The following is a 71,839-nucleotide window of genomic DNA, read 5'->3' as shown; positions in this document are numbered from 1 at the left end:
CCACTTTGGGACGCCGGAGGTGGCGCCAGCGTAGTGGGTGGACAATAGCAATATAACGGTCCAAGTTGATGCACATCAGGAAAAGGCAACTACCGTACATATTTATTTGGAAGAGAGAACCCGAGACTTGACAAAGGAAACTTCCAAAGGGCCATTTTCCCATGTAATAGTAATATATACGGAAGGGCAAAGAAATGGTGAAAAGGAGATCACTAATAACCAAGTTACACATGTAGATGGTCACTACTGACTTGACCTTCAGGTAGTACAAGAAGATCAAGAGGGACGCAACGTTGAGACATAAGCCTGCTATGAAGATCAAGCTGTATCCAATCAACTGCACTTGGTGAATCTCACTATAATTACCGCATTTGGTGTAATTGGTAGCTGACATGCCTGGAAATCACCCAAAGATAAGAGTTTGATACGTCTGTTTAAGATTCTGGGAGAAGCAGAGATTACAAGAGACCAAAAAATGGCCTAGAATTCAAGTTGGTGCTCATCATTCTGTTCTTTAATTCAGATGATGGTCCTAACTCTTTGACTTGAACTTCCAGGTTTCACAATCCATTAGATTCCAGGAGGTTTACAGCCATTCGCAGTCATAGAACGATGAGTCTAGAGAAAAATGAGAAGAAATGCTTTATTATAGCCTTCTGAAAAAGAAAAGGCATTCAAACTCTCCAAAAATGAAATGTCCCCTAAATTAGAGTCAGTTTGGTGTAGTAACTAAGGCACCAATCTAGAAACTGGGAGACTAAAACTTCTACCCTTTCCTAGGCACAAAGCCAGTTGGGTGACGTTGCATCAGCTATTCTTTTTCAACCCTAGGAAACAGGAAGTGGCAAACCACTTTGGAAAGCTTACCAAGAAAACTTCAGGGACTTGTGCAGGCAGTCACAGGGAGTTAACAATGACTTGAAGGCATCAAAAAAACAAACCATCTTAAATTTTAATAATGAATTGTGGGCAAAAAATAAAAATAATGGAAAGAGAAATCAAAAGTTCTTGTATGTATGTATGTATGTATGTATGTATGTATGTATGTATGTATGTATGTATGTTTTTTTCCCTTTTGAATCACCCTGATATACCCAAATATGGTTAAAGATTAAATCTATTGCCTTACAGGCAGACTCCCCCAGGTTCAAATCCCGGTAAGAGTATGGCTAGTTGATGAGAGCAAAATAACTTGAAATAGATCTATACTAGTCTCCCTTCCTTTTCATTATCAGCAAAAATATGTTACACACACACACACACACACACACACACGTATATATTTTCCTGCTAATAAAACATAGCTAACTTTAAAAGCCAATACAAAACCTTATTGCCACCAAATAAAAACAGAGTGCACCAATTGCCACTGCAAACAGGAGGAAGAACCACTTGAGGCATCTATAATTTTGTAAATGGCAAATTTTAAGTCAAAAACCATGCCACCATTAAAAGGGCCAAACAATGAAGACTGTAATGAAGTTGGTAAGGCCACATTTTTCAGTTCAGATTTTGTGCCAACAGTGGCTTCTGCCCCACATTTCCTAGTCATACCACAACTAATTGCAACAATCTGCTACATATTGATTTTACAGAAGATAAGGTTGAAAGGGCACTACGGAACCTAAAGCCATCTCTATCTATTGGCCCTGATGGATTATGTGCGTACTTCCTGAAAAAGCTTTCCACTGCCATAGCTGAAATTTTAAGCACCATCTATGAGGTATCTTTCAGAACCAGCTTCTTGTCCGACCTACTACTTGTCTCTACTAGACTCCAGCCTAGTAGAAAATTACAGACCAACCTCACAATGTTGCATTACCTGTAAAGTCATGGAATCTATTATAAACCAATCCATCACCCTCCATTTAGAGATAAACATCCTGCTTTCTAACAAGCACTTTGGTTTCAGGAAAAATTGTCTTTTAATCTGCAACTTCTACACTGCAGAAACATTTGGGCCATACAACTTGACCAGGATAAAGGAATAGACACAATTTATATAGACTTCTGCAAAACCTTTGATTCAATGGTACACTACAAACTACTGTTAAAACTAAGCACTTACAGCATTTCTGGATCCCTGCACAAGTAGATAGCCACATTACTGTCAAATAGGCAAACAAGTAGTCAAAATAGGGAATGCTATATCAAACTCTGCAGCAGTTAACAGTGGTGTCCCCCAAGGCAGAACTTTTGACCCATACTCTTTCTACTTTACATAAATGTCCTTTGTGATCATATTATCAGTAGTTGTATCCTCTTTGCTGGTATAAACTTATTTAACACCATTGACAATACTGCTGCCCTACTTAGCAACTTTGACTATGTGTCATAATGGTCAAACAATTGGCAACTCCAAATCTCAATTAATAAATGCTCTGTCTTACACATTGGCAACAAAAATCAGAGTACCAAATACAAGCTGGGAGGATACAACCTCGTAGATGACTCTCATTCCATCAGGGACCTAGGAGTACTCATCTCAAATGATAGCCCCAGAGCGCACTGTAACAGTATTGCCAAAGAAGCATTAAGAGTTATTAACCTAATTTTGTGAAGCTTCTTCTCTAGTAATACTGTACTGCAAACCAGTAGTGGGTTTCACTTACCTTTGCTACCAGTTCGGGAATGGGAGTGCACAGGTGTGTGTGCATACTTTGCACACAGGCAATGCTTCTGCGCATATTCTTTTATTTCATTGAGATATTTTATTCCTATATCTTCTCTTCTTTCTTAGATATATTTTACTATGAGTATATCCTCTATAACCTTCATTATGTATTTTACTATGTGTATACCCACTAAAACCCTCATTGTGTAATGGACAAAATCAATCAATCAATAAAAACAAATGAATAAATATGCAGAAGATTCTGTGCATGGGCAGAGCATTTTTGATTATGTCAAAAGGTGGGTGGGCAGAGACTCCTGTCGCTGCTGCAAACTAGGGCATACAAAATCTTTGCCAGACCAATCCTTGAATACAGTTTGCCTGGAATCCGTGTATCGGACATTAATTCAACTGAGCAGGTCCAGAGATATTTCATGAGAAGAGCACTCCACTCCTCTGCTCACAATAGAATACCTTATGCCACCAGGCTTGAAATGTTGGGCTTGGACAACCTTGAACTACACCATCTACAGTTTGATCTAAGCATAGTGTCAGGGTTCCATGTTTGCTTAAACTGCAACATAATACACATAGTTGTCTGCTAAAACGTCCTAGATGTCACTGACTACTTCATCTTCAACTGTAATAACACATGGGCAAGCAATAGATACAAACTCAAGGTAAACTGCTCCAAACACGACTGCAGAAAATACAACCTCAGCAACAGAGTGGTCAATGCTTGGAGTGCTCTACCTGACTCTGCTGTTACATTTTCAATGCCCCATAGCTTCAAACTTAAACTGTCTACTGTGGACCTCACACCATTCCTAAGAGGTCTGCAAGGGGTGCGCATAAACACACCAGTGTGCCTACCAGCCCTGTCCTACTGTAACCATTTATTTGTACTCATTTCCTGTGCTCATGTCCATGTTTATACCTATACCTGTTATCGTGTACATTTTTGAAAAACTAAATAAATAAAAATAAATTAATTAAATAAATTTTGGATCTTTTTTAGGATTGACACAATAACAGAGTTATTACATAAGGTGGGTTCCAGCTGACAGCAGCAGGGGAGGAATAACAAATCTCCACAAAAGGATGCTGTACCAATTTGGAACTAGCTTTGAACTTTTATAGAAATGGCTGATTTTGATAATTAAATGTGGTTTTGTTTGTTCCTTTCTGGCCCCATTGTTATTGGAAAGCAGAGCAAAGCTTATGTTTGCTTTGCAATATTATAGATTTGTTGAACTTATTGGCAGTTTATTTCCCTATTTGCAAAAACCTTTGTTTCATGCACAGATATGCAGACAGAGAGGGAGGGAGAGAGAGAGAGAGAGAGAGTTAGAGAATTAGTTTCTGGACTTCTACTGCCCTAGCAAGTCTTTCAAAGAGAAAAGTGGCTTAGTGTTGAACTGCTTTGGTCTAGTGATTCAGGCACCAGACTAGAAACCAGGAGACCGACCATGAGTTCAAGTCCCATGTTTGCCATAAAAACCAGCTGGGTGATTCTGGCCCAGTCACTCTTAGTCCAATGCACCTCACAAGTTGCTTATTGTGGGGGAAAATAGGAGGAGAAATGTGTATGGTCACTGCAGAGTACAGTGGTACCTCTACTTAAGAGCTTAATTCGTTCCGTGACCAGGTTCTTAAGTAGAAAAGTTTGGAAGTACAGTAGAAGCAATTTTGCCCATAGGAATCAATGTAAAAGCAAATCATGCGTGCAAACCCATTAGGAAAGAAATAAAAGCTCGGAATTTGGGTGGGAGGAGGAGGAGGAAGAAGAGGAGGAGGACAGTCACTGCTGAAAGAAGAAAGTGAGGTGAGGGGAATCAAAAAAATTCAAAACTTTAAGGCTTAAAACAAAATAGGGACTCTGAGGCAGTGAGGAGGAGCATGCGCCTTCCATATAACTGGCGCAAGGCAGCCTCCCATACACTACACCAGAGAGAGAAACCCAGGCGGGCAAGAGGGGGGAACCTCCCGTTCCTTTGACCGAAAGGCGGCTGCTGCTGCTACCTGCTTCCTCTTCCTTCCCATGCTGAAGGGCTCCCCTCCCCTCTCACTTGCTCACTTTGTAGCCGGCGCATTTCCTTCACTGTGGTGACTCCTTGGTTTGACTGAAGCCGAGTTGATTCAGCTGGGGCAAAGTGCCCCGTTTTGCCTTTCCATGCCCAGTCGCTCCAGGAGGCAACCTCACACCGGGTATATGGAAGGCAGCGCGAGGCAGTCACCACAGTGAAGTGGTTTAATTCCCTCTCCAAGTGCCCAGAGAAAGGAAAACACTCTGTTCACTCTGGGCTGCCCAGAGCAAAGGGAGTGTTTATTTTCTCTTGGCGCTGGCAGACGTTTATTCCCTCTCCAAGCGCCCAGAGAAAGGAAAATGCTCCGTTCGCTCTAGGCTGCCAAACCCTCCTTAAGCATCACCGAAAGGCTCCCCTGGCAGCCCAGAAAAGCCAGAGATGGCCAGGATTAATGGGGGAATGGCAGGAAACTGGCCGGGCCTTTATGCTGCTCTCAAATTTCCTGGGAAATTTTTCCGGGCTTGGGTTCTTAAGTAGAAAATGATTCTTAAGAAGAGGCAAAAAAATCTTGAACACCCAGTTCTTATCTAGAAAAGTTTTTAAGTAGAGGCATTCTTAGGTAGAGGTACCACTGTATTTGTAAAGCCGGGGTGGCACAGGGGTTAGAGTGCAGCCCGGCAGGCTACTTCCGCTAACTGCTAGCAGTTCAGAGTTCAATCCTAACCCCCCTCCCCCCGTTCAAGGTTCACTCAGCCTTCCATCCTTCTGAGGTAGATAAAATGAGGACCCAGATTGTTAGGGGCAATATCCTGACTCTGTAAACTGCTTAGAGAGGGCTGTAAAAGCACTATGAAGTGGTATACAAGTCTAAACGCTATTGCTAAAATAATAAAAGAATACAAATAAAATAAAAATCAGTTTTAACTCCTCTTGCAGATAAATAACTGCTGGTAACAAAAATTATGACTACCTGAGCAATTAAATCCTTACCTGCAATCCCTTTCCTTCGGAAACTCAAGGATTTCAGATGTGGGATAAGAGTGGGGGGGAAATGGCTACAAATGCAGCATTGTTGCTGGGGGCCTGAAGTGTGGTCACATGACCTTCCAGGAGAGAGAGACCCAAACATTGACATTTTCATTCTGGGTCTTAAATCCTCTTTTTTCAAATAGGTCATAACTTTGAATGGTTGCTAAGCAATCAGTCCTAAGTTGAGAACTACCTGTAATTGTCATCTGTTATTAAGAACTTTGATGGCCCCCATCTAATCACAGGAGGAGATGGTGGACTTCTGTTGTCTCCTTCTGTGAAAATAAAGCAGTCTGTGTTTGATGAAGCCAGGAAGCCATTATTTTCTACCTTGCCTACTTTGAGTATTTCCCTCCATGCAGAAACAGGTAGGAAGTGGTCTTTTCCCATCTCTTCCTGCAAGAAAATTTGCACCTTCCAGATGCTTCAAATGAAATGTCTGCTGGCACAGCTTTTACCAGCTTTCATCTGCCTTTTGGTTGAAGGGAAAAAGGCAGGCTTGCAGGAAATCTGGATGGAGCAGTTAGGAGCACAGTCCTTGCTGCTTAGATCATCTACTGTAAAAGTAGAAACGTGAGCGGCATTGAAGCAGGATCAAGCTTCCCAGTACTGCAGATGTTATATATTAAAGAAGGGGATGGCTTAGTGGGGTTGTATCTTCAGGAGTTGTTTGAATGAGACTGAGGAAGCTCTTATCACTGGGATTTCCATCAATTAGCAGAGGCCAAAGAGTGAAGTCCTGTTGATTTGCTGTGCTGGCAGAGAACTTCAAAATGCAGGCCAGGAACAGTTCATGGCTTAATAATCCAATTAGAAGCCTTTGGTCTCTGCCAGTTATTATCTAGTGGCATATACTCAAGAGGGCAAAGGTTAAAACTGTGCTTTTCTATTGCATAGCATAATAATGACTTGATATTGTTCATTGATTTTTAAATTTACTAGAAGAGCCCTCCACTCCTTCACTCGCAACAGAATGCCCTATGCAACTAGACGCCCCGAGTCTTCGGAGAGGGGCGGCATACAAATATGATAAATTATTATTATTATTATTATTATTATTATTATTATTATTATTATTCTAGATTTAGAAAGCTTAGAACTACATCGCCTTAAAGACAACCTAAGCATAGTCCATAAAATTATCTGCTACAACATCCTTCCTGTCAACAACTATTTCAGCTTCAACCACAACAACTCAGGAGCACACAACATATACAAACATTTGCAAACTGCTGCAAACTCGACTGGAGGAAATACTTTAGTAATCGAGTAGTTGATGCATGGAACTCACTACCTGACTCTGTAGTATCATCACCTAACTCCCAAAACTTTACCCTTAGATTATCCACTGTTGACCTCTCTCGATTCCTAAGAGGTCAGTAAGGGGTGTGCATAAGTGCACCAGAGTGCTTTCCGCCCTGTCCTAATGTTTCTCTCTTACTAGTATCATGTATATAAACATTGTTATATCTTTGTGTACTACCAATACAGGCTTGACAACACAAATAAATAAATAAATAAACAATTTGAACTATTACTTTAAAGTGGGTCCTTCTTAAAGGTGGGCTCCTCCTTGTTTGGACCGGTTTCTCAAATCAGTAGCAACCCCTTGGCGATGTTATCTTGATGTCATGGAACCAGTTTGGTTGGCGCCAGTCTGTGGATGCCACCATATTTTTTTTATTTTTTATTTTAATTTGGGGGGTGGGTATTTTTTCCCTTCAGAGCATGTGCAGAAGCCAAATTTTCAGCACTGCGCATGCGTCACCACCTTGTTTTCAGCTTTTGTTTGGGGGGGTGTTGTTCGACACGGCACATGCATGCATGCGCAAAGTGCATGTGCATCCACAAGGCACAGCCACACAGCATGGGAGGAAGCGAACCGGCAGCGAGGTAAGTCAGAACTCCACTCTGGTCCTTCTTGATTTTTTTGATCCTGTTTATGTATCTGCCATTGAGTGGAATGCCCATCTCTTATCTTGCCGAGATTTGCAATTGTTTGTTCTTGTTTCCAGGCTCAGTGATTTCCCTTAAATAAGCTCCCTCCTACTTCATGTAAGGTCCAGGGAGAGGAGCTGGTTTGAATGAATCAGATCTGCCTACTGTCTGGGTTGGAGTGATCCTTGAGGACAAGGCTATGAAGGAAGGGGGCATATATGCACAATTCTAAAGTGTCCCATTGACACAGGGCTAATCCTAGTTCTTTGGAAGTGCCTGATTACAACTCCAAAGGAATGGTCAGTGGAGCACAAAGAGTTTGTATTCAAGATAACTGCTTTAAAAGTGGAATAGCTATGGATGAGTTAAGATATGGGTTGGGCATAAGGTGGTTAGTTACATTGTGCAACAACATAGTGAGAAGAGACCTTTGTACCAAAATTGTGGGGCTAAGAGCAGGTAAAATCTTAGCCCCACAATTTTGGTACAAAGGCCTCTTTGTACAAAGGCGTCTTTGTTCCTTTGGTCCTATATTATGGAAAAATACATTCCATAATATAGGACCAAAGGAACAACCAAAGAAGACTGATCCACTTGCTTGTTAAATAGTATTTTGAGATATTTGAATTTTTTTACCAAACCCCTGATATTTATTTTGTGGGATACCTAACAATGGCATTCTCTCCTTTCATGTTATTATTTGGGCATTCACTGCAAAATTTTAATTGGACGTCAGGAGACCGAATTGCATTGTTATTATTCCATATCATTAAGTGTGAAGCATCCTGTGTAATGGATCAATAAATAAGATTAAATGAATGAGAAGCATCCATCACCGCCATTCAATATATCAATCATCTCAGGAATAATCAGCCAAAAACATGGGTTGGTTATGTAGGTACAGATGTACGGTATCTGTGATGGCGAACCTATGGTGCACGTGCCACAGATAGCATGTGGAGCATATATGCTGGCACACCAGCTGTTGCCCTAGCTCAGCTCCAGGGTGCATGTGGGTACCTGCCAGCTGATTTTTTGGCTTTACATGCAGGGAGGGCGTTTTTGGCCTCCAGAGGGCCTCCAGGTGGGCAGGAGAGGGCATTTTTGCCCTCCCCAAGCTCCAAGAAAGCCACTGGAGGTGAAAAATGGGCCTACCAGGCCCACTGGAAGTCAGGAAGTGGGGGACCAGGGCGCATGGGGGCATTGAGTCTACGGAGAGGTGCGGCATACAAATCTAATAAATAAAATAAATAAATTTTAAAAATTGAATATGGATGTGTGATAGCGCACACATGCAATATTTTGGTACCCAAGTAAAAAAATGTTTGCCATTACTATACTATATCCTTGGAAAGGTGGAACTGCATAGAAAAGTTTCAATAGTATGAAAACAATCTTGGATATCAGAAACTTACATTTCACCAAAATAGGCAAAAGATTTAATAGTAAAATAACAATATTGAGTGCAAGCAACTTAGCCTAAAAGTATCTGGAACGTGGCAGGGGTAATATTTAAAACAGGTCTTAATGAATGATCAGATTGACACTTTTAGCAAAAGCACCGCACTTCCTTTACGTGACTTTGTAACAACCATTCCCCATGTATGCTTGATAATAAAAATAATAAGGAAAAAGGGCATTGGGAGAACTTTAGTATCTGAAGGATACTGAAGAAGATGCATTGAAGCAAGTATATCAGCAAGGCTTACTGAGTATTGGAGAGACCAAGCCGACCTACAAGTAAAACCAAATGAAAAGAAGAAAAGAGACATGGAAAGACAAAGCCTTACATGGCCAGTACATTTAACAAATGTACTTGAGCATCACTTGAACACTTTCTAACCCAGCAAAGCAGCAATAAGGGAGCTGTGTCTTTGCTGGATTTTTGTTTCCCCTGCAGCAGTACAGGATAAATTCTGCCCAAATAAAAAGAGCAACTATCTCTGAGAAAAGAATTTACTAAACCTGAGCAGAATCCCTTTTCAATTTTGTGCACAAAATTATAAGTAGGAATATTTGACAGAATAATCACTACTTATTTTTAACACATGGGATGCAGAGAGCAAAGTCAGTTACAAGATACAGTCTGATACGATATTGATCACTCACAATGTACAATTTAATCTCTACTCATATAACATGTGTATCTTCCAATCTCTAATTTTGATTGCAGAAACCATATCTCAAACATAATCACACACAAATAGTGGCATATTAGTTTGGGCCAGTTGACAAATTTTGGTCTGAGATTTCTATTTTGAAGGTTTTCCTCTTTCCCAATCACCCCAATTTTTTTATTACCTTATTGATGTCAAAAAGGTTTAACTACTATTTATCATAATCAGATCTAATCGTGCACCCATTTTCTCTCCACTCCATGTACTTTACCTTTGCCTTTGGGGAGGTTGGTGGAGTTGCAGGCTTTAAATTTCCTGTTTAATGCACCGACTGAAGAGATGTTGATTCATCAGCAAAAATTCAAAGAAACATCCCAAAAAGAATGTGAGACAGGTGACAACAATTCTCACTTCCACAAACTTTCCTCCATCTGTCCAACTCTACTTCCTCTTTGATTGTTTCCACTTCTTCCTTCAGATGCATTATTTTGCTTTTTTGTCTCCGTTCCATTATTTTCAGCCTCTTTTTATAATGCAACTAACTAGGTTTTGCCAGGAATATTCATTTCAGGAGGTAACAAGACATTTTTCATTAAGGCACAAACGAGAATGAAAGAAGCAGCAACTATGGACATGTGACAAATAAGGAAGTAGGCTGGTTAAAACTTGTATTTACTGTCCCCACTTTACATTTCCTCAAATTTCTACCTTACCTTGAGTAGGAAAGAGAGCAGAGCAAAGCAAAAAAATTAATCATTAGCCAATATATGTCAGCAATTCTTCAGATCCATCTTGGGAGTGTTCCCTAAATCAGTGTTTCCCAACCTTGGCAACTTGAAGATATTTGGACTTCAACTCTCCGGAATTCTGGGAGTTGAAGTCCAAATATCTTCAAGTTGCCAAGGTTGGGAAACACTGCCCTAGATGGATATGTGACACAAATCCCAGTACAACAGCCTTTCAGCTTTTACACAGCCTTTCTATGCTCTTTCCGAAATAATGTGCAGTGTTGTTCTTAAGAGCTTTTCACATTTTGTATCGATAATACGTCAAGATTGCATTCTCCCCTTTATCCAAATAGCGAGACGGGGGAAGATGTGCTGTGGCAGATAACCCAAACAGTGATAATCAAATCCCATTTGGTTAGCGTTATAATATGGAGACCTAGATTCAAGTCCCCACCTGCACTACATATTACGAAAGTTTCAGTGACCTTGGTTGTTCATTTACATCAGAGGTTCTTCCCGGCTCAGACCAGTTCACCTGAATTGGTAGCGACCCGCTGGTGATGTCATGATGATGTCACGGAACCAGTTCGGTCAGTGGGCACTGCCCTCTTTAAAAAATAAAATAGTATTTTTTTTTCCTTCTGAACATGAGCAGAAGCCAAGTTTCTGGCACTGTGCATGCAGTCACCATCTTGTTTCGGCTTTATTTATTTTTTATTTTTATTTTTCAGCACTGTGCATGCAGGAAGCAAACTGGTAGTAAGTTAGGACCTTCCCGATTTACATGCTAAACCAAGTTAAGCCAAACACAAGATGGCCTTGAGTGCTGTGTGAATCCAGACTTTGGCTTTGTCTGCATACTGCAGTCAGCCATCATTTAATATTGACTAAATTATAGTTGGGCACACCATAAACTATGGTTTATAAACCACAAGGCTGTGTTCATATAATATGCTAAGCTAAAACAAAGAAGCCAAATTTTTACTTAGCGTGACATTTAAATCAAATTGAGATGGAAGGAAGAAAGAGTTTTTTCTTGGGATTTAGTCTTAATCTGTTTTACACATACTCCCAAAAGTGTTCACCAGTCTCCTTCTGCCTGTAAAGGAGCCCCAACCCGGAGCTGTTTCAACTGAGAGGGGTGGCATATAAATCTAATAAATAATAATAATAATAACAATAATTCCTTTTATTCCCCAGTCCTGCTGTAGAGGTGAATAGTCAATCATTGTCTGGGGTGAAATCTAGAAGGTTCTGACAGGTTCTGGAGAACAGGTAGCAGAAATGCATCTTATCTTCTAATTCTTAAATCAACAAGATACTTTAGAACTGTGTTTCCCAATCTTGGCAACTTGGAGATATCTGGACTTTAACTCCCAGAATTCCCCAGCCAGCATTCGCTGGCTGGGGAATTCTGGGAGTTGAAGTCCAAATATCTTCAAGTTGCCAAGGTTGAGAATCACTGCTTTAGAAAACACATCTGGGCAGGACTAGTTCCTTCTCTGTATGAAGTATTATTCCATGCTGAATCTTAAAGGAAGGACTTAAGAAAAAAATACCGTTAATTTGACTGTTGTAATGAGCTCCAGTCTTAAAATATTAGTGTTTCAATCATAATTTTTCTCTGCTCTGCTCTCTCTCTCTCTCTGTTACATAAACTTCCTGTTCCAAACAACCGCAGGTACTTCAGTTCTTCTCTCTAACCACAGTCCAGACAGCCACTACTGTACATGGCTACTGGTAGCTGGCTTCCCTGATATTGAAACATGCTCATCAAATGAACTTAGGGAATTGGGGTTGAGACACAAGCAGGGAAGCCAAGGCTCCATGAATCCCACGCGCAAGAAATGTTCTTAAGAAGGGCATGTTTGCAGGTGAGGGAGGCAGATGCAGAGGGGGACAAAGGCTCACAGAGAGCCTGGTGCAGGGATGGTGAATCTTTTTTGGCTTGAGTGCCAAAAGGGTGCGTGTGCGCACAACAGAATGTGCGTGTGTGTCCACACCCATAATACAAGGCTGTCCAGATCAATCTGGAGCTCTGTTATCGGTGGCAGAGGCCTTTCCTAAAGGCCTTTCTTGAAGGCCGATGGCAGAGCTCTGGATCAATCTGGAGCTCTGTTATCGGTTGCAGAGGCCTTTCCTAAAGGCCTTTCTTGAAGGCCGAAAGCAAAGCTCTGGATCAATCTGGAGCTCTGTTATCGGTTGCAGAGGCCTTTCTTGAAGGCCGATAGCAGAGCTCTGGATCAATCTGGAGCTCTGTTATCGGTTGCAGAGGCCTTTCCTAAAGGCCTTTCTTGAAGGCCGATAGCAGAGCTCTGGATCAATCTGGAGCTCTGTTATCGGTTGCAGAGGCTTTCTTGAAGGACGATGGCAGAGCTCTGGATCAATCTGGAGCTTTGTTATCGGTTGCAGAGGCCTTTCCTAAAGGCCTTTCTTGAAGGCCGATGGCAGAGCTCTGGATCAATCTGGAGCTCTGTTATCGGTTGCAGAAGCCTTTCCTAAAGGCCTTTCTTGAAGGCCGAAGGCAGAGCTCTGGATGAATCTGGAGCTCTGTTATCGGTTGCAGAGGCCTTTCCTAAAGGCCTTTCTTGAAGGCCGATGGCAGAGCTCTGGATGAATCTGGAGCTCTGTTATTGGTTGCAGAGGCCTTTTCTAAAGGCCTTTCTTGAAGGCCGATAGCAGAGCTCTGGATCAATCTGGAGCTCTGTTATTGGTTGCAGAGGCCTTTTCTAAAGGCCTTTCTTGAAGGCCGATAGCAGAGCTCTGGATCAATCTGGAGCTCTGTTATCGGTTGCAGAGGCCTTTTCTAAAGGCCTTTCTTGAAGGCCGATAGCAGAGCTCTGGATCAATCTGGAGCTCTGTTATTGGTTGCAGAGGCCTTCAGGAAACCTTTGAGGGCTGCAGAAGAAATGGGAAGAGGTGTGCCAGGCCTGGTTGCAATTATCTGAAGGTAAATAGTAGGGCAGCTCCACTTCCGTATTGTTTCTGAATTTCTGGTTGGCCCGTTGGGCCATTTTTCGGCATTCCTAGGCTTCAGGAGGTTTTCCTGAATGCCGGGAGAGCAGAAATGGTTGAAAAGAAGGCCGAAAATCATCTCGCCAATGCGCACACATGCGCTGGAGCCGACATAAAACCACACCTCATGTGCCCTCAGATATGGCTTTGTGTGCCACCTGTGGCACGCATGCCATAGGCTCACTATCACTGCCTTATTGTTTACATATTATTATTATTATTATTATTATTATTATTATTATTATTACTATTATTTATTAGATTTGTATGCCGCCCCTCTCCGTAGACTCGGAGAGTCTAGTCAAATGGTTCAAAGAGATGCTTTACTGTAAGTGATGTTCCTGTCTAGATACCACAAAACCACTAGGCCTAGCTATTTCTACTTTGAGAACGTGGGAGGGCCCGAAGCAGTTGCAGTCTATATTCAAACAACTGCTTTGCAACCTTAAACCGTTCCAGAAGAGTGATTTGCTCTGAAATGAAGGACCTTGCACAGCCTCACAGCAAATAATAGCAAAGACAACATGCAAATATAAGAGTATTATATATAAAATTTCTTGTATACTGTAAACTGATAATTTGGATAATGTTCTTGATATTAATAGTGTTATGTATTAGTATTACTGAACATCTATAGTTGTGTTAAGCCCAGCTAAAATGAAACTAACCTTTAGATGAACCTAACTGTTAACTTAGAATATTCGTATTTGGGTGGACTCGGGGTGAAATTCAGCAGGTTCTGACAGGTTCTGGAGAACTGGTAGCGGGAAATTTGAGTTCAGAGAACCTACAAATACCACCTCAGAGTGGGGTGGAAATGAAGATTTTGCTATATCCTTCCACCAGGAATGGGGAATGGGGAAGAATTGAGGATTTTGTAGTATCCTTCCCCTGCCACGCCCAGCAAGCCACACTCACCAGTAGGGAAAAATTTTGAATTTCACCTCTAGGTGGGCTCTTTTTAATTTAATTAATTAATTAATTAATTTATTTACTTACTTACTTATTTGTTTGTTTGTTTGTTTATTTATTGGATTTGTATGCCGCCCCTCTCCGTAGACTCGGGGCAGCTAACAACAATGATAAAAAAAGCATGTAACAATCCAATCCAATACTAAAATAACTAAAAAACCCTTATTATAAAACCAAACATACATACAAACATACCATGCGTAAATTGTAAAGGCCTAGGGGGAAGGAATATCTCAGTTCCTCCATGCCTGACGGCAGAGGTGAGTTTTAAGAAGCTTACGAAAGGCGAGGAGGGTAGGGGCAATTCTAATCTCTGGGGGGAGTTGGTTCCAAAGGGCCGGGGCCGCCACAGAGAAGGCTCTTCCCCTGGGTCCTGCCAAATGACATTGTTTAGTTGACGGGACCCAGAGAAGGCCCACAAACTGGTCACTGGGATTTGTGCAGCAGAAGGCGGTCCCTGAGATAATCTGGTCTGGTGCCATGATGTCTTTATAGGTCATAACCAACACTTTGAATTGTGACCGGAAACTGATCGGCAACCAATGCAGACTGCGGAGTGTTGGTGTAACATGAGCATATTTGGGGACTGCTCTCGCAGCTGCATTCTGCACGATCTGAAATTTTCGAACACTTTTCAAAGGTAGCCCCATGTAGAGAGCATTACAGTAGTCGAACCTCGAGGTGATGAGGGCCGCAACTGGTGCACCAGGCGAACCTGGGCAAACGCCCCCCTCGCCACAGCTGAAAGATGTTTCTCTAATGTGAGCTGTGAATCGAGGAGGATGCCCAAGTTGTGCACCCTCTCTGAGGGGGTCAATGACTCCCCCCCCCGGGTGATGGACAGACAGATAGAATTGTTCTTGGGAGGCAAAACCCACAGCCACTCCGTCTTATCAGGATTGAGTTTGAATCTGTTGACACCCATCCAGACCCCAACAGCCTCCAGGCACCGGCACCTCACTTCCACTGCTTTGCTGACTGGACAAGGGGTGGAGATGTAGAGCTGGGTATCATCTGCATACTGATGATACCTCACCCCATGCCCTTGGATGATCTCACCCAGCGGTTTCATGTAGATATTAAATAGCAGGGGGGAGAGGACTGACCCCTGAGGTACCCCACAAGGGAGCAACCTAGAGGTCGACCTCTGACCCCCCACTAACACTGACTGCGACCGACCGGAGAGGTAGGAGGAGAACCACTGTAGAACAGTGCCTCCCACTCCCAGCCCCTCCAGCCAGCGCAGAAGGATACCATGGTCAATGGTATCGAAAGCCGCTGAGAGGTCAAGAAGCACCAGGACAGAGGATAAACCCCTGTCCTGGGCCCGCCAGAGATCATCCATCAGCGTGACCAAAGCAGTTTCCGTGCTGTAGCCGGGCCTGAATCCTGACTGTTGAGGGCCTAGATAATTATGATTGGTTAAAGCCCTATGGGCCCAGAGCAGGGGTGGGCTGCTGCAGGGGGGGAGATGCAGTGGGGTAGCGAAAATGGAGCTCCACCCCAGAGTACTCAATTTGCACTGAAAGATGTTGAAAGAAAATGCAAGGGCATCCTGCATAAGCCACAACCACAGTGTGGTAGTAAACATTTTGGTAGCCCTTCACTGGCCCAGAGTATAAATTACAGGGATTTGCCTGTGGTTCCTCAGTTCATTTTGAATCAATAAATGTTGTTTTATCTATGCGGGTCTGTTCTTGCCTATTGCAGCCCACTACACAATAAATAAATGTATTGATAGACAGATGTTAGATAGATAGATAGATAGATAGATAGATAGATAGATAGATAGAGAGAGAGAGAGAGAAACAAGTACATAATGATAATTGATAATTGATAATTGATAATAATTTATTAGATTTGTATGCTGCCCCTCTCCGAAGACTTGGGGCGGCTCACAACAACATAAACAGTGTACAAATCCAATTTAAAAAAAATACAATGTAAGACCCTTATAATAAAATAATCACACAATCCAATCAAACCATACACCAACCTTGACAATTGGAGGGTGTGTGTGTTAATTTCCCCATGCCTGGCAGCAAAGATGAGTTTTTAATGACTTATGAAAGGCAAGGAGGGTGGGGGCAGTCCTAATCTCTTGGGGGGAGTTGGTTCCAGAGGGCCGGGGCCACCACAGAAAAGGCTCTTCCCCTGGGTCCCGCCAGACAACATTGTTTAGTTGACGGGACCCGGAGAAGGTCAACTCTGTGGGACCTAATCAGCCGTTGGGGTTCGTGTGGCAGAAGGCGGTCCCAGAGGTATTCTGGTCCGATGCCATGTAGGGTTTTATAGGTCATAACCAACACTTTGAATTGTGACTGGAAATTGATCAGCAGCCAGGGCAGGCCACGGAGTGTTTATGAGACATGGGCATATCTGGGGAGGCCCAAGATTGCTCTCGCGGCCACATTCTGCATGATCTGAAGTTTCTGAACACGCTTCAAAGGTAACCTCATGCAGAGAGCTTTGTAGTAGTCGAACCTCGAGGTGATGAGGGCATGAGTGACTATGAGCAGTGACTCCCGGTCCAAATAGGGCCGCAACTGGTGCACCAGGCAAACCTGGGCAAACGCCTTCCTCGCCACAGCTGAAAGAAGGGTGCTCTAATGTTAGCTGTGGATCGAGGAGGATGCCCAAGTTGCGGACCCTCTCTGAGGGTGTCAATAATTCCCCCCCCCAGGGTAATGGACGGACAGATAGGATTGTCCTTGGGAGGCAAAACCCATAGCCACTCCATCTTGTCAGGGTTGAGCTTGAGCCTGTTGACACCCATCCAGACCCCAACAGCCTCCAGGCACCGGCACATCACTTCCACCGCTTCACCAACTGGACATGAGGTGGAGATGTATAACTGGGTATCATCAGCGTACTGATGATACGTCACCCCATGCCCTTGGATGATCTCACCCAGCGGTTTCATGTAGATATTGAATAGCAGGGGGAAGAGAACCGACCCCTGAGGCACCTCACAAGGGAGTAACCTAGAGGTCGACCTCTGACCCCTCACTAACACTGACTGCGACTGACCGGAGAGGGAGGAGGAGAACCACTCCAGAACAATGACCCCCACTCCCAGCGCCACCACCTTCTCAACAGCCTTCCCCATGAAGGGGAGACTGGACGATAGTTGTTGGGAATGGCTGGGTCCAGGAAAGGCTTCTTGAGGAGAGGGCGCACAAGTTCCTCCTTGTAGGGACCTGGAAAGGGCCCCCTCCCCAAAGAAGCGTAGCTCCGTGTCACCTCCCTGCTTGCCGAAAACAGCCAGGAAGGACACGGATCCAGCAAACAGGTGGCAGAACTCACAGCTCCAATGGCCTTGTCCACTTCACCAGGTGTCACCAGATCAAACTCCTCCCAGACAGATGGACAGAGATGAGCCCCAGTCACCTCAACTGACTCATCGTCAGTCGACATTGCTGTCCAATTGGAGTCAAGGTCCATCCGAATCTGAGCGATTTTATCAGCAAAAAATGAGTTAAACTCCTCTGCACTACCCTGAAAGGGCTCCCCAACTCCCCCTGATTAAGAAGGGAGCGGGTCACCCTAAACAGGGCGGCCGGGCGGGATTCTGCTGATGCAATCAACGCAGCATGATACGCGCATCTTGCTGCCTTGAGTGCCACTTTGTAAGTCTTAATATGAGCTCTTACAAGTTTTCGGTCAGATTTACTTTTCCTCCACCACTTCTCTAGACGTCTCTTCTGGCATTTCAACACCTGGAGTTCCTCGGAGTTCCAAGGAGCCCTCTGGGGTCTAGTGCCAGAGAGAGGTTGCAATGGCACAATCCGGTCCAGAGCCTCCGCTGCAGCCTTATTCCAGGCCACAGCAAGAGACTGCGCCAAGCTGTGGATGAGTGAGTCCGGTAAAACCCCAACTGCCCTCTGAAAGCCCTCTGGGTCCATCAGACGCCTGAGGTGGAACCACCTAGTCGGTTCCGCCTCCCTGCGGGGAAGGATTGGAGCCTTGAAGTTAAGCCACAGCAGGAAATGAACTGACCATGACAAAGTTTGTAAGATATATAAACATATATCTTACAAACTTATAAGCTACTTATAACTTTATAATAAGTATATATGGGAGAAATCTGCAGACATTCCCGTGGCATGAAAATGGTTATCATTATTATTACTTTACTACTTCTATTTAATTGAAAGTATATATTCCCTAGGCAAATAAATATTACCCTAACAAAATCTCTTGCAACATTTCTCACCCTATCAACAAGCCAAGCCATTAAGATAATATATAAAACTTGATAACTTAGCCTCAAAATCTAGGCATCAGGCTTCCTATATCCATTTACAAAGGAAGCTCTTGAAAAGTACCAAAAATCAGAAATGAGGATGCTAGAGAAGCCCTAGAATCCAATATGTTGGAGCCGTGAGTAGAAGGCCTGCATTTCACCCCATGAAACTTTATACTGACATTTATTTCTTCACCCAAAGCCTAGCTGATCAGCTCCTCAGTTGTGTTTCATTCTAAATTCACCTTCTGAGGATGTGCAGAAGTGAAATTGCACGAGGGGACACGCATGCGAAACATCACGATGCAAACCGGTGGCAAAAATAAGTGGAACACAACCCTGGTGTGTGTGAGTGCGTGGAAGCTGTTTGCACGCCCATGCGTGTGCTCACATTTTTGGCAAGCCGGTGGTGGAATTATTTGAACCCCACCACTGTTCCCAGATCAGGCAACACTCTAACTGGAGCATCAACCAAAGTGTACAAGCTGAAGGTCAAGCATATCGCTTCCTTTCCCCTAACATCTGTACTTAAAATCACAGGGGTTTTTAATCTATTTTTCCTATTGAAAGTTAGCACGAGGATCGCTGCCATCTCTACAACTTGAAATAAAACAGAAGTATTGTAACCAATTTCATTTTAGAAGCTTCTTTCTTGAGCCAATATGATTTTAAGAGATCTTGTTTCTCAGGATTATTGTTCTTTTACCCTTTTAACATTACTTATACTGATTCATGGATGTTTTGAATGGCTCACATTCCCCAAACTTCTATCTTTCCAGGGATATTCACAAGAAGACATTTCCGGTGCTGGATTTCTGAGATGCCTTTAGGAAGCTCAGAAGAGAAGAATATAATCTCTCTCCACCCTCTATTAATTCAGAGCTAAATTATACTTAAACATGAGGGCTTCGTTTAATTTTTACTATTAATATTTTTTGGCAGACTGATCCCAACCTAATGAGTCCAAATCTTTTTTTAAAAAAATTGCTAAGCCTGTTGTTAGGCTATTTATTCAACATTAAAGTCTATAACTAAGCATTATTTTGGGGGGAAAGAACACTTCCTCCCTCTCTTGAATCTAGGTTTCTGTTAATAACTTTTATTGAAATAATTTTATCCTCATATTTCCGTTTACAACATTCCTGTTTAATTGTTTGTGGATTTAGGTATCATTTTTCAAAACAGAATATTTTTTCCCCAAAGGCATCTTACGTTTAAGGTGAATGCCTAAAAAGTTCTGTTTACAATTAGGTTGAAATGAATTCATTCTTGGTTGGAGAATGTGTCTCGCCACCACAGTGAACAAGGGATTAATCTATGGTAAGATTTGAACTTGAGACAGACAGTTTTTCGTTCCAACTTTTAGCCCCCCCAGTTATATCACTCACCAAAGACAGTTCTTGCATTCCTGCCAAAAGAAAGCATGAAAAGAACTGGCAACAACAAAACATTCTTGGCTTCTGGATAAAAAAATGATGCTGAATTAATTGGCTTTTATCAACAGTTAACATGAATCCCCCTTGACTTGCCCTAAGCCTGATCACTAATGGTAGGTGATACATTTGTTGAATTCCAAGCTCAACAAATGTATCACCAAGCTTAAGTCTATTGTGCTCTGAATTCAATGCTCAGATTTTCCTACCTCTTGGGTTCTTGGAGTTCTTTAAGCAGTAAAGTTGTGCCGTTGTAGCAAAGCACCAGGACTGGGAGTTGCACAGCCTGGTCATAACTCCTTCAGGAAAGGAACAGACATGTTTGAGCTTCCTGAAGCCCTCTTCTGATCTGACAGCAGGTAAAACCAGTCTTATGTGGGGTGTGCCAGGTGTGCTGGGAGCTGCAGATCCAAACAAGTTTCTGGGCCTACCTAGTAAGGATATTTAAAAATAATAATGATCAGCTACAATGGCATATGGAAAAATGTCCCTGGACATTTCATAGATCAGAGTAATTTCCTCATCCGGAGACGGTCTACTTTCCTCCGCATCAATTGCTGTATTTTCCTCTCGAAAAGACTGCCTGACAAACAACAATCCTAATTATTTAATTAAATGAATTAATGTCTATCATGCTGCAATCTTGTGATCCCGGTTCAATGTCACCATAGAAACAACAACCAAATTATAGCAACGTACAATCCAAATTACAAAAACAAACCAAAGCAGGACAGAAATATAATACCCAAAGTATTTTCCTGAAAATAAGACCCTGTCTTTAACTTTTTTGAACCCTGAAATAAGCTCTTGGGCCTTACTGCCATGCACTCAAAAACCCAATTGGGCTTATTATCAGGGGATGTCTTATTTTGGGGAAAACAGGATAAGAACAACCAAAGGTGCAGGTGATGCTCCTGAAAGACTCTTCAAAAAAAGCTCTGTTTTTAACAACTAAAACAGCAATCTGGAAGGGTCTCAGCAGGGAGCTCATTCTATAGGTTGATGCTGTGTGGAGAAGCAGTGTCTTCTAGCTTCAGCTCTTCTGATGGCCTCCCAGAACTGTAAAACAAGGAGACCCTCCCTATTTGCTCCAACCTGTCGGGAGGAACCTTTCCTATAGGTGCTCAGGTTGCCTGCCTATCTATCTATCTATCTATCTATCTATCTATCTATCTATCTATCTATCTATCTATCTATCTATCAAATGTGTATGCCGCCCCTCTCCGTAGACTCGGGACGGCTAACAACAGTAATAAAACAATATAAACAAATCTAATGTTTAAGTTAATTTAAAAAGAAACCCCAATTTAAGAAACCAATCATACATTCAGACATACCATGCATAATTTTTTTATAAGCCTAGGGGGAATGGAATATCTCAATTCCCCCATGCCTGACAACAGAGGTGGGTTTTAAGGAGCTTACGAAAGGCAAGGAGGGTGGGGGCAACTCTGATATCTGGGGGGAGTTGGTTCCAGAGGACCGGGGCCGCCACAGAGAAGGCTCTTCCCCTGGGTCCTGCCAAACGGCATTGTTTAGTCAATGGGACCTGGAGAAGGCCAACTCTGTGGGACCTAACTGGTCGCTGGGATTCGTGCGGCAGAAGACGGTCCCGGAGGTATTCTGGTCCAATGCCATGAAGGGCTTTACAGGTCATAACCAACACTTTGAATTGTGACTGGAAACCGATCGGCAACCAATGCAGACTGTGGAGTGTTGGTGTGACATGGGCATATTTAGGAAAGCCCATGATAGCTCTCGCAGCTGCATTATGGAGGGCTTTGTAGAGTAACACCAACACTTGGAACTGAATCTGTAACCAGTGTGGATCTGCCACACATATTTAATATGCTGCCACATTCTGGGCTAATCATTGCAATTTCTGAGTAGTCTTTAAGGCAGCCCCGTGTGAAGCACACTGCAGCTGCCTAAATGAATGGTGATGAGAGAGCATCAGTTATCATTGCTATATCCTCCTGCACCAGCTTAAGGATGTGTTTAGCTCTGCTAGCCATAGCCTCCACCTCCTATTCAAATGGGAACCACAAGTTCAGGAGGATCCCTACATCACAAAACTGTTCTTCTCTATCCATCAATAACACTAGCACCAAAGGAGAGCCCGGACATACATTTCACCCCGGTTCCACTCCTGTGAGTGGTTTCAGTCTGCTGTAAAGAGGGAACCTTGACTTCCAACCATTCATTTAGCGACCTAAGTTACAACAGCTTCAAAACGTGACTTACAATCAGTTCTCACAACTACAACCATCACCACATTCCCCACGTTCACATGAACAAAAAGAGTTGTTCAACAACTGACATGTATTTCTGGTTGTTGCAGTATGCCAGGGTTACATGATTACCATTTGCAACCTGTTCAGCCGGCTTCCAACAAGCAAAGTCAAAGAGGAAGATAGATTCCCTTAATGACCACCTTAACTGCACTGATTCTTTTAACAACCGTGGCAAAAAAAGGCATAAAATTGGGGGCCACTCACTTAGCAACCATCTTTCTTAGCTGCAGAAATTTGGTCCTAATAGTACCATGTTCCCCCCCAAATAAGTCCCTGTCTCATATTTTTTTGAACCCTGAAATAAATACTTAGCCTTATTGCATTCAAAAGCCCAATTGGGCTTATTATCAGGGGATGTCTTATTTTGGTGAAAATTGGGTAGTTGTAAATTGATGACTTCCTGAACCAAGAGCAGCTTCCTTGGGTTCAGTTTGAACCCTGTTCTCTCTCCAGGCTATCAAGGCTCCAAGCCCCAGAAAAGAATATTTATAGTACCTCCCTTTACTACCTAAGATAGCAATGTGTAGCATACTGATTATTCATAGCCCGAATTGTCATCCTATGATCTTCCCTGAACAGCTTCAAATAAAAGTTGAAAAGCAGGAGGGTGAGAACTAATCCCTGTAAAGTAAGGGTACAATAGGCTGACCTCAATTCCCTCTTTACAGCAGACTGAAACCACTCATAGGAGTGGAACCGGGGTGAAATCCAGCAGGTTCTGACAGGTTCTGGAGAATCAGTAGCAGAAATTTTGAGTAGTTTGGAGAACTGGCCAGTGTTATCTCTGGCTGGCCCCAGGGAGAGGTGGAAATGGAGATTTTGCAGTATCCTTCTCCTGTCATGCCCACCAAGCTACGTCCACAGAACCAGTGGTAAAAAAAAATGAATTTCACCACTGAGAGGAACCCCTGCAAAACAAAACAAGACAGGAAGGTCACTAAGAGGTCTAAAAGTCCCGATCCCTGACCTCCTGAGCGAGTCCAGTAAGTTGCTAGAGAGAAGAAGTCTAAAAGGACAGGAAGGTCACCAAGAGGTCTAACAGGAAAAGAAGAAGTGGACAGATCATCCAAGAAAGAGACCAAAGTTGTCTCATTCCCATACACAGGACTGAACCCAGACTGAATAGAGACAACCCACTTCTTTTAAAGTAGTACCAGATGTGGATTCCAAACCAGGTCGTCCAAACCGTTAGCAATCCGCTGGTTACATAATTTTGGTGTCATGGATCTGGTTCTGTCTGTGCCGGTCCATGCTCACCACCATCTTTTCCCCCTGAATTTTCAGCCCATTTTCCTTTGTTTGGATGGCTTCTCCTCATTCTGTCCTTTGAAAAAAGCCCTCCTGCCCGCCCGCGGGTTAATACTGACCTTTGTTTCTTCCTCTGAAGCACAGCTGATCACCTTCTCAGCAGTGTCCACCTTTTGAGCATGCGTGGAAGCGAAATCGTACGAGATGAAACATCGTGATGCGAACCGATGGCGAAGGGAAGTGGAACCCTCCCCTGAATAGTACCTATATGTATTTATAATATCTACAGTACAGTGTTCCCTCGATTTTTTGCGGGGGATACGTTCCAAGACCGCCCACGAAAATTGAATTTCCACGAAGTAGAGATGCGGAAATAAATACACCATTTTTGGCTATGGACTGTATCACAAGCCATCCCTTAACACTTTAAACCCCTAAATTACCATTTCCCATCCCCTTAACAACCATTTATTCACCATTATTACTGGTTCTCACCATTGAATAAGACACTTAGTGATCCTGATATCTATAAACATAATTATTTATTAACAATAATTATTATTTTTGTTATTTGCAAAAATTATTAGTTTGGCGATGACATATGATGTCATCGGGCGGGAAAAACCGTGGTATAGAAAAAAACCCGTGAAGTATTTTTTAATTAATATTTTTTGAAAAACCGTGGTATAGGCTATTTGCAAAGTTCGAACCTGCAAAAATCGAGGGAATACTACTATGATTCATCATTCCAACAGTTAAAAAGATGTAAAGCCTAAGATGCCTCAATATCCATGCACATTAAAAATGAAGATATTAAAAATGAAGACATTATCCTGGTCTGATATTTAACTTATTAAAAAATATGGGAAAGGAGTAGCTGAAAAAAATCTGAAAATGAATACAGTCAATGGAACTGTCCTACTGTACATAGGTTTAAACAAAGGCAGATATGATGTCAGAGGATGGAGCATCAGGTTAAAAAAGCAGCAGCTGAAAGTCTTTTAGAGATAGGTGAGTCCTGTATTGTAAGCTATATCATTTGATAGATTGAACCTTAAAATTGATTGAAGGTTGGGTCAAAAGTAATGTCACTGACAAAACAATGCCATGGGAATTCTTTTGCCATGCCAAAAGAATGACATTTTTGGATTACTATTTGATCTGTCCCAACTCCCACAATTGAATTATCTCTCTATGATATTTTATTGGTAAGGTTAGAGATGTGTTAAGCAGATAAGAAGGACAGCACCAGACAAAAGAGCAGGAAACGTTTCCCCAGCCAAGGAACTACCAAGGGGAAAAAACCACACCCCCACCAACACTGGCAGGGCAAGATACTTAAACAGGCCGCAAACACCACACTCATTACAACTAAGGCAGGCAATGAAACATCTGCTAGCAAACAACCAAGCACAGACAGCAGGAAGAACACCACACGTCAGCCCTGAGCTATAATATTTTCTCTTCAATAGAATGCTATTCAGTCTTGCCCAACCTAAAGACTTTCATATTATGCTAGACTCAGGGGTGAAATCCAGCAGGTTCTGACAGGTTCTAGAGAACCGATAGTGGAAATTTTGAGTAGTTTGGAGAACTGGCCAATACCACCTCTGGCTGAACCTAGAGTGGAGTGGGAATGGAGATTTTGCAACATCTTTCCCCTGCCACGCCCACCAAACCACACCAGGCGCACCAAGCCACGCCCACAGAACCATTAGTAAAAAAAAAGTGGATTTCACCACTGGCTATACAGTGTTCCCTCGATTTTCACTGGTTCGAACTTCGCGAATAGCCTTTACCATGTTTTTTCAAAAAATATTAATTAAAAAAATACTTCGCGGGTTTTTTTCTATACCATGGTTTTTCCCACCCGATGATGTCATACATCATCGCCAAACTAATAATTTTTGCAAATAAATAACAAAAAAAAATTATTGTTAATAAATAATTATGTTTATAAATATCAGAATTACTAAGTGTCTTATTCAATGGTGAATACCAGTAATAATGGTGAGTAAATGGTTGTTAAGGGAATGGGAAATGGTAATTTACGGGTTTAAAGTGTTAAGGGATGGCTTGTGATACTGTCCATAGCCAAAAATGTATTTACTTCCGCATCTCTATTTCGCGGAAATTCAACTTTCGCGGGCGGTCTCGGAACGCATCCCCCACGAAAATCGAGGGAACCCTGTACTGCATTTCCTATCAACGTGGCTGCTCAGGAATGTTAGAAATAATAATTCAAATGTCTGGAGACTGTAAGATGGGAAATGATGATGCAGACCAGTAAAGCAAGCCAAGGGAAGGCCAGTCATGAATCACACATGTATGGGCTTGCTTTGCTTAAGCAACACACAGTGATGTTGCTGAATTGCATGGCAACTTTTATTTGAGCAGGCAATGAAAGGCACCACAGCAGGTGGAGTAGCATACAAGTGGCAATGAGGTGTTTCCTCCATGAAGAAAATAGGGAATCCCGGCCCCAAGTCTGCAAGGAGAAGGGTGGCTTATAAATCTAATTAATAAAATATTCCAGAGCAAAAGTGCTGCCATAGAAGAAAACATTGCCTTTGGGTTTCAGCTCCCATCCCCCACAGCCCCATTCCAAAACTCCTGAGACCTTTAAGTCAGTGTTTCCCAACCTTGGCAACTTGAAGATATTTGGACTTCAACTCCCAGAATTCCCCAGCCAGCAAATGCTGGCTGGGGAATTCTGGGAGTTGAAGTCCAGATATCTTCAAGTTGCCAAGGTTGGGAAACACTGCTTTAAGTAATGTTTTTTTCTTGATTTATTTTTAAGAGCTGGTTGAAGGTGATTCCATAGGTACTGGATACTTAAAAAAGCATCTATTTCTACTACTGTATTCATGCCCTAGTTAATATGGTGGCCATATCTGCATCAAAGACTATCTTATAAGAACTTTGGGCACCTCAAGCTTTTCAAATGCAACTGGTCTTCCCTCACCATGTGGACAGGAGAGCCATAGTGGGCTTAAGTAGCTGAACATTGCATAGGTGATTAATCGAATACAGGCAATCAAATTGTCTTATTACTTTTGTTGACAGTAGCGAACGATCTGGGAAGAAAAAAAAACAGCTGGACGTGGAAACAGATGCTATATTGATGGAGTCATAGGTGGACAGGAGCTGAGTCGTAAGGGGCATGCATAAATGCACCAGCGTGCCTTCCATCCCCTGTCCTAATGTTTCTCTCTTACTACCGTAGTATCATGTATATAAACATTGTTATATCTTCGTATACTACCATTATGTACTTGACAAAATAAAATAAATAAATAAAATGAGTGATTCCCAAGGTCCTCAGTTTGGAGACTTTTCAACTGTTACCCTCAAAATGGGGTTGATAGATCAAGACACACGTTATTTCACTAGAACACTTTTAAACAGTGTTTTTAAACAGACACTGTGCCACAGAAATACACAGACTTTATATTCAGCGCTGTATTATTAAGATATAAGGTGTAGCACAAGTCTTCCAACCTGGCAACTTTAAGACTTGTGGACTTCAACTCCCAGAATTTTGTGAGATGAAGTCCACAAGTTTTAAAGTTGCCAGGTTTGGGGACCCCAGTCATATAATATTAATGCAGTGACAGGTGAAAACTGATAAACATCTAATAAGGAAGATCTGATCTGCTGGGTTTTTTTTTTTGAAATTATGGTTAACACCCAGTCTTCTGGCTGCTAGTTGCAGGTCTTCTAACTTTTTAGGCTTTTCAGCCTTGGAGCCCCTGGTTGTGAGCAAGGCAAGTCTCCACCTGTCATCTAAAGATTCTCAGCTAGGTTGTGTATCTAAACCAGACCTGGGCAAGAGGCGGCCCGCGGCCTGCATCCGGTCCGACCGCTGTCTGTGACCGGTTTGCGGAGGTCGGGGTCTGCTCCAATGCGAGGATGAAAGAGCTCACCGTGTCTTCCGGGACTCCTCCGGTTCCTGCTTTCCTGATGAATCATGAGAAAATCAGGAACCGGAGGAGTCCTGGCAAACATGGTGAGCTCTTTCATCCTCGCACTGGAGTGGACCCCGACCTCCTACCGAGAACGGTCGAGCACAGAAACCACGCAAACACTCCAGCGCAGTGACTGTGGTGCACCGTGTTGCCGTAAAGCAAACAATTAGGGGTCTGTAGGGTGGGTCTGGGTGTTTAGGTCAGGACAGGGTTTGGGTCTTTACAGTATTGGGCAGAACTGAGTTAATTATATTAGTCCAGCCCTCTAACACCATCCCAATTTCTCATGTGTCCCCATGGCAAAATTAATTGCCCACTCCTGACCTAAACTAAGGCTTGGCCCATCAGCAGTTACCACAACAAGCTGCACCCTAAGTAACAAGGTGTTCAGGGTCATATGCAGAGCCCGTCCCTCTTGTAGCTTTTCCTTTTCCTGGAAACTACCTTAGCATGATGCAGGTCAAAGTGATGCATCAGCAAAAAGGGCTGATGAGCTGTCTTTCCAAATGTACTCATTTCCGACAGGCTCAAAGTCGATTTCAGGGCTGCTTAGAACAAAGTCTCCTGTATCTCCTGTACCTTTCTTCTCTTCCTATATCTCTTCTTCTATTTTTTAATTGATATGTTCTATTCCTATAACTTCTATTCTATTCTTTCTTAGATATATTTTACTATGAATATATCCTCTATAACCTTCATCGTGTATTTTACTATGTGTATACCCACTAAAACCCTCATTGTGTATTGGACAAAATCAATAAATAAAAGTCAATATATTTTACTTTATTTATTTGTTTGTTTTGTCAAGTAGGTATTGGTGGAATACAAAGGTATAACAATATTTACATACATCATACTAGTAAAGGAGAAACTACTTCAGCTTCAACCAGAACAACACAAGAGCACTTAACAAATTCAAGCTCAATATGAACTATGAACCGCTCCAATCTTGACTGTAAAAAATACGACTTTAGTAATAGAGTTGTTGAAGCGTGGAACTCATTACCGGACTCCGTAGTATCCTAACTCCCAACATTTTACCCTTAGACTGTCCACGGTTGACCTCTCCAGATTACTAAGAGGTCAGTAAAGGGCGTGCATAAGTGCACTAGAGTGCCTTCCGACCCCTGTCCTATTGTCTCTCCTATATCCCATATATCTATCCCTATATCTTTCTTCTATTCTCTCATTGATTATTTTATCCTGTACTCTCTCTTCTTTTTCTAATTCTATTTCCTCGAAGGTGTCTTCTATTACCTTCATTGTGTATTATTGTGTATTGGACAAAATAAATAAATAAAAATAAATTAGGACAGGTGACGGAAGGCACGCTGGTGCACTTATGCACGCCACAGTTCTTTTCCAAAGCAAAAAACGTGTCACTTTTCGGCAAAACCCCCTCAAAAAACCAAAACCAACCCGCCATCGAATCTGAATTCCGTTTTATCCGCTCTGGGGCGTTGTTTTTCCTACAAGCCGCCCCGCCTCAGAAATGCACGTCCTGCACTTTGTCCTCACACCGGTGTCTGCAGATTACCGCCCGATAAGCCCTTCCTCTCTTTTCCATTTGTGTTCCCTCCCGCAGCCGAGGTGGACAGGAGCACCCCCCAAAACGCGGCTGGAAGGCGGGGAGTTGAGAGTGATACTGGAGCAGAGGGCGGAACTTGGCCGGCGCAGGCCAGGGAAACACGCGGGGCTGAGGGTGAGCGGGAAATAATAGCGATTTTGTTACCGGAAGGAGGCAGGCTTTGACGTTTTTCATTTTTAAGCGCCTCAGTTCGGGTTTGCGGTGTCTATTTCCATACCATTTCGTTTTATTCTTTGTAAACCACCTCTAATTTCTCTTTCCATTCATGCGTCGCCTTTTGCCCTTTAAACAACTCTTCAATTCTTGTTGGGGAACTCTGGCAGCTTCACCTAGTCACGACTTTCTCTATCACTTTATTTTATAACCCATTTATCTTTTCTTTTATGTACACTGAGAGCATGTGCACCAAGAAAAATTCCTTATGTGTCCAATCACACTTGGCCAATAAAATCCTATCCTTACTATCCTATCCTATCCTATTCTAATTTTTACCTATATCTACTTGCTTTTGTTTATATATACTCTTATCTTGTGATATTTTGTCACCTTTTGACTGACTAACTAACTAACTAAATAAATAAATACATAAATAAATACATAAATAAATACATAAATAAATAAAATTCTATTCTATTCTATTCTTCACAATCTAGTCCGTGTTCATTCTCTATCTGATCGAACCACCTCAATATACTACTTTTGTAGCATTCATTTTGTAGCATTCATTCATCAACATTCATTTACTATCCAATTGCTTCTTATTCAACAATGTATACATATAAATATTCAGTTAACTATTTTGAAGCTCTCCCTCTTCTATTGAAATCACATTTGGTCATAAGAAGGTAGACAATCAGGGTTCCAAGTAATAGATCCTTCCAAGCAAAAACTCCGAGGCAGGGGGATTCCTCAAAGAATAGCTTTATTGGAAATGTCATATTGGCAGAGATCTGGTGGAACCAACTCTGAGGGGGCCCTTGGTTTTCACCTAATTAAAAGTGAAAGTTTTCCCCTCAACCCCAAACAGTCACTTTGCTCAATCAAGGTACTATCTGCTGGTCTGGTAACATCACTCCTCCTTCCTGCAGCCACATTTTATACCCTCATTTTAATCTTAATTTTGCATATCTTCTTCATTTCCCCATTTTTAGTAAATGTTCTTTCAAGGTACACAAATGCATTAACTTTCCCTCATTTCTCATCACTTATGGATAATTTGTAATTGTTCTCTCCATTTTGCCTGCTTAATTAGTAAACAGTAATTAGCTTTTGGACCCCCTACTTCTCATTGTTATCACGGGATGCACAATTGAACAGGTTCAAATTATCCTATTCCAGATATATTATGCCAAGATCTGGCTCTCTGGAGAAAGCTGTAATGCTGGGAAAGATAGAAGGAAAGAAAATAGGAGGCTGACCAGCAGCAAGATAGATGGCTAAAGTGGCAATGTGTATATAGTTGGGAGACTTGAAAGAAAAGGTCAGGGATAGATTGCCATGAAGAAAGTCTATGCGGTCACTGGGAGTTGAAAATGACTTGATGGATTATAATCAGCTTCTCTTTCTATCATGCAGTCTACTGAACCTTCCCCACAAATTATTATGGTTCTTAAGAACATAGTAGTATCTGTATATAAAAACATGCTTGCTATCAAATCTACAACCAATGCATCTCTAATACCACCACAAACATTCCTTATACATAAATCATTAAATACATTAAACCATCACAGAAGATTATACAGCCTTGTCTTAGTCCCAGCTGAGAATGGTATGAGCCATGGTGGTGCAGTGGTTAGAGTGCAGTACTGCAGGCTGCTTCTGTTGACTGCTGGGTGTCTAAAGTTTGGCAGTTCAAATCTCACCAGATTCAAGGTTGACTCATCATTCCATCCTTCCAAGGTAGGTAAAATAAGGACCCAGATTGTTGGGGCAATATGCTGACTTTGTAAACCACTTAGAGAGGGCTGTAAAGTGGTATATAAGCCTAAGTACTATTGCTAGTGGTATCTACTAAGCCTTCCATATATTCTCACATATACTTTATTTCCATCTTAGACTATTCCTATCACATCCAAATTCAATTCTCCAATCTTTATTTTTAGTTTCATTCACTTGTTTAAAAGTGTTTGTTCAACTATTTTAATCCCCTTTCATAGAAAGAAAAGTCCTCCAAAATTCCAAAATGTGATTTGGAACCTGAATGTAACATGTTGGAAACATTTCAAACCAAAAGTGTATTTTTGTGGGGTTATGGGTTAAATAAGGTTCAGGAGGGAAGTGTTTTTAATAGGAAAGTGAACACAAGAACAAGGGGCCACAATCTGAGGTTAGTTGGGGAAAGGTCAGAAGCAACATGAGAAAATACTATTTTACTGAAAGAGTAGTAGATGCTTGGAACAAACTTCCAGCAGACGTGGTTGGTAAATCCACCGTAACTGAATTTAAACATGCTTGGGATAAACCTATATCCATCCTAAGATAAAATACAGGAAATAGTGTAAGAGCAGACTAGATGCACCATGAGGTCTTTTTCTGCCATCAGTCTTCTATGTTTCTATGTTTCTATTATGCAACACCTGACAAAGGGCAGTCCATGCAAACAGTAAATCAGAACAGAATAAAATAACAGAGTTGGAAGGAACCTTGGAGGTCTTCTAGTCTAATGGTGGTCCAGTTTCTTAATAAAAACTTCCTGTGAGTTTTGTTGTTTTGTTGAAGGCAAGCCATTTCACAGATTAATTGTTCTCACAATCAAGAATTTCTCCTCAGTTCTATGTTGAATTTTTCTTTGGTAAACTTCCATACATACATTACTTATTATCCGGCCCTGATTGGAGAATTGGTTGTCTCCCTCTTGTTTATTATTTATTTATTTATTGTTTATTTATTTATTTATTTATTTATTTAAACAAACAAACAAATAAATAATAAATATTGGAAGGCTATAATCAGGTTACTCTTAGTCCTTTTCATGAAATTAGATCTATCAACAGTTCTTCGTATAGTACATAGGGTTTCCTGCCTAAGCAGAAGGTTGGACTAGAAAACCTCCAAAGTCCCTTTCAACTCTGTTGATCATCATCATCATCATTTTCTTCTATCATGGCAATCAGAAATGGATGCAATATTCCAAGTGTTTCAAATCCTGAAATGTGCTATCATACAATTTAATTGCCCATTCAATAATTTTTCATCTTAATTTTTTTGGAATTATTTTCTTACATACATTTTGTCATCCATAACTTCTTTCACATTACTATTCCACCAAATGTTTTTTTAAAAATCATAGTTACAATTTTACACACTTCTGAGACACTTTGTAACATAATTATTTTTCCTCTGTTTCAATCAGCTTTCATATTTTTCCTTATGTCCTCATTTCATTTACTCTGTTAGTAGGTTATCTTCTAATACTTTTCAACGTATCTTGTACTTATTTTCATGAAAACTTTCACTTTAGTTTTAAGAAAACTTTTCTTTCATGTACATTTAGGTCACCTAACAAAATCCTGGATTTTTTTAGGACACATTCCTTCTGAATAACAGACAGTGCTACCAAATTCATCCCTAATTCTTTCATTATCACTATTTACAGGAATATAATGTCCATCGATGATCAATAAACACATTTTTGGTTTACCCATAACAATTTAAATTATATCAATTTGTACAGTCAGACATACATTTTATTCCTTTTATTTATAATTCAATCTGTATCTTCACTTCCCTCCATAAGTTCAAATCACCTTCATGCAGATCTGTTACATAGAAACATAGAAGTCTGACGGCAGAAAAAGACCTCATGGTCCATCTAGTCTGCCCTTATACTATTTTCTGTATTTTATCTTAGGATGGATATATGTTTATCCCAGGCATGTTTAAATTCAGTTACTGTGGATTTATCTACCACATCTGCTGGAAGTTTGTTCCAAGGATCTACTACTCTTTCAGTAAAATAATATTTTCTCATGTTGCTTTTGATCTTTCCCCCAACTAACTTCAGATTGTGTCCCCTTGTTCTTGTGTTCACTTTCCTATTAAAAACACTTCTCTCCTGGACCTTATTTAACCCTTTAATATATTTAAATGTTTCGATCATGTCCCCCCTTTTCCTTCTGTCCTCCAGACTATAACTATCTGTTATGTTTTCTTCCTTTCTCTTTCAGATATATATTTCTTACTTTGACTTCATTTGTCAGTTCAAGCTTTTTAATCATTTATTCTTCTTACTTCCAAGTTTCAATCTTCCATTTGTTCTAACCCTGATCCAACCAGGAAGATTTGGTAAAAATCATTATTGAGAAACATTAACAGGATAAAACGTATGAGATGGATTTAGGAGAAGCTGCCAGAGTGAAATAAAAGGGTACCACTGTAGTACTTAAATACAGAGACTATATATTTAAACATCTTTAAATTGAGAGTCTTAAAACAGTGGCTGTTTATATATGTATGATATGTTTGTGCATAGGTCACTTTTGGCCCTTTTTCTTTTTAAAAAAACTACTTCATTCTGTTCTTTCATTCACCCTTCGGTAAAATTCAAGAATTTCTGGCTCCAGAGCAGCTCTTCAACTTCTCCTTCCTCCCTGCTTAGCTCATGATACATCTGATCTTTTAGACAGCTAATCCGCAATACCTGAGGGTGGAGATAGAAAGAATTTAGGGAAAAAAAGAGTTAGCAATGAATTCATCTGTCCTGAAAAATCGCTATACAGTGTTCCCTCGATTTTCATGGGTTCAAACTTGGCGAACAGCCTATACCATGGTTTTTCAAAAAATATTAATTAAAAATACTTCACGGGTTTTTTTTCTATACCATGGTTTTTCCCACCCGATGACATCATACGTCATACGTCAAAAACTAATAATTTTTGCAAATATATAACAAAAAAAATTATTGTTAATAAATAATTATGTTTAGAAATATCAGGATCACTAAGTGTCTTATTCAATGGTGAGTACCAATAATAATAGTGAGTAAATGGTTGTTAAGGGAATGGGAAATGGTAATTTAGGGGTTTAAAGTGTTAAGGGGTGGCTTGTGAAACTGTCCATAGCCAAAAATGGTGTTTTTACTTCTGCATCTCTATTTCACGGAAATTCGACTTTCACAGGCGGTCTCGGAACGCATCCCCCGCGAAAATCCAGGGAACACTGTATCTTCAAAGTGATATTTTCCCAGGAAGTATTAAGCAATCTATAATGGTCCCATCAAGATGAACAAGATGAAGACACAAAAAAAGGGCAGTCTTAGAAACTGGAAATTCTAATTTATATGCCTGTCTATACCTATCTATACTATATCTATACCTATACCTATACCTATGCCTATATCTCTATATATGTAGATCTTGGCATATTCAGGTCTTTTCCCGTGTAAGATTGATAGAGTCTTGGTGACATTTTGACGAGGTCCCACTTGTCATCTTCAGGCTGGTGTTTTCGGCTTATTTTGCTTGATTTTTTTCTTGTTTATCTGTTGGAAGAAGTTTTTTTTCTGGTTATCTTTGACTTTTGTTGTGAGCCTTTGTTTGTTCTGGGCCTTTGCTGTCCTGATTTCACCTTTACAGATTCTAGCTTCTTGAGTTGTTTTACTCTTTAGTACTGTCGTCCAAGGGATCTTTCCCAAGTTTTCTCTGAGTTTATTGAAGTGGTTTATTGAAGTCAGCTTTATTAAAGTCTGGGATTTTGGTGTCATTATGTTTAGTTATTTGTGTTTAGAAGAAAGACAGAATAGGGCAAAATAGGCTTTAAGTGAAAATCATTTTAATTGTTAACGAATCTCAATTCCCACTTAAACTATTAACTGTACCCAAATCAGCAAAAATGGAGTATCAGTGATAGCTGAAGAAAGGACCACATAAGTTCATTGGGAAAATTACAAGTGACCAAGAGTTGGCCATTTGTCTTGAACTAACTAATGAAGTTTCATATAAAGTTATTTTGGCTGTTAAAAGGAAAGCAATAATTAAATCTATCTACCCCTGGAGGAAAAATAACTCATTACAAATCATTTATATTCTACTTTAGTTTCCAGTTAACAAACAATAAATATTTTATCCATTTAAGAGTAGAGGAAAGAACCTAGCACTGAAAGGAAGTTATAAAGATCAGGGAGTTTTGCTGAATTGTAAGCATATAATAGGATACTTTTCAAAGGCAGGGATTTTCTGCTTTTTACAACCAGTGAAACGGTGCTGCGCCTCCTCCTCTTCGCTATTAAAAAACATTCCAGAGGAGTGGTATATGACAATGCAAAAATTGTCTAAAGTCTTCATTAGAAATGAGAAAGCTGGCCTCCTTTAGAAGGCCTGTGGACTCCTCTTCTCACACAAAATACCTTACTCCGCCAGACTTGAAATTCTTGGTTTAGACAACTTACAACTCTATCGTCTCCGTTCCGACTTAATTATAGTTCATAAAATCATATACCAGAATGTCCTACCTGTTAATGACTACTTCACCTTCAACCGCAACAACACACGAGCACAAAATCGATTTAAACTAAATGTCAACCGCTCCAAACTTGACTGCAAAAAATACAACTTCAGCAACAGAGTAATCAATGCCTGGAATGCACTACCTGATTCTGTGGTTTCTACTCCTAATCCCAAAACCTTTAACCTTAGACTATCTACAATCGACCTCTCCCCCTTTCTAAGAGGTCTGTAAGGGGCGTGAATAAGCGCACCACTGTGCCTACCTTCCCTGTCCTATTGTCTTCTTTTGTTACTTTTTACCATTACTTATCTAATGTTTTATTTGTACAAATTACCACCCTATAATTGTTTGACAAAATAAATAAATAAATAAAAACAAATAAAATAAAAAGTTGGAAATCCTCACCTTCTTGTTTTCGATGGTGTATTCCATGCACTGGTTGCTCTTGAATGCACAATAAGTTGGATGTTGAACTCCTGTTGAGTCACAAATCTAAGAAGAACGAAATGAGAGAGAAGTGGAAAACATGAGAGAAACAAACAACCAAGTGCTAAAAAAAAATAATGCACATTTCGTGAATGCCCACCTTGTTTGGGAAATCTCCTCCATGAAAGAAAGAATATTCTGATTGCAGCCAAAGAGCCACACGATAATCATCACAGCCATGAGCAGCCAAGCGACCGCACCAGTACTCTGCCCTCATGCCACCGTAAGTTTCAAATCCATAAAACTCTTGCAGGTTTGGGGAACTCTAAGAATGGGAAAATAGAGGATTGGCTACATGGAAATATAAGCTATAGTAAAAAAAAAAAAAAAAAAAAAGAGGGAAGATTCTCCAATATCTTATCAATCTAACCTTTATTTACCTCGAGGCTCATAGCCCGATGCTGAGCCAGAATCCCAGGGTTAATGTAGTCTGTGAACACGCGATCGCTACAGTGGATACGTTTCAGATTGGAGGCCCCTTGACACTGCTCTGTTTTTAGAGAGCAGAATGCACATTCAGCACAGAGATCTTCATGACGCCGTCCAAGGTTATCGCACACCTAGTCACCAGGGAAGAAGATAAAAACAAAGCTCAAATTCTGGCAATAACCTTTAGGCCTTAGTTCCCTAAATATGTGGCAAATCATTGCTGGGGCGAATTAGTCTGCGAGACCGCCTTCTGCCACACGAATCCCAGCGGCCGGTTAGGTCCCACAGAGTTGGCCTTCTCCGGGTCCTGTCGACTAAACAATGTCGTCTGGCGGGACCCAGGGGAAGAGCCTTCTCTGTGACGGCCCCGACCCTCTGGAACCAGCTCCCCCCAGGGATCAGGACTGCCCCCACCCTCCTTGCCTTTCGTAAACTTCTTAAAACCCATCTCTGTCGTCAGGCATGGGGGAACTGAGACATCCCCCCCACCTTGCCTATGTAGCTGTATGTATAATATGTTTGCGTGTATGCTTTTTTATATATTGGGTTTTTTTTAGGCTTTTTAATGTAAAATTGTTATTTCAAACTTTAATATTAGATTTGTTACTGTATATTGTTTTTATCATTGCTGTGAGCCGCCCCGAGTCTGCGGAGAGGGGCGGCATACAAATCTAATAAATAATAATAATAATAATAATAATAATAATAATAATAATAATAAACTGTCCCCAAATCCCCATATATTCCAGCAACATAAGTGTTGTGGCATAAGCCTTTAGGGAAGCCTGGAAATGTCTGTCAAGTGCTGAATTCTACTGGATGTTCTGCCGGCATGTGCCAACCACCCTTAATTACAGGTTAATTAGTCCAAGCACACACACACACACAATAGAAGGCAGATAAATGTTCTTTATCAACAGAAAAGAAGAAAAAAACTTTCTTTTAAACTTCAAAGGGATTTCTTTGAAGGCACAGTTGAAATACAATACAAGAACGAAGTCCAGTAATAAATCCAATTACTAACTCAGTAACTGTGAAATTGGGTCACAGCTACTGTTGTCCAAACAGTGATAAACATTCACAATGAAGGATAAGCCAAAGTCCAGGAATCCAGGAATCCAAACACAGTCTTGAATACAACAATTCACGGTCTTGACGAACTACGATCAGATAATCTTCTACAACGGCCAAGCCAGCACGCTGCTCTTTTATCAGCAGCTCTAATTACTAGAGCCCCACCCAACCACAGGTGGCCTCTCTTATCTCCTGTTATATGTCTTAAATTGTTCTCTCCTATGCATAGCTCTACGCATGTGTGGATCTGTCATACGTTCCTCATCTGAATCCAACGAAGATAAGGAAGATTGATCTCCTCCTGGGCTGTCAGCCAAGCCCCCCTCTTCCATCACACCCACACTTCCTTCGTCATGGGATAATTCACTAGTTGACTCTATTGGGAGCAAAACAGACCTGTGACATGTGGATGTTTCCCCCACATCCACCTCCACATTCCTTGGGGCAGGAGCTGGGCCAGAGCTAACCACAACACTGGAGGGAAGATATTTTAGGTAATCAGCGGTGAATCTTACCATGTCCTCAGAGCCGAAGATTTTTCGTTCTATTTCTTTCCAGGCCTTGCTAATAGCTGAGGTTATGCAAATGTCCTGAAGAACTGCATAGCAGAGAATCACCAGAGCTTCATCTTTGTCAATAGCTAAAAGACTGGTATAGCAAGAGGGGGGTGGGGAGAAAGCAAAATAATGGAGGAATAATAAGACTGTTTTCATTTTATTGCTCTCTTCCTACCTGCCCATCCTTCCCACCGCCTTCTACCGCATGAATCCCAGCGGCCGATAAGGTCCCACAGAGTTGGCCTTCTCCAATGTCGTTTGGTGGGCCCCAGGGGAAGAGCCTTCTCTGTGGCGGCCCCGGCCCTCTGGAACCAACTCCCCCTGGAGATTAGAACGGCCCCCACCCTCCTTGTCTTTCGCAAGTTACTCAAGACCCACCTGTATCGCCAGGCATGGGGAAACTAAGACATCTCCCCCAGGCTTTTTATGTTTCGTGTTTGGTATGTATGCACTGAATGGCTTTTAATTGTTGGGGGTTTTATATATTTTTTATTACTAGATTTGTCCCATTGTTACACTGTTTCTTATTACTGTTGTCAGCCGCCCCGAGTCTTTGGAGAGGGGCGGCATACAAATCTAATAAATTATTATTATTATTATTATTATTATTATTATTATTATTATTATTATTATTATTACTACTACTACTACTAGTGCTGTGGCCATTCAAAGTTACCATGGCACTGAAGAGAGTGACTTACAACTATTCCTCACCCTTACGATCCCCTTTAGCATACCCATGTTCACATGATGAAAATTTGGGTGCTTGTTAACCGGCCACTATTTACAATGGCTGCAGCATCTCTGGCTCACGTGATTGCCATTTGTTGACCTTCCCAGCCAGTAACAGGAGTTTCCTGGGCTGTATACCCTCCTGGAGAATGCCTGCCCTCCTGGTTCTTTGTGCATCCCACATTTTAAATTCAGTGGGTTTTTTAGTGGTATCAATATGCTTTCATCCATGAACAGGTTTGCCTTAACCCAGGCTTGCATCACAAGGAGGCCACGCCCACCCCAGCTCCATGAAGGGGAAAATCATAATGAAACCTCATGTGGTGGCAATGTAACACGGTGGGTTTGACACTCAAGCCCTAATGTATTTCCCTTTCAAAGTTGCCTTGAGATGTTATCATTTGAGTCTGTGGGCAAGATGCAAGTTAAGTGCATTATCTAGGTCAGTGTTTCCCAACCTTGGCAACTTGAAGATATTTGGACTTCAACTCCCAGAATTCCCCAGCCAGCGAATGCTGGCTGGGGAATTCTGGGAGTTGAAGTCCAGATATCTTCAAGTTGCCAAGGTTGTGAAACACTGACCTAGCATTTTAATTTTGTGGGGAGGGATTAAATAAGAGTTGTAGAAGTATTGTAGAATTAAGAATGGGATGAATTGGATGAATAAAATATGTAGCAGTACTAGAGCAGGGGGTCTCCAACCTGGCTGAGGAATTCTGGGAGTTGAAGTCCACAAGTCTTAAAGTTGCCAAGATATACCCAATAAACTATGAACTGCATAGAACTCTGAAGGCTATGATAGTTGGCAACACTATATGAAATTGTTTGCTTTGCAATGTAGTCCTCACCTCAAACATGGCAATGCCCATATTTGTTTTACTTTATAATATTCTCACTGTGTCTAGAAAGTCTTTGATAGGTAGGTCAGTTCTCCTTCAGTTGTTGATTAACTCAAAGATAAAGATAATGAACTCAGGCTTTCCTATGTTTAGAAAAAGAGTTGTATTGTTACAATAACTTGAAAGAGTAATTTACAGTTGATAAGTTAACGCCCATGTGTTGTGATTTCTCTTTCAACAAGAGAGGCCCTCCGGGTTCCAAAGGTGAACCCTCATTATTATTCTGATTAATATTATTTATTATTGTGAGACCTGAGTGTTCCTGGCTTTGCTTGCTATGGGTGATCACTGTACTGTTTTGTTAATCCAATAAAGGAACAGGCTTTGACCAACTACTTTGGCTCAATTATTTCAGATGAGATTTTTCCCACTACAGTGTTCCCTCGATTTTCGCAGGGGATGCGTTCCGAGACCGCCCATGAAAGTCGAATTTCCACGAAGTACAGATGCGGAAGTAAATACACTATTTTTTGCTATGAACAGTATCACAAGCCTTCCCTTAACACTTTAAACCCCTAAATTACCATTTCCCATTCCCTTAACAACCATTTACTCACCATTATTACTGGTACTTACCATTGAATAAGACACTTAGTGGTCCTGATCTTTATAAACATAATTATTTATTAACAATAATTGTTATTTATTTGCAAAAATTATTAGTTTGGCGATGATGTATGACATCATCGGGAGGGAAAAACCGGGGTATAGAAAAAAACCCATGAAGTATTTTTTAATTAATATTTTTTGAAAAACCGTGGTATAGACTATTTGCGAAGTTCGAACTTCCGAAAATCGAGGGAACACTGTATATCTTATGAAGGGAGCTGTAAAAAGACCCACCCCTGACAATCCTGGTACCACAAACCTTTTTCCATTCCAATGTCCTCTTCATGGCCCAACTGGAATTTCATTTCCAAACTTCCAGTAGGCCTTTTTGTATCTGTTTTTCACCATCCACAGGCTTCAGGAGACTTTCCTGAAGCCTGGGGAAAGTGAAAACAACCTCCCCCCACCCACCCTCTGGAAGGCTGAAAATCAGCAGACGTAGGGCAACGCCTTGCAGGCCCTCAAATATGGCTCCGTGTGTCACCTGTGCCCTCATGGTAATAGGCCTTAAAAAGAAAAGAAGCCACTAGCTCTTCTCTCACTTTGGAGAGAAGAGCAAATATAAGGAAACTGGCAATTAAGCAACCAAAGCACAAATCCATATCCGGTTATTCTTTCTATAAAGGCACTGCAGTAAAAATAGTGAGCCATTTCATATTAACCCAAAGATATACTGTACTGTACTTCAGCATATTGATAAAGCAGGTTAGCACAAAGAATGTCATTTCTCCTTCAAATGAAATAGCAGAAATATATATATATACAGTATATATATATATGTCAAATGTTTTTTTAGCTGGAATTTTAAAATTAAGGGAGACAAGGATGGTCCCATTTCGGCCTTGTTCTGGCCTCATCAGCTAGCCACACCCTTCCTTACTGGGATTTGATCCGGTGAACTCTGCCTTGTAAGGCAGAGAATTAACAGTTGAGCTATCAGATCAGATCCCTTCCAGCTCTGTACCAGGGAGGGGCTATATGCTTTTTTTTTTTTTTTTTAAATTATGTCGGATCACCCTGGTATATTGAAGGAACGTCACAGCTCCTTTTTGCCTCTAGGCCCATATATATATATTGTTTTCAAGCTGGATTTGACCATTACCTTCCTGAGATGTCATTTTTACAATTCAGATCTAGATGTTTGTCATTGTTCTCTTTAATGCTCTTTTCCTTCAGGTTCCTTTCCAATGACAGTGCTTCACCAATCAGATGGTGGATGTCTTTAAAGAGATGCTGGTTTGTGTCCTCTTCTGTGACTTCAGCATTTTTCATAAATAAGGTGAAGATTTCAGGAGGAAAGGTCACTTCAGGAGGAAAGGTCACTTCAGGAGGAAAGGTCACTTCAGGGGGAAAGGTTATTTCAGGAGGAAGGATCACTTCAGGAGGAAAGGTCACTTCAGGAGGAAAGATGCTCATCTCATCATTGCCAGTTGACCATTCAGGTAGCTTTTGGACTTCCAGATTACTGTGTGAAACATGGAAATTTTTCTTCAGCATGGCCTCCTGACCTGAGACCGCAAAGGAGTATTTCAAAATGGAGTCAATATTGGAGCGGAGGCGGTCTTCAAGGGTTAGTTGAGAAACCTTGGTAGGGGCTATGGCATGATTTTCACTTAGGGCTGTAAGGAAAAGTTCAGCCTCTTCAGGGAGTGGCAGCTTAGGACACAGGATCCGCTATCCAGGGGAAAAAAAGGGGGGAGGGAAGAATTGGGGAAATGTAACCGTAGTCATACACATAGAACCTCCTTCCACTCCTTCCCAGGGTGCAGATGTCTCCAACTCCTAATGTATAGTAGTCTGTTTTTGATATTCTCTCCAATCAGGATGCCTAATTACATTATTTGTTGCCAGTACTGTATTTCTCTTCACACACTATCATCTAGCTAAAGGTCATTTCCCTTTGCTGTTTCCAGCACCTGTCATTTCCCTCATCTCATTGGCTGAAAGGAAAGTAGCGCACAAAGACTACTGGTCAAAAAGAGGGTGGGGAAAATATTTACTGACCCCTCGCATCCTGGACACAAACTGTTTCAATTCCCACAGAGCACTGCACACCAAGACAACTAGACACAAGAACAGTTTTTCCCCGAACACCATCACTCTACTAAACAAATAATTCCCTCAACACTGTCAAACCATTTACTAAGTCTGCACTACTATTACTACTAGTTTTTTCTCATCATTCCTATCACCCATTTCCTCCCACTTATGACTGTAACTTGTTGCTTAAGATTTTTTATTAATATTGTTTCTTCATTGCTTAGAAAATCATTAAGTGTTGTACCTCATGATTCTTGACAAACGTATCTTTTTTTTTAATGTACACTGAGAGCATATGCACCAAAGACAAATTCCTTGTGTGTGCAATCAGACTCGGCCAATAAAGAATTCTATTCTATTCTATTCTATTCTATTCTATTCTATTCTATTCTACTCTACTCTACCCTACCCTACCCTACCCTACCCTACCCTACCTACCCTACCCTACCCTACCCTACTCTATTCTACTCTACTCTACTCTACTCTACCCTACCTACCCTACCCTACCCTATTCTATTCTACTCTACTCTACTCTACTCTACCCTACCTACCCTACCCTACCCTACCCTACTCTATTCTATTCTACTCTACTCTACCCTACCTACCCTACCCTACACTACCCTACTCTACTCTACTCTACTCTACTCTACCCTACCTATCCTACCCTACCCTATTCTATTCACTTTGTACTATTCTAAAAAGATCTAAAGCATTTCCCTTGTTCTGTAAAGCAACCTGTCCCTGTCATTAGGCTTCTTGAATTCTGCATAGCCTTTAAAGAAAATGAACAGAATATCTTTCCTTCTTTCCTTAGAAGATGAACAAAGCCAGAAGGATTAGGAATGGGAAAGAACTCTGGACTGCATTAAAAAATAGGAAAGAATGAGGAAGAGCTAATCTCCATTTCCTTCAAGGAGATGGCAATAAGCCAGAAATCTCTACCTTATTTAATATAATCTCGCCATCATCTTCATTCACAATTCATCAAATGGAACGCAATTGAGAAACGTGAGTTAAACCCAAATTGAGGTTTTTAGAATTCAGGTGAATCCATATAGCTGGATTGTGCAACTTTTAAAGAATCAAAACATCTCTATTGACTATACCATGTTGATTGAAAAGGGACCTAGGCAAGAATGAGAGCTGAGTAGGTAGTCGGGCAAATACAAACTTTGACGTAAAATTTAATTTGAAAATAAAATTAATTAATATAACGGGTACAATAAGTCCATTGTATTCAATGACTTCCTCCCTCTCTTAGACAAAACAGATAATAGATATTTGCAATTTAGGGACTTTGGTCTTGGTTAATAACGTGATCCTTGACCATTTTCAAATGTCTTCTATTTCTTCCAATTAGCCCTGTATTATTGGATGTAGCTATCTGCCCTGGAAAATAAATTCAGTAAAATGTCTCCGCAACTGGCTCTAGAACTTGGCAACATCTATGTAAGCTGAGCCACATAAACTATGTCCTTTCTGCAAATCTGGCTAGTGGCAAATGTGATACCTCAGATGTAATTCCTAACACACCTAATAATTAACTTTCTGCCAGGATGACTAGAGCTGAATGGAATAACCAGGGCCTATGCTAAACCAGTCATCAGTAAATACAAAAGCTTTTAAACCTCTTTTAAAGACCTCAGGATTTATTCATTGTGAGAAAGACCACTGGTTTTTGAAAGCCCAGAACTTAGAGACTGTCACCCTAGAGTTGACATAGAAAGACAGGTGTACCATAATTAGAGGCAAGAGGCAAACAGAATTGTAAAGAAAAGTAAGAATAGTTAAATACTGGGTAAATTGTGATCAGGGAGCTCTGAATAATAGTACTAGTAATTTTATAATCCCAAGATAGCTATTTTTTACTATAGACACCATGATTACCATAAAAGCATTGAAGCTATGCTGATACTTGAATCTATACTTCATCTCAGTGTCATTTCCAAGAACACAGACACCTTTCCAATCCTCTAGATAGTTTTTGCTCTCTCAACCTTTCACCTTCCATTCCTTATCAGATTTTGACATAATAAGAATGCAGTTTGAACTCTGGATTCTGGACATTTTTAGCTAACCACAAAGAGTTACAGAATAACATTGACTCATAACTGTCAAGAAATGTGTGAGGTGTGATCATTTAATTTGCCATGCGTTAAAATCAGGGGTGGTGTTCAGCAGGTTCTGACCAGTTCTGGAGAACCGGTAGTGGAAATTTTGAGTTTGGAGAACTGGTAAATACCACCTCTGACTGGCCCCTTCCCCATCTATTCTCTGCCTTCCGAGTCCCAGCTGATCAGGAGAAATGGGGATATTGCAGTAACCTTCCCCTGGAGTGGGGAGGGAATGGAGATTTTACAGTATCTTTCCCTTGCCACGCCCACAAATCCACGCCCACAGAATTGGTAATGAAAAAAAAATTGAACCCCACTGCTGAAACTTAAGAGTTGGAAAAATGAAATAGGATGTTCAAGGGGTTTGACTCCATATAGTACAGTGATACCTCATCTTACAAACACCTCATGATACAAACTTTTCGAGATACAAACCCGGGGTTTAAGATTTTTTTGCCTCTTCTTACAAATTATTTTCACCTTACAAACCCACTGCCGCCACTGGGAGGCCCTGCCTCTGGACTTCCGTTGCCAGCGAAGCACCCATTTTTGCGATGTTGGGATTCCCCTGAAGCTCCCTCCATGGGAAACCCCACCTCTGGACTTCCGTGTTTTTGTGATGCTGCAGGGGAATCCCAGCAGGGGAAACGCAGCAGCACAAAAACAGACGCTTCACTGGCAATGGAAGTCCGGAGGTGCAGTTTCCCAGCGAGGGGAGCCTCAGCAAAATTGCAGCATCGCAAAAACACAGAGGTCCGGAGGTGGGGTTTCGAGGACTTCGGTGTTTTTGCGATGCTGTGATTTCACTGATGCTCCCTTCGCTGGGAAACCCCACCTCCGGACTTCCGTTGCCAACGAAGCACCCATTTTTGCGATGCTGGGATTCCCCTGCAGCATCACAAAAACACAGAAGTCCGGAGTTGAGGTTTCCCATGGAGGGGAGCCTCAGAGGAATCCCAGCAGTGCAAAAACGGGCATGTTGGCTGGCAAAAGGGGTGAATTTTAGGCTTGCACGCATTAATTGTTTTTCCATTGATTCCTATGGGAAACATTGTTTCATCTTACAAACTTTTCACCTTAAGAACCTCGTCCCGGAACCAATTAAGTTTGTAAGACAAGTTATCACTGTATTAGGGTGAAAGAAACTATTATAAGGAGAAACTGTTCAATGGAGAAGTGTAATATACACTAAGGGTTTTAAAAAGAGAGAAGACACTGTGAAGAGGAGGGGAGAAAATTCACTTAGTTCATTTCCTGGTGCCTCTGATTTCCCTCCTGCCAACACAATTCCTACTTCATTTAACTATCTCTGAATAGATAAAGTCATGGATGAGATGTTTATTTCCAATTGTACTGATTCAGAAAAAAACCTAAAGTTCTTTCCTTTTCCTCTTCATCTCCTATGTTCCTTTCATTCTTCTCTTATATAGCTACATATGATAACCTATTGCTGAGCTTCAAGCAGAGACAGCAGTGGGTATCTTTATGCAAATGAGTTGAATTTTAGTAGAGAAACAAATAAGGACCTCAACAACAAAAGACAAATAAGGACTCTTAACCTGGAAAATGAAACCAGATTCCCAAAGAATCTGGAAGTCTACCTGTTGTTAAAGAAGAATTCACCAAGCAGGGAGACAGAAAAGAGGCAAAATAACAAGATAAAGGAAGGAGGGAAGGAGGAGTAATATTAAGATTGTTGAATCCCCCCAAATAGGGATATATTTACATGCAAAGGGAGGCATTTAAAAATCATACGTTCATTATTATATTACATACATGCATACATCTATTACTTAGTGGCATTTAATGTTCTTTTGGCAGCATAGCATGTTGTGATTCCGTCTGAGGCCCCTCAGGGAACGGCTGATCCTCTGCCGGCTTCCTGCTCAGAGGGGGAGGATGAGGAACAGGAGGTTCAGGCAGATGGGGAGGAGGAATCTCAGGCTGAGGGAGAGGGAGGACAGCCAGAGTCCCCCGAGGGGGAGCTCTCCCCAGCAAGCAGCCTGGATTCCTTAGACGAAAATGCACAAGCAATCATCGATCTCCGGCAAAGAAGAGCAACACAACGAAGGGGACAATTAGCCAGGTACTTTCAGCACTAAAGAGGCAACAGCTGGGTTTGGGTGTGGTGCTCTCGGGAAAGGCTGAAAAGGCAGACCCACCCTTCCTGGCTTGTGGAGTATTATCTTTGGGAGTCCTGGGACCTGGCTGTGATCTTTGGCGTCTTGGAATTCTGGTTTGTGACTTTGAATACTGAAACCTTGGGGGGAAAAGGTGTGGGTCTTATTCTCTACAGTGGTGGGTGTGCCAGCAAGAAGTCTGCTGTATTGGCTGGCCGTCAGGACTCTGCTGTGAAGTCTCATAGCCTGCCTGTTGGGAAGAACAGGTTTTTCTCTGTGTTTATTTTTCAAACTATAAAGTGCCTTTGTTTGTACCAGCGTGTCTGGCTGTTTTTTCCAGTTGGTGTTGAAGTCTGGGGGCACCCAGACAGAACATAGCATGACCTTAAAATATTCCAAGTTTGCCTTATGAAACTTCAAAATGTTATGTTCCCCATGCATATATTTTAACAACTTATTTTTTTGACAGCAATACACTTACCAACTTTTTCCCCATCTGCAAACTGAGCTGCCTCTTATCAGATGGTTGCTTTGGTTGCTGGTCTTTCTCCGGTCTCCCAGGGTCCTTCCCAGATACCATCATGGGATACCATCAAATCTTATCCCTTTACTCTCTCAATTTTAGCCAAGTCACGATCTACTAAGGGATTGACCCAGAGGTGAAATACTCCTAGTTTGGGTGCGCCTGTTGGTCATCATAGAACTGGAAGCAATCGCAGTGTGAGGCTTCTTTCACCTGCCTGAATTTGTTTGTTTGTTTATTTGTTTGTTTATTTATTGATTGATTGATTGATAGAGATGGAAGGGACCATGCGGGTCATCAAGTCCAACCTCCTGCCTAAGCAGGAACCCTATAGCATCCTAGCCAAATGGCAGTCCAATTTCCTCTTAAAAATGTCCAGAGTATTGGAGTTCACAACGTCCGCTGGTAGAATGCTTCCATTTGGGTTATTTTACCCTCTGTGCATACACAATGTGTTCTGCGCATGCACAGAGGGTAAAAGAACCCAAATGGTGACATCTGGGCAGGTAGGGGAAGCCTCGCGCTGCGATCGCTTCCGGCTCTACGACGACCAACTAGCCTGCGCTAAAACAGGAGCATTTCACCCCTGGATTGACCCCTGTAAAATGTCTGAAATGTATGTTCTTGCTCTTACCTTGGTGTAGAACCTCTGGTTTAAGCATCGAAACTGTGCAAAAACACAAAAAGTCTCAAAACGTGGGGTTTCGGGGAGTTCAGCACAGATGGGACCTGGAAGCAGAAAGTGAAAAAGAACAATTTGTTTTTCCCGAGATAGCAATGAGATACGTTTGCAATGAAATAAATCATACCAAGCTAATTAAATAGCTATGTTCATTAACATCAATGGGCATGAAAGTTCCAGAATGCAAGGTATTAAGAATACCAGCATGCATTACAGTATTGTAGGCAAACAGCAAATTTAATTCCAAAGTAATAAATAAAAATTTAAAAAATCAACAGATACCTTTCAAAAATTAGTTAGGGTGCCTAAATAATGGAATAAGCAGAAGCTAATTTTATACAACTCTTCCTCAGATCATCTTCTTGGTAGCAGCTCCATAGCCCTCCTTTGTCCCATGCCAATATTTTGGCTTTGAATGTGACATCAAGAAAAGAATCACACTTTTGGAAATGTTGCTGCTATTGCTAGTACAATAAACAGAGTGTTCTGTCGGGCTCTCTGGTAGACTCCTCCCGAACATTCACAGGTACAAATTTCAGACACACACACACACACGTTTGAAAATTCAAAACAATGTTCTTTATAATGAAAATTCAGTTAAACTAAGCCCTCTTTTTGTATAGCAACAAGCACTTGTCTCCAAACAAACTGGTAATTTGTACAAGTCCCTTATCAGTCCTGTGATACTTAGCTTGCAGCTGTGAGGCAATTCACAGTCCTTCTTCTTTCACAAAGTGACACACACTTTGCTCTGGTTTAGTTTCAAAGCGGGGGAAAATCAGCACACAAAAGGTCAAACGCAGCAAAGCAGGCACGAAACACAACGATCAGATAATCCTCCTCAATGGCCAAACCCACAGGCTGCTATTTATAGCAGCCTCACTAATTACCACAGCCCCACCCAACCACAGGTGGCCTCACTTTCTCTGATAATCTCTCAGTTGTTGTTGCCTATGCATCACTCTCGCATGGGTGGCTGTATCATTAACTCTTGTTCTGAATCCAAGGAGGAGCTAGATAATTGATCTCCTTCTGAGCTGTCTGCCACACTCTCCTCCTCCCTGTCACTCATGTCTTCTTGGTCAGGGGAGCCTTCATCAGCATATTCCACCGGGGCAAAACAGGCCTGCAGCATGTGGATGTCTCCCCCACATCCACAGTCCTTGGGGCAGGAGCTGGGCCAGAGCTAACCACAACACAGAGGTACATACAAACACTGACTTCCAAGAAACACCTCCCCCCAAGCATAAAAATCTTCAGCTCACGTACAGCACCTTCACCTCTCTTCAGGGCCATTATATCTCACTTAGTGTTAGGGACTAAATTGGGTCATTGTTAGATCTAAAGAAAGAAGTATCCATAGAAGAGTATAAATAGAAGATTTAAAAGTCTTATCTATTTTACATTTGAGAAAACAGCTCTACAGCATGCAGTTGGTCACTATGGTCGTCCTGTAAAACAACTGGGAATGAGTTTAGCACAGAGACTATCTTTTCTTTGTATTGAATTCCCTGATCTGCAATTCGTAAGTGCTCTTATTGAAAATAAATGAATGTAAATCCAATTACTGTATATATAACCCACTGGCCAAATGCCCCCTCTACTGGTTGATTTGAGAAATAAAAATAATTTCATTTCTAATGAAATGAAATTTCATTTCCTCAGCCCCTCTAGGCATGAAAGAAAACTGACGCTGTTCAGCTGTCCATTTTTCATTGGAGAGCCTTCTTATTACGCATCCTGTTTCCCAGCATTATTGCTCAGCTTTAGCATTTTATTTCTATCCAAAACCAGGGCAGATACAGCACCAGCAATCCATCTTCAGTCTTTCTTCCCCCAATTCCATAGTGGATTAGAGTTCGCAAGGCTGTCCTCTTTGGCATTTATAACTGTCTTATTGTAGTTGATATTTGATGGTTACCACTCCATTTAGGAAAGCTACTGAATGAAGTTTAGTACCCACGCTGCCACGGTCACAATGATTCAGGCTTTTGAACTTAGGTTTACTGCCATCTTGTAACAAAACAATCACATCTGGAGCCTTCTAACTCTTTTAGGAACTCATCTTTCCTTGCTATTGTTGAGGTTAGCTCTGGCCCAGCTCCTGCCCCAAGGAATGTGGAGGTGGAGGTGGGGGAGGCATCCACATGCCACAGGCCTGTTTTGCTCCCAGTAGAATCTGCCAACAAAGTCTCCTCTGACCAAGGAAGCGTGAGTGACAGGGAAGAGGGGAGTTTGGCAGACAGCCCAGGAGGAGATCAGTCATCTGTATCATCCCTGGATTCTGAACAAGAATTAATGACACATCCACGCATGCATAAAGTGATGCATAGGAGACAACAACTGAAGGATTATTACAAGAGAAAATGAGGCCACCTGTGGTTGGGTGGGGCTGCTGTAATTAGTGCTACAGATAAAAGTGCAGCCTGGTGTTTTATTTATTTATTTATTATTTATTAATCAGATTTGTATGCCGCCCCTCTCCGCAGACTCGTGGCAGTTTATCTGATTCATTGTTTCATCAAGATCGTGGTTTTTGCTGTTCAGGATTGTGTGTGTGGACTCTCTGGACTTTAGAATTGGACTCAATTTCCCAGTTATTGGGTGAGCAATTGGATTGCATTTAACCTGTGCCTTGTGTGTACCAGAAAATCCTTTTGACATTTAAAAAGGGAGCTGTTTCTGTTTTTCTGCTTATAAAAACTTTTGGGTTTTCCTTTTATCATGTGGTGTGTGTCTTCCTGGACTAATTACCCTGTAATTACGGGCAGTTGAGACACACCGGCAGAACAGCTATCATCTTCTACCTTTAAAGAGGGGTTTTGTCTATAGCAGTCCTTCTCAAATGCCTGGGGGGTGGGGTCGAGTGTGACCCCGGGGAACATGTGTGGTCCCTCTTGATCGATTCCCCTGGATGGGGAGTGCTTTCCCAGGTGCATGCTGCTCCAAGCCCATGAGAGGTGGTGGTCAGGCGGGTTGGGGCGGCTTCATGGGTTCTTGTTGTTCTCCGTGGGCGCTACAACTGAAAACAGGCTCCACTGAGTTCAGTGTGACTTACTCCCAGGTGAGTAGGCAGAGCAGCCTTCTCTAGCCAATAGTTTTCTTGCAGCTTCTAATAAGTAAAATAGTAAATATTAACACTAAAATTCCATTGGGGCCCAGATCAGAGAGTTCCCCCCCCGAAATGTTTACTTCTTCCTAGGGGGAGGGGGCGTAACAGAAAATAATTGAGAAGCACTGGTCTATTGACACATGCATGCAAACAAATGCATGGTTAGGAGGGGAAATGGAGGGTGGTGGGAGATACTATTAAGTTATTTTCTTTTCATGGAAAGACTTCTTAATGCTTGTTAATTTCCAACCTGGTAGTGTCTGGGCAGGTGAGGAGTTCTAGGCCTGCGTAAAATGCAAGCCCACAGAGCACACTAAATTAGTTGACCCTTCACTATATTCTTTACCTACACAAAGATATAGACCAGTCAATTATGATAAAACTATGAATATCAGCCTAGATGTCAAAATGGGTAAATATCATCTCAAAGCTTTAGGTTTTCATTTTAAAATGAAAAAAATAATAATTGAATTTCATTTAAAAATGAAAACAATAAAAAGACAGGTGTCTGTAAAGTCACAGTAGGTTTTCAATGTGGATACGTCACAACAAAGAGGAAGGAATGTTGACCAAATCAAATTTGCGTCTCACGCTGTTCAGAGCTGGGGATAAAGATGGATCCATGTTTTCAAAAAGTGGAAGATTATTGCTATGTCATACCCATAGATATTTCAGGCGTTAAATTTAAAAAAAATTAACTACAGGTTATGAAAAACTAGTTATATATGGAAAACCAAGTGCTACCAACAACTCTCACCACAAACAGGTGCTGGAAGAAATCTGAAGTGTGCACCACGTACCTTCTGGGATCTGGCCATGATTCTCAAATTCATCCAGCTCTATTATTTTAGGATCATGGCAACCTTTGTTATGGCGGATCTGACACACCAGGCTTGCCTTCCATCTGGGGCTCAAGGAAGAGAAAAAGATCTTGTATTCATCGTCCGTGAGCGGGCTGCCTGGGTTTGAGGACAAGGAACTGTGGATTGCTGGTGTCAAAAAGATTGGGAATCCTGAAGGGAAACAACACAAGGAAGGAAATATATTAATATTGATTGGTGATGGTGGTGGGAAGAAACAGGACAGAGCAATGCCACTTCAATTTTATTAATAACTTTGAAGAGCTTTGGCATCAACTTCCAATACAGTAGTACCTCTAGATACGAGTTTAATTCGTTCCAGAATGGAGCTCGTATGTCGATCAGCTCGTAACTGGAACAAATGGCTTTAGACTTTGTTTTTCGCGCCTAACCAGAAGCAAGGATTCTTGCGCCACCTAGTGGAAGCTCGGCTCGTATCCTGAATTTGAGCTCGGGTCTGGAACAGAAATTTCGCTCCCATCGTGGCTCGTATCTTGGAATACTCGCATGTGGAGCAGCTCGTATCTAGAGGTACTACTGTATTTCAATAAAATTGATGAGCATAAAATAGCAATAGCACTTAGACTTATATACCACTTCACAGTGCTTTACAGCCCTCTCTAAGCAGTTTACAGAGTCAGCATATCGCTCCCAACAATCTGGGTCCTCATTTTAGCCACCTTGGAAGGATGGAAGGTTGAGTCCACCTTGAGCCTGGTGAGATTTGAATTGGTGAACTACAGCCAGCAGTCAGCAGAAATAGCTTCCAGTACTGTACTCTAACCACTGCGCACCAAATAAACTGGTCTACTGATATATTTCCAATAGTGTAACAAGATTAGACTTCCAGTAACAAAAATAATTCTCCTTCTCCCTCAAAACTATACTGCTGGAATGAAAGTTTGGAGATCAAAATGGATTGTTGACACAACTTTGAATTTAAATAAATTCTGAAACTCACAAATTACCAGTCTAAGAATTGTTTAATTTTGAGTTTATATACTGTATGCTTCAGGCTCTGATGAATTGATCTTGGGATTCTGGTGAGAAGCAAAACTTCCTAGGAGCTTAAAGATTCCTTTAGAAGTTTTCCTTCTAAATTCCAAAATTCTTGTGCCATTTTTCTTGAAAACAGGGTGTATGCTGAATAAATGTGCATAGGGTATTATTGTGAATTCACAAGCTACAGTACTTGAAAATCCAAAATGAACGTCTGGTATTTCATTATGCAAACTGAATAGCATCACTCTTAGATTTCCTTGAAATAAAAAGCTATCATCTTCCCTAAGATATATTATTTTCTTCTTTTGAAGGCTTTTCTAGACTTAAATATAAGGTGGTCTATTGTTCAAATTTGGGTGTAAAATGTTTGGATATTTTAAAGTCATTTAAAAAAAACACTTTAATTTGGTTAATTCTGTTTTGATTCTTTGAAAATCCCAAAATAGAACAGGCATAAATTCAATTAAATGTGAAATATTTTTTAAAATTCATTTTTTCCTTTCAGTACAATATGAAAACGTAATGTTTTCTAATATACACATACAAGCAAAAGGAAGCAAAGCCAGTTCAGATTTTATCTTTCCACCCCACACACTTCCCAGCTTTATCAGATGGCAATTTTTAATCCAGGTAAGCAAACAAAGTCATTCTATATAGTGCCCTGGCTTCTTATTACTCTTCTCAAAACATAGGGGTGGGGGCAGCATTGTCAGCAATGTTAATACATGTTAAAGTAGAATGCTGATTTTTCACCAAAATGTGAAAGTTCAGCTTCCAAGCTTTTGGAGCATAGAACAATAGGTGTTAACGGCAGTTTTGGATCAAGTCAAATTTGATAGAAAAGCAAGAGTTTGAATGGATTCTCATCATACAGGTAAGTCAGCCACTTACCTACCAGAAATGCCCATGGTGAGGTCCTGAACCTCAGGACTGGCATTTTGCTTCTTTCATGTTAGGCTTCTCCACTTCTCACCAATACACCCCATTTCAAAGGCTAACAAGACCACACTTTTAGAATGAGAACACAATGACCTCACAGTTGAAGCCATTGCAGGAGAAACAAGAATCTTCTAGGCAGGTTAAAAATGCTGGTAGGAAATGGACACTAAGGCATATAGAGAGTAAACAGCATTACCATATTGTAAAGCAACAGGTTTTTCCATGTTCCAGGCCTTTGGTTGCTGTTAAAAGTCAGACTACGGTAGGCAGACAGACTGTAGATAGAGCCTACTGAAAATTTTATTGTGAAATGAATGGAAATCCCACAAGAGGAATTTGACTCATTTGAGAAAAACCTGTCTGTTAATATGCCTGTTAATGTGAAGGATGCAATGCAATATTGATTTATCAGATATTAACTTTTCTTAAATTAGCAGAATGAGGAGGTTGAAGGCATAAAACACCAAAGGAATGTATTGTAGAAAACATTAAGACAATAGACTGAATCATTGAGTGTTTCATACTTTGCTGCAAGATAAACCAATTCTGGCAAATTGTCTTTTATTAGATCTTCTGTGTACCTTTGTGAGACATCTGGATTGAAATGGGAGACTGCAAGTTCTAGTCCTGCTATAGGGTCAAATCCCACTTAGTGACCTTATGCCTACCACTCTCTTAGAAGTAAGGACAAGCTATTTCCAAAATCTTGACAAGAATTCTGCAGAGAGCTGTCCTAGGCAGTTGCCAGAAATCAAGACTGACTTCTCCCATCCCAAAAGGTATGCATTTAAATAGGAAATTGATTAAACAACATCAGTCCAGTGCAGTGATTAGTAGGGAATTTATGTATTGATGTAATGAACTCAATACTATGACTGCAAAGCAACATTAGATCTATTAATGTGCAAGGAAAGTGTTATATAAAACTATATAATCAGGTACAATTTCAGTCAGCATTTGGATCTGGGTCCAAATTCAAGATACCTTCAACACTTATTAAGTTCCTATAATAAAACTGTTTTCCTTTCTATCAATACCACTAACTGCTGAATGTGTTTTAATAGTCCACTTATCACCCAGTTGATACATTTTAGCTATCATTGATCGTACAATTGCTCCCATTTTCAGAAGCATTGATGGCTATAGAATTATTTTTAACCAGTGATAGAGACCCCATAATTTCTTTGATTTTAGTTTCATCTAGTACCTTGCTTCTCTTTTCGATACCCAATAAAAATATTCTCCCACAATCCCTTCAGAACTTTTTGTAATATAAATCCTGCTGTTTTACTTACTGCTTATATTGTATTTTTGGTAAAAGTTATATACTCACAATATTGAGTGTCTTAAATGATAAAATGTACATATCTGACTCATTGGTATGGAAGCAAAATATATAATTTATTCAGGCAGTTCTTTCAAGTATAAAAGTCATTTAGCACAAACTTATTAAAAATCCTACTTATTCACCCAGCTTACTTTATCCCTTCCACTAATTGCCCCTTCTTTTATTCTAGCACTTTTTCCATGTTGGGAGAAACAATTTAATACCCTTGAAATGCTTGAATGGCAAACTGATGTTTTGAAGCAGAAGAATTAGCAGCTGATAATTAGATCGATCACGCCACCGCTCATTCAAAAGTGAAAATAACTCACAACATGTATTGAATTGGTTTTATTTAATGCAGATTTTACAATATGGGGTTTCCCCCTAAAACAAGCACCACCAAGAAAAGACTGGAGCCTGGTTGGCTTCCATTACAAAATCCATGAAATATTTCGGATAGGGGAGAAAAAAAAATCTCACTTTTTAATATTTTTCCCAAGAAGAAAAATGGGTCTCCAGTTGCCTCTGTACGACTCCCTCCTTTTAAAAAATGGAATGTTATAGTAGTGGAGAAGGACGGGAGTATAAGAAGCCTGTCTTCTTAAATTGCATACTGCATGAAGGGTTGACCTGATGGCTCCTCCTCTGGAACACCGATTAGGAAGTCTGGAAGAAAAACTGCAGCTTCTTCAGATATTTCCCCCACCAAGAAATCTTTGTTCCTTTAAACTGATGCAGGTTTTAAAACCTCTGCAGGGAAAAGGGCTGTAGGACAACGGCTGACTTCATCTTCCTCTCAAAGACAAGCAGTGAGTGTTTCAGTACACACAGGAACCATCAAATGGATACAAGCCATTCACAAGTAGCTCTGCTCACCCAGAGTGGGGGGCCCTATCTAACGAAGCCCCAGGAACTGGGAGAAGAGTGCTGAACCCCAACTGCAGAGCTGGGTATTTCGGAAACAGTCTTTGGACCCTGGAAGATGATAACATATTTATTTTTTCTTCCTTTCCTGGGAACAGCGAGGACAGAACCTGTATCAAGGAGAGAGACAAAGCAATAATTGGAGGAACAACGCTATCCAAGGGGAAAAAGATACACAGAATTGATTTAAGGAGCTGATAATTCTGTAAGCAACCCCCCACCAATATCTTAAAGTATTATTTTTCTACGATCATTCTCAAATATTTTTTAACCAGTGAATGTATAGTCATACCACTAACCATATAACATTCAAATTGGGTAATTCTTTGTCAAGTGGACCAGATGTGCACTTGACTAATTTTTGCAGCCTTATTTTATTATTATTATTATTATTATTATTATTATTATTATTATTATTATTATTTATTACATTTGTATGCCGCCCCTCTCCGTAGACTCGGGGCGGCTCACAGCAGTAATAAAAACAGTGTACAATAACAAATCTAATACTGTATTTAAAAGAAACCATCACAAAAACAACATATATGCAAAAACCATGCTTTCTAATGAAATAAAAATGAAGATTGAAGGTGAGAAAACAGAGAGCTGTTTTTTTCCCATCACTCTGTTTTCTCACCTTCGATCACCTTCATTTTTATTTCATTAGAAAGAGTATGTATTTTCCTATCATATATGTTGTTTTTGTGATGTTTTTTTTTTCAAATAAGGCTTCAATTTCACCTTGTCCACTTGACAAAGAATGACCCAATTTTGAATAATACAGTTAGAAGTTTTGTCAACAAAGGAATTGGGTTCCAAATGCTCAATGGAGAAGATTCATTACAAATGAAATTGGATTGGCCTTGATACAGCAAATTGAATTTCTCCAATGATTTTAAGTTTTCCAAGAGATCTTTGTCACTTGCTGGAAGGTGCCAAAACAATTTTTTCTTCCTTTGCAGGGGAAGATCCTTAGGAGTCTGAGAAATCATTAGTAGGACTAGTAGAAGAAATTTGGGGATGAAGTGTGCATTCTAAAGCACTGACAATACTAATACATGGCCAAATGGAGAGATTATAATTAATATTTTAATTAAGTTTGAAAGCCAGTAGTTTTTAATGCAATGTTACTTCTGACTTCTTGGTTTATTTCCTTGTCATGGGAATGGAATACATAAACCTGATTAAGTTGAGATTTGATTAAATGTCACAACACTATTAAGCTCCTATAAATAGCAAACAGACTTTGATATAGGAATAAACATATGAATGAACAGGGGTAATTCTCCCTATTGTTGATGCTTTGAAAATATCCTCCTCTATCAGGGATCAAAATTTCATATCCCAACATTTCAGAAGTCCTATAAAGAAAACCACAGATTAGAGAGTATAATTACTCACCATTTCCCTCTTGGCTTTGTTGTCAAGCCGACACAAGCAAAATGGAACCATTCAATGGAGCACTAGTAAAGGATACAAATCACAGAGAGATGAATCAGTATTCTTCTGGCAACTGGTCACGATCTAATTCTATTTCCAATGGAATCAGGACATGGCTCTAATGCACAACCTCTTTCCTGATCACTTATGTAGTTTTGATACACTATTATAAGAGGATGGAACAAAGTGATCTGCATCTATTTAGACAGTGATAAAAAGTTATTTATTTAACTATTTAATTTTTATGGTCTTTCGAGACTGAAGGATGCCAATGCAATTTTTATCCTTTTATTATTTTTACAAATAACATAATGCGGTGGGCATATCCAACTCATCTTCTTTCTATCTCCCTCACAACAATCACCCTGTGAAATGAATTGGGCTGAGAGTGACTGGCCCAAAGTCATCCATTTGGCTTTCATGGCTCTGGACAGAACTGAACTCACCATCTCCCACTTTGTATGCTGGTCCTTAACTACTAGAACAAACTGTCTCTGTGTGAGGGCATGGGGCAGACTGCATAAATGCTTCAGGTTACTGCACTTTGGTAGAAAAATCCAGGGAACAAATGAATGACTAAGGGCCCAGGATAGCATCTAGTCCTTGGAGCACTTCCCTAAATGCTCACTGACCATAAGTGCTAAAAACCTCTATGAAGCTTCTTCCTAGAAGAAGCTTAATACTTTTCTAAGAAACACTAAATGTCTTCTGCAGTCTGGTCAATAAACCAATAAATCAGAAGTTCATTACAATCAAAGACCAGTACAATTAAAAATACTCAAGGAGTATCTTCTGCAACCCATAAAATAATCCAACACACAAAACTGTATGCTCTCCACTCTATTTGTGTCCTTTGCAATATTACCTATGGAATAGTTCTCTCCCTTAATCATCAAAACCATGCCCAGCATCCACTCTCCCTAGTCTAAAGGAAAGGTTTCTAAACTGTGAGCACACATATGCATAATTGTTTCACTAAGTGCCGCCTCCATCTTCCTTTATGAGAGGGGTGAGGTGGCGAAGTATTGATAGAAGAGCTATTGAAATATATACAGATATTTGGCTGTAGTGAAATACTTTTAATGGCTTTAGATAGAATAAATTCAAGTGTAAGAATTTCTTAAAATAATGCATTTGCCCAATACAGAACAGCAGGAGGGGGAAAGCAACATTTTGGAGGTGCAAAAAGCTCAGGCTTGGCAAGGAAATGGGACTCTCAAAGCAATAATCCTAACCCAAGAGTTTCCTTGGGGTTAATCTTTAAAAATGAATAAATCTGGAAAACAAATGCAAGACTAATTTAGCAATTTAAGAAGGTCATACACGCAAATACCGATTTGTTAAGACCCCAGCAAAAAGTTCCAAGTTGATTTCTATAAAAGAGTAATAAGGCCATTTATGTCCTTCCTTATGTCTTATTTGCTTAGCTCCCTTCATTTCCCCACCCTCTATTTGCAAGACCTTCTCTTACGTCAGGGTTGTCACAACCAATCATCTCCCCATAGGAGACCTGGTGGCAGAGGCAGTAGGTGGGCTCATTGGGGTCCACAGGCATATCCAACACATCAGAAGGGTGGACATTTCCAAAAGTCACTGAAGGCATCCCATAATCTGTGCTGCTTTAAATGGAAAAAGTTGAGTTAGCAAGAGGTTTGCTTTTTTTAACGTCCCTAAGAGAATTCCCTCCAATCTATATCCAATAATCACTTATTATTTATAAAGGATTGGTCTCGGGGTTAGCACCTGAGAGTACTAACGACCGATGAATGCAAAGAATATAAATCCTTCCATTCCCCACCAGTCAGAACTGAAGAAGTTTCTTGAAGGAGAAGTGAAAAGTTTTCAAATAAAAAACCAAGGAAGCCCAGTGGCCTTTTTGGAAAAAGCACCTTTGGGACACGGTTTACAACTTGCCTGGTAGGAAATTCTTATATTTAAGGAAAGCATAAGCAGAACAGCTGCACTGGAAATGGAGTCGACTGATCTAGGGAAGATCAAGCAACAACTACTAGTACACAAACTAGTGGCTTCTTCCCACCCACTCACGTGCGGACTAATTTCAACTTCTTCTGGGCTGTTTTTGGTGCTTCTTCATCAGAATTTTTCCCCTTGGAACGAGCACGAGCAGCTTTCTTTTCCTTTTGGGCACGGCCTTCTGCACAGATAATATAAATAGAAAAGTACAAGTAAAATATTTCTGTATAGACTGAAATGTTTCAGCTAATCCGCCAGTTAATTGCACAATACACAACTTCCAATATTCCACCTTTGCTTATGTTATACCTATGATGCAGTTCCATGTTGATTAAGTTCATTCCAAGAATTTGGATGAGGATTATGTAAAAAAAAAATTTAAAAAATCATGTCAGCTACTATATATTTTTGATATGCTTAAAGTATGGTATTCTAAATTTCTCTTTGTAGAAGTCATGCTGATCTTTTTATTCATAAAGTATGTTCTACTGCTCATTTGTTTCAAAATCTAGCATTAGTATTTTGAAATTATTTTCTGATTTGTCCGAGACAAATCTCCCACATTCCACTCTCTTAAGCTCTGAATCTTAAAACTGTTTACCAAGCTTCTAATAAGAAATTTACACTTACCATATTTTTCGGAATATAAGACGCACCTGTTTCCTCCAAAAAAGAGAGTCAAAAACTGGGTGTCTCTTATACTCTGAATGTATACCAGCCCCCACCCTTTGGAGATTTTCAACCCCCACATATCATATTTTTGCACGTTTCCAGCTGGCAGAGATCCTCACTTCCACTCACAGCTAGGAAAAGGTGGAGACTCGGTTGGTGAAGTGGACATTGCGCAGGAGGCATAAAGCAAGATGGCTTGCCACTCAGCCTGAGAGGAAAGCATTTTCAGATGGCAGGGCCATGATCCCCTCCTTGATTCTAAAAACAGAGCATCATATTTCAGGCGGGCAATTCTGGCCACTCTTTCCTCCTCAATTCCAAAAATGGGACATGCAACCAGAGCTGCCCGCCACCCGAAATGCGATGCTCATTTTTGGTGTCTGCATGCTCTGTTTTTTAAATCAGGGAGGGGATTGTGGCACTTCTACCTGAAGCCCAGAAGTTCAGCAACATCACCACCAAAATCAATAAATACAAATCTCCAAATCAAGGTCTCAAGAAACCCAATTTGAGGGATCAGGCAGGAGAATCATGAATTTCTGTGGCTCTTGTTTTCCCCACTACAACCACTCCAGTTAAATGCCCAGAATTGTTTTTTTATTGTTTCGCTCCCCAGAAATTAAGGTGCGTCTTATACTCTGAAAATACGGTATGTTAAAAATATTTTAATATGTATATTCCATCAAGATGCTGCAATTTTAATTTGTAAACTAGCCCAGGTTTATTGTTTAAGTTTACTTTATTGTCACTGCACCTCGTAGAATGAAATTAAACGCCATCTTCAGTGTACATCACACATAAGAAAACTATATATAAAAATAAAACAAGAACACACATCCTTCATATTGTACATAATTGAATTCAAAAACCCCGATACGGCATTAATATTATTAACTACCAGCTGCTGTCCAAGATCTTCAAAAATAAATGTAAAGCATATATTGATAATGCAGCATCTTTCTCAGTTAAGGTACACTTACAGGATGGAGGAATTAGGGAAAAAATAGAAATTGTACAACAAAACCTATGCAATTAATCTAAACAGTATAGTTTTGGATTGAGCAATTCATATATACAGTATTTATTTGTTACAGGAAAAATACTATACTATTTTGGGGACCTTACTTTGCTTACTGTGTTGATTTCACAAATTAAACATCTGGTGAAATATATTCATGTTTTCTTGACTTTTTAAACTGCCCAAGCAATTAGTCTTTTCCCTTAGACCCAGTATGGTGTAGTAGTTAAGGTGCTAGCCTAGAAACCAGGAGACCATGACAAAGATGGGCAGTTGAGAAATGTGAAAAATAAATAAATGGCAGAATATCAATTTAATAAAAATAGAGTTACTGTCCATATTCTTTACCTGCATGTTTCCACTGACAACTAAGAAATTATTTTATGGCTTTCAATTATACTACAATTATACACAAATATAATTTTGGGTATATAATAAACAGAAAAAGGCTTGATTATTATGTTAATCTAGTCTCTAAAACTGCAATTCAAAATTAATTCATTACTGGGTAATCCACAAATATTCCAAAATAATGTCTGTCCAACATAACACTTTTTCTAATACAAAGAACTAAGTAATAGATGCAACTTATTATTTAAGAAATCAAATAACTACAAATAAATTTCAATGAGTTTTTTCCTAATGCTTATGTGTATTAATTTCAAGTGGCTTTCAAAGTCAAATTTATTCCCATTGTCTCATTTCTGCAATAAGCTGACAACTCTTATAAGTCAAGATTAACTCCTTCTAATTGCCTTCTCCCTAGGATGTTTTCCAACAATCCAGTCTAAGGAACATTCCTGGAACTTTCAGTGGTTCCATATCAAAGTTGTAGTCAGGTCCAACTCTGTCTATTTATTGAGCCACATCTGTGTACTGCCTATTCTTGTAATTTGTTGCTTACAATATACAAAATTACAACATGCATAAAAATTCAATATAAAAGCAACTAATAAATAAAACAATAAGGAATTGTTTGTAACACTACCCTTAAAAAGATTTTCAAGCCTGAATGAGAACTATCTTAACCACTTTGCTCCAAGCCAGAAGGGGAGGGGCACATCTGACCTCCAGGGGCATGCTGTTCCAGAGGGAGGGGCTGCTCCTGAGAATGTGCTTCTCTGAATCCCTAATCTCTTTCGGGGTGGGCACCTGAAGCATTCGCTCCCTGCTAGACTGCGTAGAGTGGACAGATTCTACCTGAAAAAGACAGTCCCAACAGTAATGAGAGGCCAAGCCAAATACGGTTTTATAGGTAATCACCAACATCTTAAATTGGTTCAGAAGCAAAATCGAAACCAAACAATTCCTACAACATATGATTTATTCTGCTGAATCAACTAACATCAGTGAGGAAATGGGAGATCACATTATGTATGAGCTAAAGCTTCAGAGTCATGTAGGATAGTCTCCTATAAAGCGAATTGCTGTAATCTGACTGAGAGATGAATTACTGTCTTCTGCATCTCCTAATACAGGAAAGAGTGCCACCAGTTGATCTGCCAAAGCAAACTGGAGAGTCTCCTGATCATAGCTTTCAGCTACCATTCCAGTAGGAATTACTCATCTTCCAAGGTTAGGGCTGTTATCCTATTTCAAACTTATTTTCATAGTGATATTTAAATATTTTCTTTAAAAAAATGGTGCATATTTAAACCAACTGCATCATTTAAGGGTATAGCTATTAAATATCATGACTGGCACCAGGGAGACTCATTTTCAAGTCCATCCTCAGCCACAGAAACCCACTGAAAGTTAGCCCTTGGAAGCTGCTCCAGGCAAGAAATAGTTTGGAATATAATTGGCACTGCACTTTACTGCAAAGACTATAGGATCAGAATGTTAAAAACCTGCAGTGTTTTCTTTTTCTCCCTCTTGTACCAAAGAGAGGAATTTGGTAGCACCTTTTCTGAGTAACATATTTTATTAACAGAAGCAAGCTTTTGTGAGCTGCAGCTTACTTTATCAAGTGGAGTCAGGTTAAATTTCTAATATTCTCCTTGTACATCTTTTAAAGTACTTTCCCCCTAAACATTCAAATCCAATTGATAGGTACGCGACAGGCACTTGATTTCTCATAATTCCCCTTATTCTTCCCCGCCCCAACACCCCCCCCCCCCCCATCTCTGCAGAACTCACTCTTTTTGCCTTTGCTAGATGAGCTGTCATAATCACTCGATTCAATCTGTTTCTCTTTTAGGTCAGCTTCAAACCGGGCAAGATCCGTATCCAACCTTCGGATGTGCTTATCTACCTGAAAACATAATAGGAGTGTAACAATATTATTTGACATGAGAGTCAATTCATCAGCATGATGGAGATTATACAAATAGAAGAAAGAAGCTGGTTACACTAATAACTGAAAACGAATAAGTGAATGAAATTGTATAACACTATCTTCTTGCTATATCTCATACCATTTCATATGTTTGCATAGCCAATTGTACTTTGTCATCACCAAACTCCTTGCACTTCCCATAGGCCTCCTGAATTTGTTTGAGAAGACCCACTTTCTCTTCTGAAGACAGAGTCCGTGCATTGCTGATATATTCTGTAGCCAGTTTATCAATCTCCGATTTAAGATCTAGAAGAAGCAGAAAGTAGTTTGATAAAGACTACTTTACATAAATTCCACAGTAACAGAAATGGACATTTAAATTTTTTTTTTAAATGTCACACAATTACGCCAAATTAATTGCTGTCTTCTACTCATCCTATCTCTTAGTCACCTTCTGTTCGTTGGTCTAGATCTCGCATAAGCTGAAAGTTTCTCTGCAGTTCAAAAGGCAAATTCTCAATGCCTAAAAAGGAGGAACCCAAAAACAGGAAAGATGATCAAGCAAAGGGGAAAAATAATATTGTGCTATTTTCTTTAATACCTTAATACATGAAGACCCATACTAATGGGCGTTCATATGTCAAAAGAAAACTGTCAGATATTTAAATTCATATTCAAATATCAGCACAAGAAAACACATGAATCATTGTCTACATCTTAAATTATATGAGACACAAATTTCTCTCTAAACATACTGCACAAAGAGTTCCGGCCAATCCTAACTGTGACTAGTACGTATTTGCTTATATGTATATGAATACTGGCTCAATTAGGTTTTCTGCCATTCATCACAGAGGGATTAATCTGCTGAACCAAATATTTTAAAAAAATGTTTACAGCAATGTCTGTAAATATAGTACATTTGATTCACTGATGCAGGAATGTCTGTTTTATTTCCCTAAACTGTTTTGTAAATGGTCAGCATACTGTCTACATCTCTTAAAATTGTGCTTTCTTCTGACTATCCTTTAGATCAGTGATTTTCAACCTTTCTTGAGCCGCGGCACATTTTTTACCTTTACGAAACCCTGGGGCACATTGAGCAAGGGGGGGGGGGGAGGCGGGGGGAGGCTAAAAAAAGTTTGGACAAAAAAATTCTCTCTCTCTTCCTCCTTTCGCTCTATTTTCTCTCTCCCTCCTTCTTTCTCTCCCCTTCATCTTTCTTTCTTTCTCTCTCTCTCCATTCCTTTCTTTCTGTTCCTTTCCTCTATTTTTTGCTCTTTCTCCCCTCCCCTCCCCTCTATGTCTTTCTCTCTCTCTCCTTCCCCTCCCTCTCTTTCTCTCTCTTCCTTTCTTTCTCTCTCTTGCTCTATCTCTTTCTTTCTTTTTCTTGTTCTTTTTCTCTCTCTCTTGTTTTTTCTCTCTTGCTCGCTCGCTATTTCTCTCTCTTCCTTTCTTTCTCTCTCTGAGCTTCGCGGCACATTAGTGTGCCACGGCACACTGATTGAAAAACACTGCTTTAGATAATTCTACCTCTTTCCTTAAAGGTTTCTTTCTTTTTAAAAAAAATCCATCAAGGTACATGTATTTAAGGTACAACTATCACTGCTTGGATTCCATGGGCAGCTGCTAAATGTAAATGAATGAATCATTAAGGTGATCAATCCTCCTCCTTTAGGGATGACAATCCTTCTTTTGTAGGTTCTGTCCTTCCCTGGAAAAGTGTCCCTCCTGCCTGTCCTTTTCAATATTTAAAAACTAATCTGTTAATCTCTGTATTCAGAGATGCCACACCGAACTGTTATGCGTCATGTGATGGTACATTTCAGAAAACGTGATTATGAAACGCATGCTCAGGGCATAGGAGACCTTCACGTGTCTCGCACTTGTCTCCCCACCATAGCCTCTATATTTTACTTCGTGTTTACTTCTAATGGAAATATGAAATTATTTCTTTCTCAGTGAATATTATACTTGGGTAAGTAACAATTCACCTTTTATTAATTCATTAATTCAATTTTATACAACCCTGTTTTCCACATGAAGTGGTAAAATAACTCAAATATAGATTTAGTAAAGTTTTATCGCTTTTGTTATTAAAGTTTTAGTTTTAATTATTAATTTTATTTATTCGTAATGGCATAAATGTTTCATACTTTTCTTAAATTTTTTCACCCTCCTTTTCATTGTAAAAAAATTGGTCACCTTATGAATCATAAATCTGCACTGAGTTGCTTTTGAAATGAAAGAACGATGCAACTTCCTCCCTCAGAACTGGATTACACTACAATATATCTTACAAGATGACCCCAAACTGAATAAAGGATTGAATAACTGCTTGCAAATCTTCCAATCTTCTCCTGGGAAGCTCCATTTCGGCATCTAAGGTGGGTCGGAGACAATTACCAATTATCAACCCTGCTGCCTTCTTCACACCTTTCCCAGGAATAACCCACCCCCCGACCACCCGCCCTTTTCCCTCAGAACCGCGAGAGGCGGGAAGACGCTCCTCAGGGGGGTGTCCCAGAACATGCCTCACCCACCGGGCAACCAGGGGGAGCCGAAGCGCCCTCCTGAAACAGGTTCTCCCCTCCGCTGCTGAACCTATGAACGGGCCGAACATGCAAAGAAGCGTCCCCCTTGAACTCACGCGCCCACCCAGCGACACGGAACCGGGACGTCTGCCGGCCTTTCGCGACCCTCGCCCCCCGGCCGAATCCCCACGCCCCGCCCCCTTACTGTCGAGGTAGTGCTCCAGGTACATCCCAGCCGCCATTTTGGGTGCCAGCCAACCGCCCGGGCGCTTCTCTTGGCCCCGCCCAACTCCACCATTATTTCCGCCCTGAGTTAAATGCGACTTCCGCTCTGCGGCAGTCCTCGCTTCCGCCTGCGTCCCGGGTGGTGGCTTGCAGGTTGCCCTGCCATTTTTAGTGATGGCAGAAAGGGGAAAGAGGTAGTCCTGGCTGTCTTTCCTCTCACTTTAAAAAAAAAAAAAAAAAAACCCTACAGCAAATACATGGCCTTTTTTTTTAAACCTTAAATATTTTTTTTTAAAAAAACGCTAAAACAAGTATATTTTCAGACAGAGTGCTCTGAATAATAAAAGTTGGAAGGACCTTGATCATCTAGTCCAGAAATAAGCAAAGTTGGCTCTTCTATGACATGTGGACTTCAACTCCCCAGAATTCCTGAAACCCACAAGTCATAAAAGAGACAACTTTACCTACCCCTGATCTATCTAGTCCAACCCCCTGCTCAAGCAGGAGATCCCATACCACTCCAGAGAAATGGCTGCCACTTTCTTCTCAAAGGCCTCCAATGATGGAGTGCCCATGACTTCTGAAGACAACTGGTTCCATTGGTTAATTGTTCTCTGTTAAGATTGTTCTCAATTCTAGGTTGCTTCTCTCCACGATTAGTTTCCATCCATAGTTTCTTGGCCTGCTTTCAGAGGCTTTAGAGAATAGGTTGAGACCCTCTTTATGGCAACCCCTTGGATATTGAAACACTACTATCCTGTCATCCCTAGTCCTTCTTCTCACTAGACATACCCAATTCCTGCAACTGTTTTTCATAGGTTTTAGCCTCCAGCCCAGTATTGGGTTCCTACATGGACGGAGGGAGGGGGGGGGGCGGTGCACCAGTAGCGGAAATTGATTTATGCGTACAGGTCCAGGTGACCAGCGTGCATATATGCACTTTGGAGTGAGATTTGGCTTCTGCACATGCACAGGAAGCAAAATCTTGTGAGAGGACAAGCGTGCGAATGATTTATTCATTTATTTATTCAATTTTTTAATGCCGCCCTTCTTTTTAGACTCAGGGCGGCTTACAACATGTTAGCAGTAGCACTTTTTAATAGAGCCGGCATATTGCCCCCACAATCTGGGTCCTAATTTTACCCACCTTGGAAGGATGGAGGGCTGAGTCAACCTTGAGCTGGTGATGAGATTTTATCTGCTGACCTACAGATCTACAGTCAGCTTTAGTGGCCTGTAGTACTGAATTCTATCTGCTGCGCCACCCTGGCTCTGCGATTTTTCACCAAAATTTCACGCGCCCGCACATCTTCTCACAAAATTTGCTTCTTGTGCATGTGCAAAGCCAATTCTTGCTCCGACGGTCACCAGGAGCTGCGTGCACATCAACACCTGTACTGGTGGTAAGCTGTTACCCCCGCCTGCTCCAGCCCCCTAATAATCTGTTGCTCTTCACAGCACTCTTTCCAGAGTCTCAACATCCTTTTTATAATACAGTGGTACCTCGAGATACGAGTTTAATTCGTTCCGGACCTGGGCTCTTAAGTCGAGCAGCTCTTATCTCGAACGACTTTTCCCCATAGGAATTAATGTAAATAATTTTAATTGGTTCCAGCCCTCAAAAAACTCACAAAGTTAGTCTAAATTATGCAGAAAGACATGTTTTTAATGAAGAAATGTACATGTACATATAAATGAATAATGAAGTTTCTTTCACTTAACTTGTAAACTTTCTTAAACTTTTAAATTTACATATGTTCAACTTCTCTGCCACCCAATCCTGTAGGACAGAGGTCCCCAACCCTTTTTGCACCAGGGACCGGCTTTAAGCGATCAAGAGAGGAATGGGTGAATGAATGGACGGAGGGTGGGAAGGAAGGAAGGAAAGAGGGAAGGGACAGGAACAGAGGAAGGAAGCAAGGAAACTTATGAAAGGGGAGAGTAAGAGAGGAATGAGTGAAGGGAGGGAGGGAGGGAAGAAGGTGGGAAGGAGAAAGAAAAGAAGAAATAGAGGAAGGGAAGGTAAAAGAGAGAAAGAAAGAAAGAAAGAAAGAAAGAAAGGGGGAAGGGACAGGAACAGAGGAAGGAAGCAAGGAAACTTATGAAAGGGGAGAGTAAGAGAGGAATGAGTGAAGGGAGGGAGGGAGAGAAGAAGGTGGGAAGGAGAAAGAAAAGAAGAAATAGAGGAAGGGAAGGTAAAAGAGAGAAAGAAAAAGAGCAAGAAAGAAAGCTGCAAGCACCCCCCCGAGCCCCCCAGGCCGGCTGCAACCTTTTAAAACACGCGCGCCGCTTCGCAGCTGTCTCCTGAAGCCGAACGCGGAAGTTAGCGTTTGGCTTCAGGAGACAGCTCCTTGGCGCTTGTATCTCGAATTTGGGCTTGTAAGTAGAACAAAAATATCTCTCCCCTCCCAGCTCTTATCTCGAGTTGCTCTTAAGTAGAGCAGCTCTTATGTCGGGGTTCCACTGTATGAACAAAACTAGATGCATCATTTCAGGTGTGGTCTTACTAAGGCTTTATAAAGTGGTACTAATACTTCATGTCTTGATTCTATCCCTCTGTTAATGCGACCCAAGACTGCATTGGCCTTTTTGGTTGCTGCTGCACGCTGCTGGCTCATAGCGATTATTCACTAGGACTCCAAGATCTCTTTAGCAGTTACTGCTATTGAACCAGGTTTCACCTAATCTGTACCTGTACATTTGGTTTTTCTTACCTAAATGTAAAACATTACTTTTCTCTACACAGAATTTCATTTGTTAGGTAGGACCTGGGGTTCAAATCTGTTGTGATCCATCGGGAGTGTTGGCTATTCCTGCCAGTTTAGTTGTGTGAAAATTTGAGTAGTTCCCTTTCTATTTTGTCATCCAAAGTGCTCACATGCAAATCACATGCAAACAAAGAAAGAAGCAAATCCACAATGGCATAAAGGGCTACTACATCAAAAAGCCGATCCTGGAGTTTATATTTATTCTCAGCCCTTTAAGATAATAATCCCATCAAGGTATGGTACGACGGTGTAGTCTAGAAATAGAAATGCAATAAAAATTATTTGAAAACAATCACATTGCTAGGATTTTTCCCACAGGGAAACATTTCCTTAAGCAAGAAGAAAAAAATAAATTTGTACATAGTTCAAATATATTTTGATTTATTAAACAAATACAAAATTATAAATTGAATCAGTGACAAAAGCAAAGGCAACTGAGAAAGAACAATTATGTATGGATATAGAATCAGGTGACCTTGAAAAACCTGTAAGCATGCTTATACAGTATTTCTCTCCAAAGTTATAACTATACAAAGGTAAAATAATTGGCAACAGATCTTGAAATTGTAGGATTTTTCAGAGATCCTAATTGTATTGATTTTTTCTGTCAGAGCCACTTGCCATTTAAAGGTTTTTGTTTCATAATTCTGAACAATTTAATTCAGATTTCTGGTCCTTGCCATAAAAAAAACCCTGGTGGCTAATAAAAATTAACAACATTTCTTGTATTGCAAAGAATTATTTTAGGGAAAAATAACAGAACTAACATTTATTTGTTTTAATGCCGGTGTGTCCAACCTGTGGCCCACAGGCTGCATGCGACACTGACAACTACAATGCAGTCCCACAAGATCATATAAAAAATGAAGGAAGTTTGTTATTTATTACATTACTATATATTTTGTATGTGGCACAAAACATTTCCTCTTCACTCAATGGAGCCCAGCCAAGCCAAAATGTTGGATACCCATGTTTTAATGTTTAAATAAATAAATAATTTGTTGACATATTATTGGATGGTATTCCCCAGTTGGAAACATAGAAAGTCAATGACAGAAAAGTTGAGCCTGCCCTTTTAGTTTTTAGTTTGTTTTTGTTTTCTTTAGAATTATTTATTCTTTTTAATATATTTTTTTTAAAAAATTGTCAGATGTTAGTCATAGGTTTATACTGATGGTTAGCCTATTATGCTGATGATTAACCATATGTTTATACTGATGATCAACTTCCACAACTCATTCAACACCAAGAAGTCATCCAAAATGGACTTTGCTGTCAAAATTAGAATTTTGTCAAACCTGTCTAGAAAAGTTAGTTTATATGTGGAGTAGAGCGCCACCTGTTGATTAACTTCAGAAACAAATCTAGATGAATCGGTAAAATAAATTTAAAAACTGTTTTAAACTACAGAGTACCGCACTGAGAATCTCTGAATTCATATTCCAAATAACTTGTAAGGACTTTCAAAAAAATATGTTGTGCTGTAAGTTTAAAAAACCTATGAAATTCCCATCCTAAATGAAGGTCATTTGATAATCTTGTCAATAAATTTAATGGAAATTGATTTATGTAGTTTACAAAAGAATGAACTTTGCTTGAGTTCCAGTTGGAACTTACGCCTGGATAAAACCTATTCAGCAGTAATAGGTTTACTGGAGCCCAGTAATCTTACCACCGTTTTATGTTGGGATGTACATTGCACATGTATTTTGTACTAAAATATTGTTTATCCTTATGCTTTAAAAAAAGAGCAAAGAAAAATTGTTTCTATTTCTTCCATTCTTCTAAGTATTCAGTACAGATTGGAAGTACTAAACATTAAATTTCTGCCATGTTGATTCAATTGGTACCCATGGAATCTTAGCTGATTTCCTAATTAAATTATATTTTTAGTTTAAATGTATCAAAGTTTCAAGTTGGGTACAGCTCAAGTGCCATTATGCTTTGCTTGTATTGTATAATTTGTTTATTCCCATGCTTTTTATACTTATTCATAACTAGTTGCAAAATATGAACTCAGGCAATGGACAAATGTTTTTGAAATATTTAAGGAAGAATCTGAATCTGTACAAAATGACAACAAACCAACCTAGAACTTGCTTGATGACATCTGATACAAGTATGTAAGTTGTATCATTTGCATCATGTTGTCATTGCTTGAAAATTTCCCTATTTCATCACAAAGCAATGATAACGGAAGATTTTGCAGTAACTTATATAGTAGAAAATCATAATTACAGTTCTATTTGTTTCTAAGTACAGTAGTCATGGGCTACTGGCAAAAAAAAGGTTCGTTCAAATAGAGATGCCTTGTAAAATTGATTACTCCATGGAACTGAAGCTCTCAAGCACTATTAGGTGGGAGAATAATAAGCCAGTTCAAACTTAGACACAATGCTGAGGAAATAGAGCTTCACATTTGCTATTCCCCTCAATCTTTGGCTTGTCCAAATATTGGTATTTGCTTATTTGAGACAGGAACAAAAGCTTGGAAGACAGGAACAGAAAAGGAATATTGCGGTTAAAGACTTCCTATCCTCTAGCACTAAAAGACAAAACACCAGAAGTCCCAGTGAAGGAGAAATCTGACATATGAATCTTTTTAGAATGGATAAGAGAGGACCGAGAATGTAAATCAAGAAGTTTCTTCTGATCCGATAAGCTTCCTTAAATCCAAATTGATAACATGTTCCAAGCTATCTATTTCTGGAGCAAAATTCACTGGCATTAAATGTTGTTGGATGGTGAAGGGTAAAATTTCCCTTCCCCAACGTAGTGGGGAAAAACAAGGGAAATTCTACTTTCCAGTAGTAAGTTGCAAACAGATGAATAGAAGA

At 40.5% G+C, this 71,839-nt stretch overlaps 3 protein-coding genes and 1 long non-coding RNA gene across 8 annotated transcripts in view; 1 reads left to right on the top strand and 3 right to left on the bottom strand.

Moving 5' to 3' along the window:
• LOC139162073 (uncharacterized) overlaps nt 1-1,004 on the top strand; it is a 2,198-nt gene extending 1,194 nt beyond the window's left edge. The window contains exon 2 of the long non-coding RNA XR_011558227.1: nt 1-1,004. This exon is cut by the window's left edge and continues 376 nt beyond it. This is a non-coding gene — a long non-coding RNA (uncharacterized lncRNA).
• The window catches only part of LPAR5 (lysophosphatidic acid receptor 5), a 12,524-nt gene extending 1,960 nt beyond the window's left edge, over nt 1-10,564 (bottom strand). Inside the window, exons 1-2 of one of the 2 annotated variants that reach the window (XM_070742094.1) lie at nt 10,439-10,564; nt 1-618 (exon numbers count right to left, since the gene is read on the bottom strand). The exon at nt 1-618 is cut by the window's left edge and continues 1,960 nt beyond it. In XM_070742094.1, coding sequence (XP_070598195.1) covers nt 1-394 — 394 coding nt within the window. In that variant the 5' untranslated portion in view covers nt 395-618; nt 10,439-10,564. Of the gene's footprint in view, nt 619-9,996; nt 10,403-10,438 lie in introns of those variants that run through there. The other variant, XM_070742093.1, reaches the window with a different exon arrangement.
• A 23,181-nt stretch (nt 10,565-33,745) lies between these two features.
• On the bottom strand, nt 33,746-53,840 carry ACRBP (acrosin binding protein). The gene is made up of 10 exons (XM_070736164.1): nt 53,795-53,840; nt 51,842-52,054; nt 47,882-47,976; nt 41,863-42,124; nt 41,553-41,754; nt 38,169-38,301; nt 36,531-36,710; nt 36,251-36,415; nt 36,070-36,156; nt 33,746-33,859 (listed from the first exon to the last, which is right to left on the bottom strand). Exons 1-10 carry the CDS (start codon nt 53,838-53,840, stop codon nt 33,746-33,748), a joined length of 1,497 nt encoding a protein of 498 aa, XP_070592265.1.
• A 1,662-nt stretch (nt 53,841-55,502) lies between these two features.
• ING4 (inhibitor of growth family member 4) lies at nt 55,503-66,341 on the bottom strand. 4 transcript variants are annotated; one of them, XM_070742090.1, is made up of 8 exons: nt 66,215-66,341; nt 63,927-63,998; nt 63,615-63,781; nt 63,337-63,451; nt 59,580-59,688; nt 59,005-59,149; nt 57,495-57,556; nt 55,503-56,203 (listed from the first exon to the last, which is right to left on the bottom strand). In XM_070742090.1, exons 1-8 carry the CDS (start codon nt 66,249-66,251, stop codon nt 56,164-56,166), a joined length of 747 nt encoding a protein of 248 aa, XP_070598191.1. In that variant the 5' UTR covers nt 66,252-66,341; the 3' UTR covers nt 55,503-56,163. The 4 variants fall into 4 exon arrangements, with proteins under 4 accessions (XP_070598191.1, XP_070598190.1, XP_070598193.1 ...); XM_070742089.1 differs by having other exon boundaries at nt 59,005-59,152; nt 66,215-66,333; XM_070742092.1 differs by having other exon boundaries at nt 66,019-66,277.
• Nucleotides 66,342-71,839: the final 5,498 nt, after the last annotated feature.

The sequence above is a fragment of the Erythrolamprus reginae genome, chromosome 2, assembly GCF_031021105.1.
Source record: "Erythrolamprus reginae isolate rEryReg1 chromosome 2, rEryReg1.hap1, whole genome shotgun sequence".
In the NCBI taxonomy this organism is placed as follows: domain Eukaryota; kingdom Metazoa; phylum Chordata; class Lepidosauria; order Squamata; family Dipsadidae; genus Erythrolamprus; species Erythrolamprus reginae.
Note: the sequence above shows the minus strand (reverse complement) of the source record. Positions and strands in the feature narration are given on the sequence as shown.

What these genes read in the sequence shown, in the direction of transcription:
- ACRBP (XM_070736164.1), bottom strand. Translation starts at nt 53,840, where the DNA reads ATGCCAGTCCTGAGGTTCAGGACCTCACCATGGGCATTTCTGGTAG. An exon ending in ACCATGGGCATTTCTGGTAG is followed by an intron (nt 52,055 to 53,794) that starts GTAAGTGGCTGA and finishes GTTTCCCTTCAG; the next exon opens with GATTCCCAATCTTTTTGACA. An exon ending in GAGGAGATTTCCCAAACAAG is followed by an intron (nt 36,157 to 36,250) that starts GTGGGCATTCAC and finishes CGTTCTTCTTAG; the next exon opens with ATTTGTGACTCAACAGGAGT.
- ING4 (XM_070742089.1), bottom strand. Translation starts at nt 66,251, where the DNA reads ATGGCGGCTGGGATGTACCTGGAGCACTACCTCGACA. An exon ending in TCTAGACCAACGAACAGAAG is followed by an intron (nt 63,782 to 63,926) that starts GTGACTAAGAGA and finishes TGCTTCTTCTAG; the next exon opens with ATCTTAAATCGGAGATTGAT. An exon ending in TTGGTTGTGACAACCCTGAC is followed by an intron (nt 57,557 to 59,004) that starts GTAAGAGAAGGT and finishes ATCCTTTACTAG; the next exon opens with TGCTCCATTGAATGGTTCCA.